This window comes from Bidens hawaiensis, unplaced genomic scaffold, assembly GCF_021521415.1.
Source record: "Bidens hawaiensis isolate Kalapana, Puna unplaced genomic scaffold, B.hawaiensis_p1.1 tig00009923_1, whole genome shotgun sequence".
In the NCBI taxonomy this organism is placed as follows: domain Eukaryota; kingdom Viridiplantae; phylum Streptophyta; class Magnoliopsida; order Asterales; family Asteraceae; genus Bidens; species Bidens hawaiensis.
In genome coordinates, this window is record NW_027491748.1 from 514902 (window position 1) to 586990 (window position 72089).

The 72089-nt window shown below is 39.3% G+C and overlaps 1 pseudogene; it reads left to right on the forward strand.

The window, feature by feature from the left end:
• Positions 1 to 3781: 3781 nt before the first annotated feature.
• On the forward strand, positions 3782 to 60601 carry LOC143533836 (uridine 5'-monophosphate synthase-like; annotated as a pseudogene).
• The last annotated feature ends 11488 nt before the right edge of the window (positions 60602 to 72089 follow it).

A 72089-nucleotide genomic window follows, 5' to 3' on the forward strand; every position in this document is an offset into this window, starting at 1 on the left:
ATAAATCCATATAAAAATGTTAAATTGTTAAGGCTGCTTATTAAATACTTGAGTCAACTGTTAATTTTATTAATTTGTTTGTGAGAAAAGAACCTCGTTTAATTTAAAAAATGTCTAATAAAAAGTCCAAGTTTAGTTGTGAATTGCAAATGTCACATGAGCTTCTTGTCTTAAGAATAATGGGTTTTAAAATCGGTTTCACAAGTCGGGTATAAAACCCGATTATTCAAAATACCCTGTTTTGGGTCGGTTCTTGTAGTGGAGAAGCATACCCGGTGTGTACCCTATGGGTAGGGTTCGGTTCCAAACCTGGTTCTTCAATACCCGGGTATTGATCATACCCAGTTCCAGTTTTTTTCTAGGTAGGGTTTTGTACCCGGGTTTTTTGCCCATGTCTACATGCCATCATCTGAATTCCAATTACCAAAATCGACTTCAAGGTTCAACGCCATGTTTGTCACATAGAAGGCTAGAGGTGTAAAAACCCAGAATCAGTTCTTTAGGAACCGGACTCAGGACCAAACTATTCACCGTTTCTCGTAGGTTTTATGTTTTGAAGTTTGGAACCGGACCCAAAACCAGAACCGGTTATTTTTTGGACCTGGAACCGATTTTTTGAAACCAATCCGGCTCTAGTGTTTGACCTATTATTTTTTTAAAAGTTTTTTATTTTTGTTCTCTAGTAATATTTCAAGTTTTTTATGTTAGTTGCTTACTTGTTTATATGTTTAAAGGTTGACTTTTATGGTTTTTATATAAAAAACGGAGTTAAAAGTGTAGTGAAATAGTTTTTTAGACATGTCAACCGCTTTTTTGAAGCCAAGAACCAGACCCGCAGCCAGAACCGATTGTTACCCAGTTAAACGAGGTGAGCTCGAGCTTAAACAAGCTTGGGTAGTGCAGCTCGTTTACACTCATATTATAAGTTGAGATTTGGTTTTGCGTATCTTAAAGTTCGTGGATTAAAGTTGAAGGGCTTTTAGAAGTTTCGATTTGGTTTAGCATATCTTAAAGTTCGTAGGATTAAAGCTAAAGCACATTTAGAAATTGAGATTTGGTTTTGCATATCTTAAAGTTCGTAGGATTAAAGTTAAAGCACTTTTGGAAGTCGAGATTTGGTTTTGCATATCTTAAAGTTCGTAGGATCAGGGCCAACTCAACCATCTTGGCCTCTGATTAGTAGACCCAAGTGTTGGTCAATAGGTGTTCCAAGGCTCGGGTACCTTGCTCTTTTTAATTGAATCACATCAACACTTCAGGGGTGAAAACTGGGTTCAAAAAGATTAGTTTTCAGACCATATCATGCAAATACTGAAAATATTTTAATCAAACAGAAAACTGAAATTAACTTTATTAATTTACCAACCAGTTTAATCCAACTTGATTAAACTGATTAAAGAAAGGTAGAATGAGACTGTCCCGTTATCGGATGAATTAAAGGACACGAAATTAAAACCAACCTGGTGATGAAAGAAGATGATCTTCCTGTGATGAACTGCACGGATGATTCCTGTCCTTAAAGGATTTTACGTGCTCGGATTGCTGTGAGTTGCAGCGCAGAAGCTGGAAAGGAAACTAGAACTTTGAGAGAGAGAGAGAGAGAGAGGGACGAATTTGTGGTGTAGAGAAGCGCAAAGTGCGCCCATTCGCGAGCTCGCGGCTCGGCGCGCGGGCTTCGCCCACTTCTTAACCCATTTAACACTTTGGAAACCCATAAGGGGTAATCCCTTATAAACCACTCAAAGTTCTTTCCCACCACCAATGTGGGATGGAGGAAACATATCAACTTGTATGTTCACCTTTAAAATTTCCTACAGCAAATGCAATACAAGGGTGGTAAAATAGTTCAGATATATATGTTTTTCGGACCAAATCATGCAATTTATTTTGATGTAAAGAAGGGGTGTTTGGATGTGCATTTTGAAAGTGATCATCTTATATTGAATAATAAAAAACATAATCTGCTTATCCAAACAATAAATAAACCCGTCTTCCCCCCTCGTTTTTACAGTAAAATGGTATATGAAAAACTCGGTTTGGTTCGCTCGTCTTGACAGAAATTATAGGCCAAAACCAGTGCCTATGGTTCTGAGGAACGACAAACCAAATCGGCCGTACTGGCCCATTTGGCGGTTTAACAGTTTGGTTTCAGTGGTTGAAACCGTTTATTTTTTCAAAAATTATTAGTTTGTATTTAAAATTTTCTCCATTAAACTGCATATTCCAAAAATGAAAGAAAAAATATAACTAATAAAGGTCAAGCGGCCAGTTCCAAGTTTCAAACCGAACCAAACTGTGAATGGAAAAATTTTGGATCTTACCCTGGTCAACTTGCTTCAGTTTGGTTGGTTTTAACGGTTTTTGAGGTGAATATGTAGTAATAAGTTAATAACATGGTGAATATGTTTTGAGGTTTGGAAGGTTTGGTTGGATCAAATATGTAGTAATAACATGGGGAATAATTTTTATTCCGTTTTATGCTTGATTCTGCTGACATTCTTGCATCTTCTCAAGATTGTAGAGAAACATAATTTCCTTATTTTCGAGGACCGTAAATTTGCTGATATTGGCCACATGGTAACAATGCAGTATGAAGGGTGAGTATTATTGAGATTATAGAAATGAAAAGGAAACATAATCATTCATTGATCTGAAATGTTTAAATACAAAACTACAACAGGAGAATAGGAGAATAATCTTTATTCCGTTTTATGCTTGATTCTGCTGACATTCTTGCATCTTCTCAAGATTGTAGACAAACATAATTTCCTTATTTTCGAGGACCGTAAATTTGCTGATATTGGCCACACGGTAAAAATGCAGTATGAAGGGTGAGTATTATTGAGATTATAGAAATGAAAAGGAAACATAATCATTCATTGATCTGAAATGTTTAAATACAAAACTACAACAGGAGAATAGGAGAGAGAGAGAGAGGGACGGATTTGTGGTGTAGAGAAGCGCAAAGTGCGCCCATTCGCGAGCTCGCGGCTCGGCGCGCGGGCTTCGCCCACTTCTTAACCCATTTAACACTTTGGAAACCCATAAGGGGTAATCCCTTATACACCACTCAAAGTTCTTTTCCACCACCAATGTGGGATGGAGGAAACATACCAACTTGTATGTTCACCTTTAAAATTTCCTACAGCAAATGCAATACAAGGGTGGTAAAATAGTTCAGATATATATGTTTTTCGGACCAAATCATGCAATTTATTTTGATGTAAAGAAGGGGTGTTTGGATGTGCATTTAGAAAGTGATCATCTTATATTGAATAATAAAAAACATAATCTGCTTATCCAAACAATAAATAAACCCGTCTTCCACCCTCGTTTTTACAGTAAAATGGTATATGAAAAACTCGGTTTGGTTCGCTCGTCTTGACAGAAATTATAGGCCAAAACCAGTGCCTATGGTTCTGAGGAAGACAAACCAAATCGGCCGTACTGGCCCATTTGGCGGTTTAACAGTTTGGTTTCAGTGGTTGAAACCGTTTATTTTTTCAAAAATTATTAGTTTGTATTTAAAATTTTCTCCATTAAACTGCATATTCCAAAAATGAAAGAAAAAATATAACTAATAAAGGTCAAGCGGCCAGTTCCAAGTTTCAAACCGAACCAAACTGTGAATGGAACAATTTTGGATCTTACCCTGGTCAACTTGCTTCAGTTTGGTTGGTTTTAACGGTTTTTGAGGTGAATATGTAGTAATAAGTTAATAACATGGTGAATATGTTTTGAGGTTTGGAAGGTTTGGTTGGATCAAATATGTAGTAATAACATGGGGAATAATTTTTATTCCATTTTATGCTTGATTCTGCTGACATTCTTGCATCTTCTCAAGATTGTAGACAAACATAATTTCATTATTTTCGAGGACCGTAAATTTGCTGATATTGGCCACACGGTAACAATGCAGTATGAAGGGTGAGTATTATTGAGATTATAGAAATGAAAAGGAAACATAATCATTCATTGATCTGAAATGTTTAAATACAAAACTACAACAGGAGAATAGGAGAATAAATGGGACTAGTTACAACAGTATTTTGACTAACTAACAACCTAAAGATCTAGAATACGTACAAGATAATCTTTATAATATAAGCAATTTATTTATTATTAATACGCCCCCGCAAGATGGAGGATCCATTGGAAAATCCGATCTTGGAATGGATATGGAGAAAGGAAGAACGTGGAAGTGGTTTTGTCAAAGCATCGGCCAGCTGATCCTTAGAGCTTACGTGCAACGCTTGTAGCAGGCCGACATTAACCTGTTCACGAACAAAGTGGTAATCCAAGGCAACATGTTTCATACGGGAGTGGTAGACAGGATTCGCACACAAGTATGTAGCTCCCGTGTTATCACAAATAATCGAGGCGTTTTGATGTTTTCTATACCAAGTTCTCCAAGTAGATTTTTAACCCAAGAGACTTCCGCGGCAGCATTGGCGAGTGCTTTGTATTTCGCCTCTGTGGACGAGCGAGAAACACTTTTCTGTCGTAAGGACCGCCAAGATATAATGTTAGAACCAAGGTAGAGCAAGTTTGCGGTAGTAGATCGTCCTCCGTCATTGACTCCTCCCAGTCGGAGTCAGAAAAGACCTGTAAATCCAGAGGTGAATTTCGATGTAAAAATAAACCATGGTGCACCGTCCCTTTTAAGTATCGAAGGACCCGTTTGAGAGATTGTCAATGGGATTGTTTAGGGTTGTGCATGAATTGTGAGAGTTTGTTAATGGCAAAGGAGATGTCCGGGCGGGTAAAGGCGAGATATTGAAGTGTGCCTACAAGTTGGCGTATGGACTAATGAGGATGCAATTTTCCTCCATTTGTTCCCGTTTTCACTTATGGGTCGGGCTTCCACTTGGCTCGATTCACAACCTGCTAGAGCATTCACAACTTGGGAGGCGTTGCGTACCGCTTTCTTGAAGAAATACTTCTCGTCCGTCAAAGCATCTCGTCTCCATGATCAGATTCATTCTTTCCATATGGAGCCGGACGAGCCGTACTATCAAGCTTGGGAGCGCTTTCAGGGTTTACTGGCCCGTTGTTCACAGCATGGTCTTACTCCGTGGGCCCTGGTCGAGAAGTTTTACAATGGGCTGACATATGAGACACAAGCTCGTTTCGACACTACTGCTGGAGGTAATTTAATGGATAAGAAAAGTGTAGTAGAGTGTAATGAGTTGTTTGAAAGTTTTGCCCAGTCCGAGTTTGCTAAAAAGCCACGCAACGGGAATTCAACTCTCGTCACTAGTACACCCTTATCTGTCCGAGGTGTACACCAGGTTAATCTGGATACTAGTGTGGCTGCTGCCTTAGAGAGTCTAGCCAGTGAGATTAAAAACCTTAAGGCTAAGATAGATAAGTTCGAGTTGTGTAGAGGAGGGTATGGGACTTCAGATTGTCCGTTGATGACTCAGGAGCAGGTAGAGTTCATAGGAGGGCAGAATAGGGTTCCTGATGCATTTAATGGTAATAATAATTCAAACTGGAACAATTATAAAAGTCATAATTATAACTCTAATTGGCGTTCTTCCGGTACACCCCCTGGTTTCCAACCAAGTTCAAATCTTAACCGGGGGCAGGATCAATCGTTTAGTGGGGATCAAATTAGTCAAGGTGGGAGTAATGGGCCAGATCTGTGTAAGAAGTTGGATGAGATGATGCAGCAAATCATTACTAGAGATCAAGTTACTTAAAAGACTCTTGCCGAGCATGATCTATTTCTTAAGAATCAACAATCAGCTATGCTTGACATGCAAAGGACCATTGGTGATATAGGCCGACATTTAGATGAGAGACCCCCAGGTCAGTTTTCAGGTTCTACTCAACAGAATCCGGCCGCTCAAATAAATGCCATTTCTACTCGTAGTGGTAGGGTTTTAGGTCCGAAAAGAGAGATTGAGGTAGAGGAGAGTGATGAGTTAGTGGATGAGGAGATAGTGTTGGAGACTCCTGGGAGGGTGCAACCTAGGTTAGACCCAACAAGTACTGCACTAAGCGGTGAGTCCGTAGTTAGAGGAAGTGAGGAAAAGAAACCGAGAGATGTTAGGCCGTCACCGCTTATAGATCATGCTCGTATGCCGTATCCAGCCCGTGTTAAGAATCAGAAATTCAGAAGAGAGTACGGGAATTTCTTAGATATGTTTAGGCAGCTTAGGATTAACCTTCCGTTTATCGAGGCCCTCCAGCATATGCCGAAATATGCCAAGTTTTTGAAAGATCTTCTTAAACGAAAGGAAAGTCTGGAGGAGCTTTCGACCATTCCACTAAACGGGGAGTGTTCGGTAGTAGTTCTCAATAAGGTACCCGAAAAGTTACCCGATCCCAGTGTTTTTGCTGTTCCATGTTTGTTTGGTAGGGATACCTCGTGTCAAGCGTTAGCAGACCTAGGAGCTAGCATAAACTTAATGCCATATTCGTTGTTTGAGAAGCTAGGCCTAGGAGAACTTGCCCCCATTCGTATGTCGTTATCTTTAGCTGACCGTTCAGTGAAGTACCCTAGGGGAGTCATAGAAAACTTGCTCGTTAAAGTCGATGGTTTAGTCTTCCCCGTCGATTTTGTGGTTTTAGATATGGAGGCCGATGAGAGAGTTCCTATTATTTTAGGTCGTCCATTCTTGCGTACTGCTAGGGCACTTGTAGATGTTTTTTATGGTAAGATCACTCTTAGAGCCGGCGACGATAGTGTCACTTATGTTGCTAAATCCATGAGACACCCGAGTGGTCAAGACGGTCTCATTGATCCATGTCATCCCGTTTATGCGATTGAGTCTTTTATTCCGGGCATGAATCCACATCTTGATCACCCCTGTTCCGTTAGAGGTTTTTTGGAGGAGGAGAGAGACGTCGCGAGTTCCTGATGTCGATGGAGCTTGATAGAGAGAGAGATGGTGGTCTGCAAAAGTTTGTGAAGTTTGGAAAAGTTGGAGATAAGAGGAATAAGTTTGATGATGAATGGTCATATCGTGATGCAGTTTCTTGGAGGACCATGGAGTTTGACCGTGGTGGAGGAATCTCCACTTGGGCAGCTGATTAGATCACATAGGAGTGTGTCTTAAGTGAAAACTCAAGTGTAGAGTTTGTATATTTGTCCCATCTTTATTTTTTAGTCATGTCGAGTCACTAACGTAGTTTGTAGTTCTTTTTTGTTTTTGTTTTTAAGTTTTACAGGTTTTGAGCTAGAAAAATGACCCCCATGAAGTATAATGCAAAATTCAAGTGTGGGGATGGAGCAGCCGAACTGTATACTTTTTATTATTTGCTGCTATTTATTCATGTTTTAAATATAGGGTGGGTTGGTTGGTCTGGTAAAATATAAGTGCTTAACATCTATCAAATTGATAAGATATGTTTTAGATATTGTTTGTGTTTGCTGCTTCCGTTCGTGAGTAAGAGAAAGGGATGTTTGTTTGATGCGCACGTTTGGAGTTGGAGGGCATACATGGAAGAAGACTTTGGCATCATATAGTCATTCGCATATTACCAGCTAAGTCTTTTCCATTATTTATCTTGCTTGTTTATTTTTATTTTTATTTTTGTTTTTATTTTTTAGTGTTTTTTGTATTCCGATTTTATTTTTATTTTTCGTCCTTATCCTTGCATTGAGGACAATGCACAATTTTTAAGTGTGGGGATAGGATATTTGAGTCGTAGTTAAATCTTTAATTAAAAAAAAAGGAAAAAAAGTTTTTGAAAAATATCCCTTGATTTTGTCTCTTGTTGCACTTAAATGGGAAATGAGGATATTTATCGGGAATCGGTTTTTCAAACTACTAATAATATGAGATAATATTAAAGAAGGCGTACTTAACTTGGGATGTGTCGGTAGGCCCAACTAGTCTTGAAAGGTTTTCCATTGCATATTCTTAATAAACCTAATTAATCTTAAATTTTGTGGGTTCTCATCCTAAGGGGGGACAGTGTGTTGGGTCGGATTTTTGATAAAGAAGATTGGAATCTTCTCAACCTCCTCTGGAAACGGCTAAGTATGGACTTCGAGCAAACTTAGACTATCGAGCATGATTTTTACTACTTCGAGCAAGGTCTTCAGAACCTTAAATGGTTGATTCTTCTAAGTGTTAAGGCTTCGAGCAAGCTACACTTCAACGAGCAAGAGTATTCTTCTATCGAGCATGGATTGCCAATCGAGCAAACAACTTGATCATACAAGTTTCAACCAAGTGTTACGAGCAGAGGATGATCGAGCACATGGGGACAAGCATGGGTGCAATAAGAAGATGTCAAGTGATCAAAGCAAGGACTTCGAGCACAGTTCAGTTTCCGAGCAAGATTTACATCCTAGCATGATAAAGATTGCTGAATAAGAAAAGCTGAAGACATCAAGAAGAATGAGCTTGCTCGATGGACAAGTTCGAGCAAAGCGTGGACAAGTCAAGAAGAATGAAGATCACTGGAAGAGAATAGATTCTCTGAAAGAGAAAATATTCTAAGTAAAGTATGCTCGAGGATACTCATCGAGCATACCTAGCATAGTGAGCTTGCTCGAGCAAGACTGTTATCTTGCTCGAGGACTCAACACTTGTATTATTTTGTGTTTCATTATGTAATAATTAGGAACTTCTAGAAGGAATGTCAGGGTCTATAAATAGGGCCCTAGGTTTCCATTTTAGGCACAGATTGACACGGTTTCTCACACGTACTTTGTACGGAAAACATTCCAAAGGAATATTCTTTGTTTTCTCGTACAATCCACCGCCACCTGCGCCGTCACACGAAACCCTAGACATTCCTTCTACTGTTACATTAATGAGCTATTAAATACGGTAAATCTTTGTCTTGAAATCGCTCTTATTGAGTATTCATTTACGTTTTGTGTCTGTTATTTTGTCACTCCTTCGTTCCCACTTATTGGATATTCTAATTCCGCCGGGATATTCAATAGGCCTTTAGGGTTAACAGAGTCGGTGTGTTCTTGTCAACCTTTCGAGGTTTCACCCGACTCACGGTCCTAACAAGTGGTATCAGAGCTTGAGTAAGTTCGCTGAAGGCCACGGGACAGAAGGTTGTGAAGAAGCTTGAAGCTTTAGTCTGTTTTCACTACTGCAAACTCCAGATCTGCTAATATGGAGGACCAAGAAGTCTCAACTAACAAGATTCCAAGGCTATTAGGACAAGAAAACTTCATAAAATGGAAAGTGCTGTTTGAAGCGGCTGTCAACTACCATGACCCAGAGCTGTGGATGTCTATTACTGAAGGAAACTACGTTCCTTCCACAGCTCCAAACAACAACGCAACTGTTGAGTTGAAGATGAAGAAGAGGGATGACAAAGCTCTGTCTATGCTGAAATTAGGGTTTTCTTGGGAAATTCTGACAACCGTAAATCACCACAAGACTGCAAAGGGCATGTACAATGCAGTCATTGAAATGTTTGAGGGGAATACAGAACTGAGAGATATGAAGAAAGACAGATTGAAACAGTAGCTTGACAGATTCAAGTTCAAAGATGGAGAAATGCTAAAGTCTGTTCTGCAAAGGTTCATGATGATTGTGAATGAAATCAAAACAACTGACCTTCAGATCTCTGATTTTGACCTGAATAAGAAACTTCTATGATCTCTATCTGGTGAGTGGTACACTGCCAGCAAGTTCATCAAAGAGAAGGCCAACTTTCCAAACTTCAAGTTAGATGATATGATAGCCTTCCTCAAGGCTGCTGAGCATGAAATGATTGAAAATCACATGATTCGAGAGGACAAACCAAGTTTTCAAATGAACAATGCTCTTATAGCACCAATGGGCAACCTCTTGATCAAGAATCAACAGCCTATCATTAAGGAACCATCAGAGACAAACTCATCTTGCAGCTGTCAGTCAAGATTCAATGTGCAGCTGATTGAAGATGACAATCAATCTACAGGAAATGGGTAGCCTACTTTCACACAACACAATCCAACTCAAGGAACAGATTACCAAGCATTATTCTCAATGTTCACCGAGTCATACCATGCCTTTGTGGCCAAGAATCTGATAAACACAAGCATCGTGCAAGAAGACTTAGAACAGATAGATGCTGATGATTTAGAAGATATGGACATCAAATGGCAAGCAGCTATGTTGGCTGTAAGAAGCAAGAGGTTGTACAACAGAACTGGCAGAACCAGTTTCAATGGACCCAATGAAAGAATTGGATTTGACAAATCCAAATCCATCTGTTTCAACTGTCAACAACCAGGACACTTTGCTAGGGAATGCAACCTGACAAGGCAAACATGCAATCAAGTTAACCAGAATCAATTCTTTCAAACCACAACCAAAACTTTCAGCAGCAAAGGAATCAGATAGCCAACCAGAATCCCTATCAAAATCAGAATAGAACCCAGCAACAAACATTTCAACCACAGAGAAACAATCAGATATAGGTTCACCCAAATCAAAATAGACCAAATCAAAACACTGTGAACCAGCAGAGAGATCAGGGAAATGTAGCTATTACAAGGGTGCAACAGGATAGGGAATTTGACTAGAGTAATCATGCAGCTGAAATGGAAAAGGCAAATATGGCATTCATGGCAAAATTGCATGACCAAGCTGAATCTTCTAACTCTCAGGTAAAATTTGATATCTCAGTTTCTGATTACTTATTATAATTGATGAATTAAATCAGGAGATTGGGAAATGGAAGTATGAGTGTGGATGAAAGGAAGTGTTCTTGAATGTGTATGCAGAAAGTGAAGCAACCTATAAAAGCCAAATCAAGGGGTTGGAAGATGATTGCATGATGGCATACCAAACCCAATCTAGAATGACTATTGAGATTGAAGGGTTAAAGAAGATGTATGCTGAAGAAAAACTGAAGAATGCTGAATTATTGATACAAATGGACTTCTTGAAGAATCTCATTTCTTCCGGAAACCTTGTGGGCTATGTGGACAAAATGTCTGAAGAGGAAAAGTATAAAAAGGTGCCACCACCTTTTTGTGACAGCTACCCACTGAAGGTAGACAAAGAAAATAGAAGTGAGTATCTTAAACAGTTTAAGAATGTCTTTGATGATAAGACTGAATTTGTCAAACAGTATGATGATGTTGTGGTAGACAAAGATGGAGAATTTGCTGTAAAGCAATGTGAGAAACAAGAGACTCAGGAAAATGAAAGAATTGAAGGTGAGAAGAAGAAGTGGAGTGAGTACTCTAGTGAAGAAAGTAATTGTAGCTGTGGGAGCTCTAAGTCATCAAAGGGGAAGAAGAAGAAAGGATCAAACAAAAAGAAAAGTGACAAGATTCCTCTTCTACCACCGATGACTCCAAAATTGAAAAAACACTATGAGAAAATGAGAAAAGAGCATGTGGTTTTTGATATTTGTGCAAGACCACCAACAGAGATCAAAAGGAGAACAGAAAAGAGTGTGAAATCCACTTATGATCAGACACATCCACCAATTTACCCAGTTTTCTCTAATCATGAATTATTTGATATTGGGGATGTTGATTATGTGCCTACAAGAAGATACTCAAGAAAAGAAAAAAGTAGCTCATCAAGAATTCCATCAAAGCTGAAGAAAATTGTTTTTGTGAAAGAAAAATATCCACAAACAATTGACATCAGTAAACCAATTAAGATGGATTTCTCAAACACCTTGTGTCCAAAGACCTCATTAGGTTTTGACTTTCCCAAGCCAAGTGACAAAATCAAAGATAAGCCACTGCTTGAAGATATGGGAAGTTATGCCAATGTGTGGTGCAAGAAGTGTGATGCATATGGACATCACATTGATTCTTGTTGGATCATGGAGGACATTTTTGAGATTCCTGATGTAGTGAGTGGATTTGACATGAAGAGCTACAAAGAGATGTATCAGAATTACTTGAGTGGAAACAGAAAACCATCTGGTTCTGTGGAACATAAGAAGATTCTTGAAAAGAGACTCAAGGCTATTCTGAAAATTAAGGCAAATGAGAAAGAGCCAAGTATGGCTGAGAAGAACAAAAGGTTAACTGATAAAGGAAAGGGAAAATTCAGACATGGGGTTCTCAATGGTGATGAAAAGTTTCTGTTGAAACAGGGGTTTGAACCAAAAGGGTTCTAGTGGAAGACAAAGGTGGAGGTCATTGAAAAGAAAACCTTTGTGATTGAGCAGACAAAGGAAATTATCAAATCACAAGCAATGAAGAATGGGTCAGATTCAGACACTGATGAAGATTGTGAAATGTGTATGAAGACCCACCTCTAGTTCCACTTCCAACTCCTGATGAATCTTCAACTGACACTGAATTACAAACTGCTGAAGTTTGTAAATCAGATTCAAACTGATTGTGTTGTATGTATGTGCAGGAACAGTCCTTGATCAAGAATGACTCATGGTATATGGACAGTGGATGTTCCAGGCACATGACTTGTGACAAGAATGTTTTAATCAACTATGAAAAGAAATATGAAGGGCCAGTTGCCTTTAGGAGTGATGAAAATGGAGGGAAGATTGTAGGAAGAGGAACACTCACAAATGACAAAGTATCCTTTGAGAATGTGCTGCATGTTGAAGGACTGCAATACAACTTGCTAAGCATTTCTCAAGTCTGTGACAAAGGATATAAAGTGGCATTCAATGATGAACAATGCCTGTACTTGAAGCCTGAATTTGTTATTCCAACTGACATGATCATGATGATGGCTCCAAGAAATGGCAACCTCTATGAACTGAGAATGAACAATGCAACTTCAAGAGGTGGTTCATGCTTTGTTTCAAAAGAAACTGAGTATGAAACTAAGCTATGGCATAGGAAGATGTGTCATGTGAACTTAAAGAACATGAACAAGCTTGTAAAAGGTGAACATATTGTTGGCCTTCCCACAAGAGAGTTCAAATTGGAAGAAAAATGCACATCATGCCTGAAAGGGAAGCAACACAAATCATCGCATAAAAGCAAAATGATAAATACTATTGATGAGGTCTTGGAATTGCTACACATGGATCTGTTTGGTCCTGTAAGTGTTCCAAGTATTGGGAAGAAAAGATACCGCTTGGTGATAACTGATGACTATTCAAAGTTTACTTGGGTATACTTTATGGGAAGCAAAGATGAAACTGCAGAGTTGATAAGAATGAATGTGCTAAAAATGGAAAATTAACTTGAGAAGAAGGTTAAGGTCATTAGAAGTGATAATGGGACAGAGTTCAGAAATGGAATCATGGAGGAATTATCCACTTCTAGGGGTATCTTTCAACAATTCAGTGCTCTCAGAACCCCTGAACAAAATGGTGTTGCAGAAAGAAGAAACATAACATTAATTGAAGCTGCAAGGACCATGATTGCTGATGCAAATCTTCCAGTCACCTTCTGGGCAGAAGCAATCAACACTGCATGTTATGTGCAGAACAGGGTTCTCTTGAACAAGGCTCAAAATAAGACTCCATATGAGGTTATCTTTAAAAGAAAGGCTTATGTGAAGTTCTTAAAACCTTTTGGATGCAGATGCTCACTTCTGAACACAAAGGACTATTTGAACAAATTCCAGTCCAAATCTCTGGAATGCTTCTTTGTGGGCTATTCATCTCATTCAAAGGCTTACAGAGTTTATGTGAAGGAGCACATGGTGGTGGTTGAATCTTCTGATATAATTTTCAATGAAAACCATTTCAACAATGTTGAAGGACCCAAGTGGCTATTTGACTTGGAAAAGATGATCAAATCATTCAAAATCTACAGTGAAGATATGGATGATAGCATGTACAGAACCAGCTTTGAAGATAAAGAAAAGCAAAGACAAGTTGATCTGGACAAGCTATGGTCATCTGTTGCTCCTGAGTCAAATAGTTTTAACTTTGAAAGGAACACCCTTCAAGCTGCTGAAGATGGCACAAATGGACAAGATGATGCAGTGGAAGTTTCCAATGAAGAGCCAAGTGAAGTGGAGAGTGAACCAATCCAAAATCAGGAACCTGATCAGACTGACAGGACAAACCAATTTGAAGAAAGGTTCTAGTCTTTTTGACTCTCTGCAATTTAGGTCAAATGAAGCATCTTCATTAGAAATAAATCAAGCTCAAGCTAATGAAGAGACCCAAATGAGAATTGAAGATGATCCTGCTGTGTTAAACATGACAAATCTTGATACAGAAGTATCTGCATAACAAGTTGTACAAACCACTTCTGTTGAAAAAAATCATTCAGCAGAAAACATAATCGGAGACTTGCATGAGAGAGTGACTAGAAGTTCTTCTGAGAAGGAAAATATCTGCCTATATGCCTGCTTCTTATCCTAAGTTTAACCAAAGAATATCAATCAATCTTTGAAAGACAACAGCTGGGTAGAAGCTATGCAGGAAGAATTAGCCCAATTCAGAGACTTACATGTATGGGAGTTGGTTGACAAGCCCAGAGGCAAGTATGCTATTGGCACCAAGTGGGTTTTTAGGAATAAGAAGGATGAAAGAGGAATAGTCATCAAGAAAAAAGCAAGACTGGTAGCTCTAGGATGCTTACAAGAGGAAGGAGTGGACTTTGAAGAAGTTTTTGCTCCAGTTGCAAGACTAGAAGCAATCAGAATCTTTCTGGCTTATGCAGCACCCATGAATATAAAAGTCTTTCAATTGGATGTAAAGTCTGCATTCTTGAATGGGAAAATTGATGAAGAGGTTTATGTCACACAACCTCCTGGATTTGAAGATCCTATGCACCCCAACAAAGTTTACAAGCTCAACAAGGTACTGTATGGATTACATCAAGCACCAAGAGCTTGGTATGATGAGCTGTCAAATCATTTTTTGGAGAATGGTTTCTGCAAAGGAGCAATTGACAAGACTCTTTTCTACAAAAGAAGGAACAAAGACCTGCTGCTACTGCAAGTGTATGTGGATGACATTATCTTTGGCTCAACAAATGAATAGATGTGCAAAGAGTTTGAGCAAGTAATGAATTCCAAATACAAGATGAGTTCAATGGGAGAAATGAATTTCTTCCTTGGACTTCAAGTGCAACAGAAAGCTGAGGGCATCTTCATAAATCAATCCAAATATGTACAAGAGATTCTTAACAAATTCAAGTGCCAAGACTTCAAGACAGTGTCCACACCAATGGATACACATGAGAAAATGGTACCTGATGAAAGGGGGGAGCCAGTGGACCAGCATGAGTATAGGGCGAAGATAGGATCACTGATGTATCTTACAACATCTAGGCCAGATATTATGTTTGTTGTGTGTGTCTGTGCAAGATTTCAAGCTAAGCCCAAGGTTTCACACATGCTAGCAGTCAAGAGGATTTTCAGATACTTGAAAGGAAAACCAGATTTGGGGATTTGGTATCCAAAGAACCCTTCTTTTGATTTGATGGCCTACACTGACAGTGACTATGATGGTTGCAACATAAGTAGGAAATCAACCTCAGGAGGCTGCCAGTATTTAGGGAACAGGTTGGTGTCATGGCAATGCAAGAAACAGACTACAGTGTCTATCTCAACTGCTAAAGCTGAATACATTGCTGCATCTGCTTGCTATGCACAGGTTATGTGGATTCAAAATCAACTACTGGACTATGGTCTAAATTTCTTACTCTTATCTTAATTGATAATATTGCTGCTATGTTTATTGTTAAGAATCCAGTCCAACATTCTAAGACTAAGCACATTGAAATTAGACATCATTTCATTAGGGATTGTCAGGAAAAAGGGCTAATAGAAATGAAAAGGGTAGACACATCTGATAATTTGGCTGATTTGTTCACCAAACCTTTAGATAAGACTAGGTTTCATTTTCTGTTAAAATGCCTAGGTATGATAAATGCTGATGAGGTTTGATTTAGGATGTGTGCTTAAGTGAGATGCTTAATGATGATCTATGTTACTCACGTTGAATGTTTGCATGATAAATTGCTATGCTTGAATGATTAATCAAATTGTATGAATCATGTTTGTGACTGTTCTTGTATGAAATTTCTATTAATATTGATAATTACAGCTGTTAGTACTTTGATCTGTGCTTGCATGATGAATTTTTATGATTTTAAGTACTTCGAGCATGAATCTGTGCTTAATGATGTGCTTATTGCTCTTCGAGCATAAGCCTAGGCCTCTGTAAGACTATTCCAAGTCATTCGAGCACAGGTGTCATTGCTCAACTGCTCGAGCATGGAATGCAGTCTTGAAAAACTTCCACAAGTGTTTCGAGCATGCTTCTGTGATAGATGGGTGTTTAATGCTCTTCGAGCACAAACTATCCAAACTTGGGGATTTTCTCTAAGTAACACGAGCATGAATGTTGTTACAAGAGGTCGAGCACAAAGCTAAGTTTCTCGAGCACAATCACTGAAACGAATACTTAAGGTTGCTCGATAGGCTTTCGAGCATGCTCGATGAAGTTCTGGGCATGCTCGACAGACTTAACTGATAATTTGATGTTTCTATGCTATCTGAAAATTTGTGTTCTGATTCTGTGAAAGTGTGAGCTTAATTACAAATGCTTAAGTGACAACACCATCGTTCAAATCACTGTTCTGCAATTGAATTTTCAAAAGGAAAATGGTTTTTCAATGGTAAAAGTTTTTGATTAAGCAACACTGTTTTTCGGTGACAATACATGAGAGAAATGATAATGTTATCCAAGTTCCCAGCTTCAAGGAAGCAAGAAACTGTTTTTAGGGAAATTGAACTCAACCTAAAATGGGAAATGATAGAAAACTGTTTACGATAACTAACCCATGGATTGTAAGCTCAAAAGGCTTTAAGTACAGTCATTGGCAAAGTATGGTAGCTTTCCATGGTCTGTAGTTGCAATATGTGATATACACTTAAACTGGCTGAAGTACGATGTGGTGAAACATTGAAAAATAAGGTATGTTCTCTAGCACATCTCTTCGAATGACAGGCAGAAAGGTCATTATCCAATCATACACGAGCTCGTTGGTGTTTCTGGTCTACAAAAATATATTAAGTATTTGAGCAGATATAAATTATTGATATATAGAAAACCTCTCAAAAGAAAAGAGAGAGTAAAAGATTGAAAAGTATAAAAAGATCAAAAGTGTAATATATCTATATATAAAATAAGTTAGCTGATTTCATGACTTAAGGGGCACTAAGAAAACTACAGGGGTAGGGCATACAAGTAAGTCCTAAACACCCTGAATGTAAGGCATGTAAGTCCGGATGACATGTAAGTCCAACGTTCAACCTTACAGTCTGTTATCAAAGACAAAATATAAATAAATAACTGCTCTTGTAATCAAAAATCAATTTTGACCAGGTCATCTGGGGGTCGGAGTCAATTCAGGGTGATTTGGAGAAAGCTATATACGCTTTGAGAAAAGATTAGAGGCAAACTGAAGCTATAGTGATAACCATTCCTATTTTATGCACTAATTGAATCGCTGCTCGATTACTTGTTCGCTGTTCTAATACTTGTTCGCTGCTCGATTACTTGTTCGCTGTTCTAATACTTGCTCATATTTACTTCGATTAACAGCCATTAGCTCTGTTTTGACTTCGGTAAGACTTCATTATTCAATAATCGTCGCGCCGGTTTTGAAATTAGGGTTTCCAATTGAACAATTGACTAACTGTTTCTTTATTTTGCAGGTACGCATATTACTACGGAACAGGTTAATTGAAGACGCTATTACTCAACTATCTATACTTGAATATCTGTTTTGCAACCTTGCGTACTGACAATTTTTCATATTTTTGCAGAACTGATGGCTTTTAAGTTCGAAAAGCGGCACAATATGTGTGCACAGTTGGAGCTAGACGATGAAAACATGGAGTTGGAAGTGATGATAAATTTTCTACGAAACTCCAATTTACGAATGGCACTGACAGAGAATCCCACCATCTACAGGAACCATCTTACAGACTTTTGGCAGACGGCAACATACGTCGATGATGTGAACGGAAAGAGGATAGAGGCTTCCGTGCTAAACAACAACATTGAAATAACAGAAGCTTCTATACGAACTGCTTTGGAACTACATGATGATTTTCATGCTCAGCCTTCTTACTCGGTCCCACGGTTGTTAAAAGTCTCTCAAGAGACAATGGTATACCAAGGGGATGTCAAGGAAGGGTAATTTCAGAAAGGATGTTTTCCTTTGATCTACAGGTTCCTAATTCATCATATGATTCAGTACCTATCTCCGAGGAGAGGGACTTGGACTCTGTTGAGTCGAGAGCTTGGAACTCTCACAATGGCCATACTGTATCGGCAACCCTTCAATATCTCCAGATTTATCTTTCAAGGATTGGTTTCAAATGCAGAGAAGCCTACCAATATGAGATTTCTCATGTATCCGCGTTTCTTGCAGATCTTAATAAACAGAGCTCTACCAGAAATTCAAAGGACAGGACAGGTTTTAAGGTTGCAAGACCCAAATATCTGCAAACGTATGAAAGATGCTAAGAGCAAGTTTATTGATAATGATGAATGGGGTGTGCTCCCATGGTTTCTCGTGCCGGCGCTGGATGCCATTGATGTGCCAAGCACTCCTGGAAACAATGATGATGGTATGGACAATGATGATACGGATGATGATGGTAATGATAATGACGGTGATGATGGTGTAGATGGAGGAAATGACATGGTTGTTGATAATTCTGTTGATACACATGAAGTAGTTATGAAGACTGTTTCTTTGATTGATCAAGTTGCCTATGAGGCAGATAATGCAAGGGTAGAGGTCAATGAGGCGGTGAATGTACCAGTTGTGAATCCGATCTCACAGATTGCAGAGTAGGTGGATGATGATACTTTTGTAGCTAATGTTGTCTCGGAAGTTGCTGCAACAATCGAGAAAATAACTCCACCAGAATCACCCCCACCTGAGACTTACCACGATGATACAGAGTCTGTGGAGATAGCTGATGTTTATGATGACATTCATGCCTCACCAGCCCTAACTGAACCTGCCCTATCTGATGTTGAACCAACTGTTAACATTCCTGACCTGACACCATCTACATCTCCACTGCAAGACTCACATATCCATACTCAACCTACTGCAGAACAACCCAACCAACTCAACCAACACCATTCTCTGAACCATACAAAGCTCCATCTCCTGAAACTGCAGAGTCTCAATCGTTCTCTGAACCTGCTTCAAAGCCAACTATCGAAACCCCACCTTCAAGCCCAAACCTATATGATGTGGTGTGTGAAAATGCAAGACTCGAATTTGAAAACATCATGTTGAAAGAACGAAATGCTTTCCTGGCTTCAAGAAATTCTTCATTGGAAGCTGCAGTAAATGAGGCTCTATTGAAAATTCGAACCCTAGAGGGGCATTCTGAGGTTGAGAAGACCTCAGATGCACCAAAACAGGGGGAGAATACTAAAGGTGCAGAGGCTTTAAGAGTTATTGGTGAAATTTATGAGAGTTCTGAAGAGGAAGTGGTAGAAGTTGAACCATCAAGTGCTTTGAACATGCTAAACCAAGCATATGATGATGGAGAATCGGAGGATGAGGGGGAGGATAAAGAAGAAGAAGAAACTGAAGAAGAGAGTCTAAAAAGAAAAACAAAAGGCAAAGGGGTTGCAATTACTGAAGATGATCTACATCCCCTGCCTAAGCATCCAGTCGAATCAGAAGATATTTTGTTTAAAGAAAATGTAGTTGATCCGGACGTAGCTGAAGCTGAGTCAGACGTAGCTGAAGCTGAGTCAGTGAAAACAACAATCAATCTAATAAATGAAGAATTGGAAGCTCTAGAAAGAGAAAAGTTAAATCAAGAGGAGGAGGAAATTCCTCAGGAGGTCATAGAAGCCTTGATTAAAATGAAAGATAAAGAGGAGGAAGATGAGAGGAGATTAAGAGAAGCTGATGAAGCAATCAAGGCTAAAATTGATGCCTTGAAAGAAAATTTGAATGTTGATTAACAATAACTTGAACAAGAAAAAGCAAAGCCATTGATCACAGAACCTGAAGAGCCTGCAATGAATGAACAAGAAAAGGCTATAGAGCCTTTGATCACTGAGCCTGAAGAGCTTGAAATAAATGAAGATGAACTTGGTTTGGAGCCTGTCATAAATGAAGAAGATGAAAATATTGAAGTCTCAGCAAGTACAATGGTCAAGCTGGTAATAATGAAGGATCTCACACACATCTTGAACAACCCAGAGAGACATCATCCAGATATAGTAACAGCAGCGAGAAAGGCATAACAAGAGCTTATTAATCTGGGTAGAGAAAAAGAACAAAGATTTGAAGAGTATAATGAACCAAATGTGCCTATCATTGAAGAAATTACTGAAGAACCTATAGAGACTCACTCAGTTGAAACTGATAATGACAGATTTGAGTCAGTTGATGAAGAAATTATTCTAGAAGAACCAGAGATTGAATCACACAAAAATGACACTTCCACTCCAGCCCAATCAGGTCTAAAAAGAAAAACTGCATCTGAAATTGAAACACCAAGGACCAAGAGACAAAAATCATTGAAGAAAATGGTGTACAAACTAAGGTATGATATGCTTGAGCAGAAAAGGAGAGCACAAACAGAAGGAAGTGAAGAACCCATGATTGATGCTCTTCATGAACTTGAAGAAGAGGATGATGTGGATGTTGAAAATAAGAATGAGGAAGGTGTAAAGGAAAGTGAGAAAGCAAATGAAGATAATGAGTATCTTATCAGCCTGGGTTATGATCCACTTTATCTCCAAAGACTATCAAGAGAGGATGTAACAAAAGAAGCTGAGGGTTGGAGAGTAAGGAAAGGAAAAAGGGAAGTTTTGATAAAGGCTGGTCACAAACCTGCATTCCTTAACTTACAACCATTTGACAAGATTGATAGTTTATACAAAAGGGCTCTCATGGAGGATCTATCTGACTATGTGAGAAAGGTGTCCAAAAGGAAGGAAGAGAAAGAAAAAGAATTCAAATAATCAGATAGTAGCAAGAAGAGGATCGAGAAGAAACAAAGAGATGAAGAAGAGTATAAATCCTTGAAGTCAAAGCATAAGGATATAAAATTTCTCCAATTTTATGAATACAAGTATAAGTAGTTGATAAATCTCTCTCCTGAAGAACTAAAAGGGAAAATACAACAAGTAAAAGACTCTCACAAAGATCAAGCAAGTCAAGAAAGATATGAGAGAGAACAGGAGCTGAAGATGAGGCTGCAGAAAGAAAAAGAAGAAAAAGAAAAGAAAAATCAAGAAGTAAAGAAGTTGTTTGAGGACCCTCAGAGAGTGGAAATGTTAAAAACTTTTGTAATGGATAAAGGGATACCACAGGAACAGTTTCAGAACATGCCTCTTGATCAGTTAATGGAAATATATCATAGGGAGCAGAGAATGTATCTTGAGATACAGAGGAAATTACAGGAAGACAGAAGGAGGGCTGAAGAAGAAGTTCATGCAGAAATGATGAATGCTCTTCACAAAAATGGAGTTAAATGTCAAGACTGGTAATGCAGACAAATGAAACGATTAAAAGATGGTATGTTGAAGAGGGGCTGGATAAGGAAAAGAAAAATCAAATAGGGAGCTCAAGCAGAACCCCTAGGTCTGAGAGTGTGAGGCCTGTGCAGCCAAGGAACTTGAATTCGCCCACACATCTCTACTTTGACAGAAGATCAAAGACCTTAAGGGCTGTGACAGAGGATAAGAAAGAACATCTCATCATCTTTAGGGATGATTTGAGAAAAATTACAAAGGAACAACTAGATGGCTGAACTGACCTTGTATGACAATCAAATAAGAAGCCAGCCATCTGGTCAACTAAGGAATGATCTCTCTAAGTTTTTAAAAGAACAAGCAGAAAAGGGATTCCCATTTCTGCAGTAGAAGAAAAGAGAGATAAGAATCCAAACAGAGAAGGAGAAAAGGAAAAGGAAAATGTCACACCCCGACTAGCACAATGCGGAAGTGTAAAATAGGAATGTAACAGACACCTCTGGTATCAACAACATTGTTTATAAAGAAACATTACAACCAATTTACATTATATTACAGTGATCTATCTTTGATTACAAACTAGGTGTTACAACAAAATATACTTGTAAGTAATTCTATTCGTACTAGTAAGTCTGCGTCTATTCACACCGCATCGATCACGTTTGGTAACAGATAGCACAAATTCACGGATTTTCCAACTTCGGTATCACACCTGAAAAGCACGTTTAAAATGGGTCAACTACTAGAGTTGGTGAGTTTCACGAGTTTCAAGAAAATAAATATGCGTAATCACAAGACATAATTTGTATATACGCATGTAAGTATATGTGTATGTGTTGATATATGTGATGTAATTATGCTAAGCTACAGTGAAGCCTGGACTGTTCGTGCTGCGCGCCTCCATTTCCCACGCTCAATCAACCACTGTGGCTCCCCTTCCGCTCACATTATGCCCCAAGTAGCCATGTCTAATACTACATAGCTGGTTCGTAAAAATATGGACATGTGCATACGAGATAATGTCTCAGCAAACCATGCTGGCCCCGCCTGGGTTTGTCAAACCATAGTACTATTCACAAGCCATCGGCTTGAAGTTAATCACTGTGTTAGTGGGGATTTTCATGTGTTAGCACTTAGATAATTCACATCATCATGTGTTTCAGATAAGTATATAGATATAAGCAAACATGCTTTTCACCCCAAAAGTTCGTAAAACAGTTTAGAAGTGGGGTCATGAAACTCATTGTTTAGCAGATAATCAGTAGCACGTCGGTTCGAGGTTTGTATAACTTGCAATCACGGTTTCCTATAATCAATATTATAATAATATTAATATTTTAATATTATTATAATCTCAATACTAAACTGGGCTGTATAACTAATCTGGGTATAGCTGGAACGCCCAGAAAGTGGCAATAGGCCTAGGTTGTGATGTTGTTCAATGTCTAATACTTAAAACCGAACTTGGCTCAGATTCCCGTTTTCCCAGCTAGGCCAAGTTGTTCGTTTACGCGTTCAGAAAACAGTTATGGGGAAATAAGCTTGGGTAAATGTATTGGTTAATAAAATGATTAAGTTATAAAGAAGGATCACATACTGAGTTCCCAGATTAGCTATGGGGCCCGTTTCCGTTTATTCAGTTTGATTTAAGAAGAAACGCGCACCATCTATCCGGATTGTCCAGGTTTCTCATAGAAAAGTTCGTTTTTACTTAATTAATCCAAAAATATGATTTTTGATCACTCTTGGTGTTCTGATATTCCCGCAGGTTCGTTAGTCGCAAACTTGTCGGTTTTTATAAAAACTGAATTTGTTTAATCTTTAAATTAGCATAATTAATTAACCGTTAATCATTAAATTATAAAAATTTAGCCACTTATCTATTAAAATATTTAGATTTTTATAAAAATATTTCTGGAATTATTTACTGATTTATTAATTTACAAAAATTCATTTTATCAGCTATATTCGCCTGAAAAATCGTCCGTTTATCCCAAACAATTTTCAAAAATTCCACAAAAATTCCTGAATACTCAAATTATGTCCCAAAACAACCTGTATCAATTCCAGTATGTAAAAAGCTCGTGCAATATTCTTTTCGGCCCAAATTCGGCTATAAAAATTCACACAAACGCAAATGCACAAAACAGCTTTAGACTTCTCCAAATGATCCCAAAATTCATATGTGATCAAAATACATTAAATCTGACTTCCCAAAAAAGTTTCATAATTTTTGAAGCATTTTAACTATTTTTCTCCATTAAACGTCCCAATTCGGTAATAAATTCGCCAAATATTCTCGGATGGTCGAAAAATTACCAAATTTGAACAGGGACTCAATGACATGGTCCCTGATGTCCCTGAAATATTTCAAGTCCTAATAATATGCACATCACAACCTTAGCCTAAACAGCCCGTAAGCGAGTGTTTCGGCATTACCTTAGCGGTTTTGGTTTGTTTCCGCCTTTCTAATCAACTTTTTCAAGCTCCTGTGCTCCTATGTAGGCTAGATACAAGTCCTATATCACAAACCAAGCAATTTTTTATCAACATAACAGCCTTTAACTTAGGGTTTCGGCTAGTGCACAAAAACGAACTTTTGAACCGTAAAACGCCGTTTCAACCATTTAATCCGTGTTTATGGCCAAAAAAACTATCAAACCAGGTTCCTTACAATGTGTATGATCAAAACATGTTTATGGACCATTTTTAGGGTTTTTACATGGTTAGGAATGATTTTTGGCAATCAAACTATGTTTATTTGGTATTAATCAATGTTAAACAAGTGTAAAAGTAGCTTATTTAAGTTGTTTACCTTAGGGTTTCTTGAGAGTTTGGCTGGAGAATTTGATGGAGATCAGTTTACACAAGTTTTGATGTGTAAAATATCTAACACCTTGATTATATAAAAAAAGAAACCCTTGGGGGGGGGGGGGTTTCTTGATTGCGACCGGAAGCCCAAAGCCCCCCCCCCCCCTTGGGCTTATTTTTGGCCCATTAACTGATTTTGCAGGCCCAAGTGCGAAAACCCAATCCAAATTCAGTTCGGGTTCGGTTTTTGGTGCGAAAAACTTATCGGGTGCGTTAAACAGTGCGAAAACGAGTGTTTTTCGGCTAGTTTTGAGTAAAATTATAAAAACATACTATATGTTTGTAAAAATCAAAAATATTTTCACGGATCGCTTAAAACATTTCAAATAAGTGTTTGGTAAGTCTTTTTCGGCTTAACGGATGATACAATGCTTGGTTTGTAACTATCTTTCGTGTTTAAATCTATAGCGGGTAGTTAAACGAGCATGTTTTCGTTTAACTTGTTTGCTATCAAACTAAGGCCATATTACTAATATTTTAGCTTGTATTAAACCTATATCACTTATAGATGCCCCCCGGAATATCTGGGTCATAACCCGACCCGTTCGGTTAATCGTTCGTTTGTTACGCAAAAAGCATTTATTTGCTTAATCTGTAAATATGTACCGAGGTGTACCTTGTTTTGGCTCAAATGTCACAAAATATCAGTGAAGTCCACATTTCTGAGCTTTCCCTCTTTGAATCAAAGAAACAAAGAACTCAAGCAAGCAGCTCTCACCAGAAAAGGAAAACCTTAAAAGAGTGCTTGGCTATGAGAGAGGTCATGCAGGAACCCAACTCAAGGATGCAACAATTTGGAAGAATCACATACATAACATGCAATCAAAATGATGATTCAACCACCTTGAGGAATGAATCTGGGACACCTATTGCTGTTATAAGAAATGATGAAGACCTCAAGTTCATGAATCCACAAGACTTACAAGATTTAATTGATGCAAGATTTCCAAGTGATGCATCTGACTCCTCAGAACTTGATATGCTAAAACAAAGGGCTGCATATGTCAAGAAACTAAAGGAAAGAGCTGATGCTAGAAGCAGAGGAAGAAGATAAAGGAATGGAGCTGATTGAAAATTAATTTGTTTTTGTTTATCTTTGTACTTTTGTTTTAATTGTAAAAACTTTGATTTGTAATGCCCATGAGGCAGAATTCCTTATTATGTAATGAAATGAAATGTTCTTGAACGATATATATTGTATGTCTGATACATGTGTAACTCTATGCATGTATGTTTTGGTGCATCTGAGCTTGTCCCAATCTAGGGGGAGATTGTTGGGTCGGGTTTTTGATAAGGAAGATTAGAATCTGATGACCGTCGTTTGAGTCATGCAAAAACCTAATTAACCTAAGCAGCTAGGGTAAGTCAGGTATCGTATCCACCAGGAGTATGTGGTCAGTGTGAAGTGAAATCAATTCCTAAACTTATGAAGTAATTCAATTAAAGTGCTGATCACACTAGCAAACGGTTTATATGTTATAACAAGCAACCAAGTAATCACGTATTCAATCAATTAACAAAGACAAATCACACCCGGGAATCCAAGTAATTAACCTAACAGCAAACTCATACAACTTAACAGATTAACAATCACTGATTAACACCGATTGACTAACTAGACAAACCTTAGGCATCAACGCTTACTAACACACGGCACTGGTTATCAAACAGTCCCTGCCAGTGTGACTCAACTAAGGGAAAGCGTATGCTTCATCACATTCAACTAGTCAAAACAACCCTATGAGTAATTATTATAGCAACCGGCAAACTAATCGTTCTGATCGACAAAAACCTAACCCGACTGAATGCACAGCAATACTAAACATCAATACTCCTAGATTAATCAAAGATCATTACAATCAATTCATTCTAAATACATGAGAAAAACTGAAAGATACAATACTCTACATCTCGGGTATGACTCGAAGACACTAGCCGCGCATCGGCATCTCTCGGGCCTCAGTTATGATCTGATAGGCCATGTAGGACACTTAGAGATGATTGGGGATGATCGGGACTTGCTCTTATGCTCTGGAAATCGCCTGGAAGGTGAAAACCCACAAATAAAGTTAATGCTACCATAAAACTATAGAATCGCCCAGACAAGTGTACTTTGTTTCCGGTTAGAGCATACATGTTCACACCCCTCACACTATCAACACTCCTCTCGGTTTAATATCTGGGCTGACAAAAGATGTGCCAGTATATGTCTCTGCCCTCAATATACCTAATATGAGTTACAACTTAATATACTTGCAGGTCAGTCTTATTTCCACCCATTAACCACCGGTTGCATAAAGACTCAGACTAGGGTTTTGCTGAGGCTTAGGTTTGGGTGCGGATTAGGCTTATTTAGTGACTCAGTGTGACATTCATGACAAAACGAGGTACACTATATTCATTACGTAACAAGTAAACGATAAATCGGTTAATTCGTAGTACTTAAACGAGTAACCGACCGATACTAATTATGACCCGTATACATACTGAGGGGTCATATACGAGTTATATATATGTTATAGAGGCTAACATAATGATATTTAGGCCCTAGTACGTTTAAAACTCTTTAAACGAAAAAGGTTTCGTTTGTTGATATGCTATAAGCTTAAACGCAATCGTTAATATCAAAACAAGCATTATAGCATCCGTTAAGCCGAAAAAGATTTATAAAACACTTATATGACATGTTCTAAGCAATCCGTGAAAATATTTTGGAATTTTACAACGAGTCAGTACGTTTTTCTTATTTTACAAAAATAAGCTGAAAAACACTCATTTTTGCGCTATTTCTCACACCCGAATTAATTTTCTTGCGAAAAACCGAACCCGAACTAAATTTGAAGTGGGATTTTCATGTTTGGGCTTGTATAATTAGAGTAATGGGCCAAAACAGCCCATTAAGGGCCCTTCTTTGCTTCGATCGGAACAGCCACCAAACCATACATTCTTTTTTTTATATAACTTAATCCTTAAGTCATTGTTATTCATTCTAACATACAAAATTTTGAAGTCCAAAGCAGCTCCAGCTCTGTTCTATCAACTCCCCTTCAAAACCCTAAGGTAAGGTCAAGTTTTATGAAGATTTAACCAAGTTTGATTCATATAATTAACATATAAACATGTTTTAGTTAGTTTTAAACATGTTTAACCATCCAAAAACCCTAAAAATCAAGTAAAACCATGTTTTGATGTTAAACATGTTTACAAACCAGGAACATATACCTTTTTGGTCAAAAACGCGGATTAGAACATGAATACAACGTTTTTACGGTTAGAAAGTTCGGTTTGAACCCAAAACCGAAACCCTAATTATCAAGGCTGTTACATGGATGATTTATGCTTGGTTTGATGTTATATGATATGTAGATATACTGAGTTTGCAACCCGAGACCCGGAAAGTCGTTTAAGCTAGCAAAATTCATCGAAAAGCGACAAGGTAAACCCGTCACACTCGTTTAGGGGCTGTTTAGTATTAGGTTGTGACGTATTTGTTGTTAGCTTGTGAAAACTTGCAGGGACATTAGGGATCATATAAATGAGTCCCTGTTCAAATTTGGTAATTTTTCGATAAACGGAGAATATTTGGTGAATTTATTTCCGTTTATGAGCGTTTATTTGGGAAAAATAGCTAAACATATTGAAAAATTATGAAACTTGGTTTTGGAGTTTAATATGTGATGTTAAGATCACTGGTAAAGTTTGGGAATCATTGGAAATGTCTAAGTATGTTTTGTGCAATCATGGCTTAACCGAATTTTAACAGCCGAAAAACGCACAAAAAGGCATTTTGTCAAAAGAGTTAGGTTCTGGAAATTTTGCAGGGACTATGTAATAACATTGAGGCCATTTGTAAAAATTATCGGATTTTTCGGAGGTCGTTTGATATAAACGGGCCATTTATTACACGATTATAACCTATTAAATGAATTTTTATAAATAAATAAATAATCATAAAATTTCTGAAAATATTTTTATAAAATTCTCCATGTCTTAATGTATTTTTACAAAAAATTTACATAATTTATATATAAGTACATATTTAGTTATGATTAATCAAAGATTTAAATTATAATTGTTTTAACGAAACCGGCAGTTTTGTGTTTAACGGACTGACTGGTATGTCAAAATGTCAAAAGTGGTCAAATATCATATTTTTGAATGATATTGATAAAAACGAACTTTTTACGAGAATTCCGGACAATTCGGGTGGATTGTACGCGTTTTGTATAATCAAACCCGTGTGAAAACGGAAACGAGCCCTGCGATCAAACCAGACACCGAAACCTTAAAATTCTTTCATAAATCAAATCATTTTATCAATCAATATATTTACTTAAGTTTTATGTGATCTTACCTAATCCCGAAACGTATAAACGATCAACTGAGCTAGGCTCGGAAAACGGTGAAACTGAGCCAAATCCAGTTTTAAACATTTCATAGTATACAACGTCACAATCTAAGACTATGGTCATGTTCTGGGCCTAACAGCTATACCCAGATTATCTATACAGCCCGACTTAGCTTGAACACTATACTAGTATTAACGATACGATACCGTTTATAGGAATCAGGCTATAAACGAGGCATCTGACTTATTGATACGTAATTTCCGTGCGAACTACGATAAGGTGAGTTTCACGACCCCCACTTTCTAAACTGTTTTACGAACTTTTGGGGTGAAAAGCATGTTTACATATACTTAAATACTTGAAAACGTGTGATGATGTGGATTATCTAAGTACTAACACTTGACAAGTCCCCACAAACACAAGTGATTAACTTCGTGCCGGTGACGTGTGGATAGTACTATCGGTTTGACAAACCCAACTGACAGAGCCGGAGGGGTATGCCGGAACATATGTAAACCCAGTTGCACATTGTCATTATATTTTTACATACTGCTATGTGGTGTTAGACATAGTACATACTTGGGGCAAAGTGGCTGTTAAATGCCAACGGGAGTGCATGGGCAGTGGAGGCCATGTGTTTTAGCTCGTTTCGGTTTCACTTGTGGCTTAGTATAATACATCATACACAGACATATATACATACACACTGTAAACTTTACGAACTCGTGAACTGATTTCATTGATACTCGTGAAACTTGAAACTCACCAACTAGACGTAGTTGACCCGTTTTAACATGCTTTTCAGGTAAAGCAAAAGTGGAATGATTTGCTTACATGCTTGGTGTTAGAAGGAAAGTTGAATAGCTGTGAATAGACGCTGATATAATACTGTATAAGAAGCTCGTAAACCGGTTATGTGTTTTTCACCTAGTTTGTAAACATAGTACCTACCAATGTAATATGATGTAATTTAGCTGTTGAATTTCTTTATAAACAATGTGGTTGATACCAGTGTTCTCTGTTACATTCCCGTATTACGCTTCCGCAACTACCTAGTTGGGGTGTGACAGAAGTTGGTATCAGAGCCATTGGTTATAAAGAATTAGGATGTCCCTTAGGATACCCTAAGATAACCGTAGGCTCGATTAACTCTGGGAATAAAATAATATTAAATAATATACACGAATGATTCTCGTGATGAACGCGAATGGACAAGTGGGTTATTATGGTCCGGAACGTAATAACAGACTTGTTTGTACGAGGAAATTCGAGAAGAAGTCGATAAACAATCGAATAGGTAAAAACAGCAACATATGTGTATAAAATATAATAATAGATAAATATCTGTGTATATAAACGATTATTTGTGCTTATGTGTATAAATACTTACATGTATTTTACTATGATTAATATAGAAGGATATTATTCTTATCACTAACAATTGTGCAGGAATATGTCAAGATCTACTGATCGTTTACCTAATACCCTACCAACAGGGCCTGAGGAGGAAGAGGAGGATCCGGAAGAGGAAACTGAGGAGGAACCAGAGGAAATGGAAGAAGGTGCAGATGCGGTAATTCCACGTGAGGTACCCGCGGATCAACCCGACTTATCGGGTTATCGTTGTGACACCTACCCCCCTAGGGAATCCCCTAGGAATGTTGCAGGACAGGGAGCTACTAGTGCTTATCATTCACCTGTTAGAGCACCCAGATCCCCTACTCCACCTGTACAGCATACACCAGTACCCCCACCCACTATTAGAAACCGTCAGACCGCTCGCATTTCAGTGCGTCCACCTGAGCACACTTCTCTCCCACCTCGATCTACGTACCATATGGGAGAAACATCACGTGTCCAGGTCACTGAGATACCTATTCCTACTTGGGGTTTACCTGCCCCGGTACCCGAGCCACCTCGTCATTCTGATTCAGCATGGTTTGGTTTAGCAACTGATCAGCTTTTAGAACAATCACATTCGATAAATAGCCTAAACCAGTATAGACATGATATGTATGATCACATGCGGTACATGCAGCAAGAAATCAGAATTGTGCAAAGATCCAGTGCTCACAGCCACGGGCGTCAGGATCGAGCGATGATACTACTGGGGGTATGCTTAGCAGTTAATGCGGCCCTAGTGGCTGCTGTTGTTTGGTTGTGGCTCCATGTTGCAAAGAATGGATAGGACATAATAGTCTAGTCTTATGTATATAGTCTTTTGATATCCCAAGCAGCATTTTGTTACAGCGTGTTGGGCTGACTTGGGAGTTGTTTGTGGTTTAGTACTATTTCAAGCATTGGCCCTTATCGGGTTAAGTCTACATGTCACTTAGTGACAAATTTTGATACGCATATACAAGCGCTGGCCTATACCAGGTTAAGCCTATGCGCTAATTTTGGATGCATATGTACAGTAATGATTATAATTAATACAAACGTGTTTTCTTTGGCATAGTTATGTGTTGTGAAATTGTAATATTGTAAAGTTGTGTTGATCATAGTGAAACGATATTGATTATTATATAATTGATTATTCTATAGAATGGCCCCGAAGAAAACAAACCCTTTGTCTGAGGCGGAAGTGGCCGCAATGATTGCTCGTCAACTACAAGCAGTGATACCAACAATTGTAGCACAAGTCACTGCAGGCATACGTGCTAACAATACTGTTAATCAACCTACGAGCACCACCACGGCCACTGTTAATACACCTCCGCCGGACACTAATGTAGCCCCGGGTGTTACTACCCCGGTGAATACTGATAATGTCATAAATAATAATAACACTCTCCCAACTATGAATGTCACTGGGAACCCAGAACCTGTTGTGCACCCTGATAATATCCCGAACCCAAACCCTGTACCGGTTGTTAACACAACTAATAATGATAATACTCGGACCAATACCGATAATAACAATAATAATAACCGAGAACCCCCGCGTCAGGAGTACTCATACAAACAATTTACATCATGTAAACCGGTTGATTTTAAGGGTATTGAAGGACCTAGCGGACTGGTCAAATGGATAGAAAAGACCGAATCAGTAATTAATATCAGTGAGTGTCCACCGAACCGCGTGGTCAGATTTGCTACCAGTATGTTTCTAGACCAAGCGCTGATGTGGTGGAACACGGTAGTCCAAATAAGGGGACAAGATGCTATTAATCGTATGTCATGGACTGAATTAAAAACCCTCATGCTAGAGCATTTTTGTCCTAAAAGTGAGATTCAGAAGTTGGAACACGAGTTATGGAATCTGGAAATGAAAGGAGCGGACCATGTGGGATACACGAATCATTTTAACGAACTGTCCCGCTTAGTTCCATGGTTAGTTACACCGGAAGCGAAGCGAATTGAACGTTATATCTGGGGACTGACCCTGCCGTGAGAAGTATAGTGAATTCAGTTGCCCACCCGACATTAGAAAGTGCTGTATCTCAAACGGGTGTTGTTACTTTTGATCTGATGAGAAGTGGAGTGATAAGGATGCCAGGTGAAACAACAAGTTTAAAACGAACTGATTATGGGTCAAGAATGCAAGGAAACCCTCAAAACAAGCGGACTCGTCCGAATACCCGAACTTATGCCATGACCAGTTCTAATGTAAATCGAGAGACCTATAAAGGGACGTTACCGAAGTGCAAAAGATGTAACTTTCATCATGTGGGTGATTGTAAACCGATCATTTGTCAAAAGTGTGGAAGAACGGGACACTATGCCCCCAACTGTAGAACCCCCACCAACACTGTTAACCGTCCACCGCAATCAACTCAACTCCCTCGACCTCAACCAACCCGCCCACAACTCAACCAACAAACCCCACCTACCACGAACCTCCGTGCCTGCTATGAATGTGGCAGTACGGAACACTTTCGGAGATACTGCCCCAATTTGAACCCGGGTGCAGTGAGAAGGCAGAACCAAGCATAAGCATCAACCTCCAATGCAGCTAGGGGACGCGCGTTTGTATTAGGACCGGGTGAAGCGCATCATGATCCGAATGTGGTGACAGGTACATTCTTAGTTTCGGGTCAGTATGCTTCAGTTTTGTTTGATACGGGCGCCGATAGAAGTTTCGTATCTGTTAATTTCTTACCTTTAGAAAATATGCCGGGTAGTGAACTAACAAAACCATATACTATAGAACTCGCTAACGGTAAGTCTATACTTGTTAACCGAATAGTCCGAGACTGTTCCCTTATCCTAAACGACCACCCATTCCTTATTGATTTACTTCCAGTGGAATTGGGAAGTTTCGATATTATAGTCGGTATGGACTGGCTATCTAAGTATAAAGATGAAATTGTCTGTAAGGATAAGACCGTTAGGATACCTCTTTCGAATGATGAAGCTATGATTGTTCAAGGTGAGAAATCTGGTACGGTACTGCCTCTCATATCTCAACTTATGGCATTGAGATATTTACGCCAAGGTTGTACTTTATACTTGGCGAGCGTAACAGTTAAGGAACCCGAGGAAAAACGAATGGAAGACATCCCAGTGGTACACGAGTATTCAGATGTATTCTCCGTTGAGTTGCCTGGTTTACCACCGACCCGACAAGTAGAATTCCGTATTGACTTGATACCGGGAGCAGCACCCATTGCTAAGGCACCTTATCGACTTGCACCTTCTGAAATGCAAGAACTATCCAACCAGTTACAAGAATTACTGGACAGGGGTTTTATTCTCCCTAGTTACTCACCGTGGGGAGCACCAGTGTTGTTTGTAAAGAAGAAAGATGGGAGTTTTCGAATGTGTATTGATTATTGGGAATTGAATAAAGTGACTATAAAGAATAGATACCCCTTACCTCGAATTGATGACTTGTTTGATCAGCTTCAAGGTGCGAAGTATTTTTCAAAAATTGATCTTAGATCTGGTTATCATCAAGTAAGAATTCAGGAAGAAGACATACCAAAAACAGCATTCCGAACTCAGTATGGTCACTATGAATTTTTGGTTATGCCGTTTGGGTTGACAAATGCACCTGCAGTGTTTATGGACCTCATGAACCGAATTTGCAAACCTTACATTGACAAGTTCGTGATAGTGTTTATCGATGACATTTTGATATATTCGAGAAGTAAGGAGGAACACGAACAACATTTGCGGGAAATCTTAAAATTATTGAGGCAAGAGAAGTTATACGCAAAGTTGTCCAAATGTGAGTTTTGGCTACAAGAAGTACAGTTTTTGGGACACATTGTGAACCATCAAGGGATCCAAGTAGACCCAAGTAAAATTGAGGCCATTAAGAATTGGCATGTGCCTAAGTCACCAAGAGAAATTCGTCAATTCTTAGGACTAGCCGGGTATTATAGAAGATTCATTGAAAACTTTTCGAGTATTGCACAACCTCTAACCCTCCTAACTCAAAAAGATCGAGCATATGAATGGGGAGAAGAACAAGAAATGGCCTTCCAAACGTTAAAACAGAAGTTATGTGAGGCTCCAATATTAAGCCTTCCAGATGGAACTGATGAATTGGTGGTATATTGTGACGCATCTCGTAAAGGTTTAGGATGCGTACTGATGCAAAGAAAGAAAGTAATAGCATATGCTTCCCGACAATTAAAAGTACATGAAAAGAATTATACGACCCATGATTTGGAATTGGGAGCAGTTATCTTTGCATTGAAGATTTGGAGACATTACTTGTATGGCACTAAATGTACCATCTATACTGATCACAAAAGCCTACAACACATATTCGATCAGAAAGAGCTAAACATGAGACAAAGGAGATGGGTAGAAGTGTTAAATGATTATGACTGTGAGATTAAATACCATCCGGGTAAGGCCAACGTAGTAGCTGATGCTTTAAGCCGAAAAGACAGAATCAAACCATTAAGGGTACGAGCACTCGGAATGATTGTTCAAAGTAGCCTAACCGAACAAGTTCGCGTTGCACAAGATGAGGCCTTGAAGGCAGATCAGCTAGAAAAAGAAGAACTGCATGGAAATGAAAGGAATTTTGAGAAGAAAATTGATGAAGTATATTATTATAAAAACCGGGTCTGGATTCCAACACTTCATAAACTCCGAAAGCTGATACTTGATGAAGCACACAAATCCAAATATTCTATTCATCCAGGTACTGATAAGATGTATAAGGATGTTAAAGAATTTTACTGGTGGCCTGGTATGAAAAAGGATATAGCCGTGTATGTAAGTAAATGTGCAACATGTGCAAGGGTAAAGGCGGAATATCAAAAACCTTCGGGAATGTTACAACAACCCGAAATCCCACAATGAAAATGGGAACAAATTACCATGGACTTTGTGACACACCTTCCTAAAACCTCTCGAGGACACAACGCAATTTGGGTAATTGTGGACCGGTTAACCAAATCCGCACACTTTATTCCAATCCGTAACAACTACACCACCGAAAAACTCGCTCAAATTTACATTGATGAAATAGTATCTCGACACGGAGTACCTCTTTCGATTATTTCCGATCGAGACAGTCACTTTACTTCACATTTCTGGCAAGCAGTACAAGAAGCCTTGGGAACCCGAATCGACCTAAGTACGGCTTACCATCCCCAAACCGATGGTCAATCCGAACGAACCATCCAAACCTTAGAAGATTTACTTCGCGCTTGTGTACTGGATTTCAAAGGGAATTGGGATCAACACCTCCCGCTCATTGAATTCTCTTACAATAACAGTTATCACAGTAGTATACAAGCAGCACCTTTTGAAGCTCTATACGGGCGAAAATGTAGATCACCACTATGTTGGACAGAAGTGGGTGATACTCAAATTTCAAGATCCGATTTAATTCAGGAAACCACCGATAAGATTCACCAGGTTAAACAAAAATTGAAAGCTGCCCGTGACCGACAAAAGAGTTATGCCGATGTTCGCAGAAAACCGTTATCTTTTGAAATAGGTGATAAGGTATTTTTAAAAGTATCGCCATGGAAGGGTGTTATAAGATTTGGAAAGACTGGTAAACTAGCCCCGAGATACATCGGACCTTTTGAGATTGTCGCAAAAATTGGTCCCGTAGCTTACCGATTAAAACTACCCTTAGAACTGAGCACTATTCACGACGTGTTTCATGTATCGAATCTGAAAAAGTGTTTGACTGATGAAACGACAATACTACCACTGGAAGATGTTCAGATCAACGAAAAGCTCAACTTCATAGAGGAACCGGTAGAAATTGTAGACGGGAAAACCAAATAGTTACGACATAACAAAATTTCATTGGTAAAAGTTCGGTGGAATTCAAAACAAGGACCCGAATATACTTGGGAACGAAAGGACGAATTCCGAAAGAAATACCCACACCTGTTCCCTAGAAAACCGATGACACATTAAATTTCGAGGACGAAATTTCTTAACGGGGGGAGAATGTGACATTCATGACAAAACGAGGTACACTATATTCATTACGTAACAAGTAAACGATAAATCGGTTAATTCGTAGTGCTTAAACGAGTAACCGACCGATACTAATTATGACCCGTATACATACTGAGGGGTCATATACGAGTTATATATATGTTATAGAGGCTAACATATTGATATTTAGGCCCCAGTACGTTTAAAACTCTTTAAACGAAAAAGGTTTCGTTTATTGATACGCTATAAGCTTAAACGCAATCGTTAATATCAAAACAAGCATTATAGCATCCGTTAAGCCGAAAAAGATTTATAAAACACTTATATGACATGTTCTAAGCAATCCGTGAAAATATTTTGGAATTTTACAACGAGTCAGTACGTTTTTCTTATTTTACAAAAATAAGCTGAAAAACACTCATTTTTGCGCTATTTCTCACACCCGAATTAATTTTCTTGCGAAAAACCGAACCCGAACTAAATTTGAAGTGGGCTTTTCATGTTTGGGCTTGTATAATTAGAGTAATGGGCCAAAACAGCCCATTAAGGGCCCTTCTTTGCTCTGATCGGAACAGCCACCAAACCATACATTCTTTTTTTTTATATAACTTAATCCTTAAGTCATTGTTATTCATTCTAACATACAAAATTTTGAAGTCCAAAGCAGCTCCAGCTCTGTTCTATCAACTCCCCTTCAAAACCCTAAGGTAAGGTCAAGTTTTATGAAGATTTAACCAAGTTTGATTCATATAATTAACATATAAACATGTTTTAGTTAGTTTTAAACATGTTTAACCATCCAAAAACCCTAAAAATCAAGTAAAACCATGTTTTGATGTTAAACATGTTTACAAACCAGGAACATATACCTTTTTGGTCAAAAACGCGGATTAGAACATGAATACAACGTTTTTACGGTTAGAAAGTTCGGTTTGAACCCAAAACCGAAACCCTAATTATCAAGGCTGTTACATGGATGATTTATGCTTGGTTTGATGTTATATGATATGTAGATATACTGAGTTTGCAACCCGAGACCCGGAAAGTCGTTTAAGCTAGCAAAATTCATCGAAAAGCGACAAGGTAAACCCGTCACACTCGTTTAGGGGCTGTTTAGTATTAGGTTGTGACGTGTTTGTTGTTAGCTTGTGAAAACTTGCAGGGACATTAGGGATCATATAAATGAGTCCCTGTTCAAATTTGGTAATTTTTCGATAAACGGAGAATATTTGGTGAATTTATTTCCGTTTATGAGCGTTTATTTGGGAAAAATAGCTAAACATATTGAAAAATTATGAAACTTGGTTTTGGAGTTTAATATGTGATGGTAAGATCACTGGTAAAGTTTGGGAATCATTGGAAATGTCTAAGTATGGTTTGTGCAATCATGGCTTAACCGAATTTTAACAGCCGAAAAACGCACAAAAAGGCATTTTGTCAAAAGAGTTAGGTTCTGGAAATTTTGCAGGGACTATGTAATAACATTGAGGCCATTTGTAAAAATTATCGGATTTTTCGGAGGTCGTTTGATATAAACGGGCCATTTATTACACGATTATAACCTATTAAATGAATTTTTATAAATAAATAAATAATCATAAAATTTCTGAAAATATTTTTATAAAATTCTCCATGTCTTAATGTATTTTTACAAAAAATTTACATAATTTATATATAAGTACATATTTAGTTATGATTAATCAAAGATTTAAATTATAATTGTTTTAACGAAACCGGCAGTTTTGTGTTTAACGGACTGACTGGTATGTCAAAATGTCAAAAGTGGTCAAATATCATATTTTTTAATGATATTGATAAAAACGAACTTTTTACGAGAATTCCGGACAATTCGGGTGGATTGTACGCGTTTTGTATAATCAAACCCGTGTGAAAACGGAAACGAGCCCTGCGATCAAACCAGACACCGAAACCTTAAAATTCTTTCATAAATCAAATCATTTTATCAATCAATATATTTACTTAAGTTTTATGTGATCTTACCTAATCCCGAAACGTATAAACGATCAACTGAGCTAGGCTCGGAAAACGGTGAAACTGAGCCAAATCCAGTTTTAAACATTTCATAGTATACAACGTCACAATCTAAGACTATGGTCATGTTCTGGGCCTAACAGCTATACCCAGATTATCTATACAGCCCGACTTAGCTTGAACACTATACTAGTATTAACGATACGATACCGTTTATAGGAATCAGGCTATAAACGAGGCATCTGACTTATTGATACGTAATTTCCGTGCGAACTACGATAAGGTGAGTTTCACGACCCCCACTTTCTAAACTGTTTTACGAACTTTTGGGGTGAAAAGCATGTTTACATATACTTAAATACTTGAAAACGTGTGATGATGTGGATTATCTAAGTACTAACACTTGACAAGTCCCCACAAACACAAGTGATTAACTTCGTGCCGGTGACGTGTGGATAGTACTATCGGTTTGACAAACCCAACTGACAGAGCCGGAGGGGTATGCCGGAACATATGTAAACCCAGTTGCACATTGTCATTATATTTTTACATACTGCTATGTGGTGTTAGACATAGTACATACTTGGGGCAAAGTGGCTGTTAAATGCCAACGGGAGTGCATGGGCAGTGGAGGCCATGTGTTTTAGCTCGTTTCGGTTTCACTTGTGGCTTAGTATAATACATCATACACAGACATATATACATACACACTGTAAACTTTACGAACTCGTGAACTGATTTCATTGATACTCGTGAAACTTGAAACTCACCAACTAGACGTAGTTGACCCGTTTTAACATGCTTTTCAGGTAAAGCAAAAGTGGAATGATTTGCTTACATGCTTGGTGTTAGAAGGAAAGTTGAATAGCTGTGAATAGACGCTGATATAATACTGTATAAGAAGCTCGTAAACCGGTTATGTGTTTTTCACCTACTTTGTAAACATAGTACCTACCAATGTAATATGATGTAATTTAGCTGTTGAATTTCTTTATAAACAATGTGGTTGATACCAGTGTTATCTGTTACATTCCCGTATTACGCTTCCGCAACTACCTAGTCGGGGTGTGACACTCAGGTGGATGAAACCTAGTTAAACAAACCAATATACAGACTCACGAATACAAACGAACTAATTACATAATCAACTGCTATTTACAACTGAAATACTAACCGAAACTTACTTTTGTCTTTTTCCTGATTTTTCGATTTTTTTTTGTTTTTTTTGCATCAATACTAACTGAAATGACTAATAATTACAACTCAGAACTTAAAAATTTTACAACTCGTCTGACTAAGTACAACTCGATATATATACAACTCGATAACGAACTGGATTTCATCACACGTGTAAAAATAATATAAAGGCCAAGGCTGAAATGGTGTGTAATGTTCAGTTTAACAAACGAAAAAGAATAAGGTCCAACCGGGCTCCTAGGGGATAATGTCGGGTAAGGAATTTATTTAGTGAGGAAAATATGTACGGAATGGGTTTTCTAAAGTCCTAATCTCTATACAGGTGGTGGTATTAAGATCTCGAAAAGCATGTGACAAGCAAGTTCTAATTCTGTAAAACATACCGGTTTCCCTCAATAAATGACAAGACATGTTTTATAACTATTATATAATATGTGTATTAGGTATAGGGGCTAATCTCACAATATATTTGGAAATATGGGCTGCCGATATGAAACATGTATACCCGTTCCCTTGACTCGTTATCCCGGCAAAAACGATTCCATTTTCAAACTTCTCATTTTTAAAAACATTTGTCGGGAAAACTATCGAGAAGCTGAAAAACCAACCATGACCAAAAACCTCTAACTTGACATTAATAGCAATAAGTGACAGTTAATAACTTAAGTTTCTGAATACTGTTCGAGGTACTATCGGGCTAAAAATATCCAATTGTCCCCCATCCCCACACTTGAGGTTGACATTGTCCTCAATGTTAAAATAATCATAAAACAATTAATAATCATTTGGGGGATGGGGTTGAACTGATAGTTTTACTACTTACCCGAGGAACAAATGTGATGAACTACTGCAAATATACAATTACAATTCTAAAAACTAACATAAAAATAACAAAATAGTTTATGAAACCGAAATCACATGATAATAAAGATAATGCAATGCGAAACTCGGCCCACAACTCTCAACACACTCCTGACACATGTCTCCATCACTGACCAATTATGTCTAACAAAATCTGCACAACTCTCGAGACATGTATAAGCAACCCCTCACAAGTATAAGACTTAGGTCTTACGAGAGTTAAAATTATTAGTATATTATAAAATCATTACCGAACCAAGTTAGTCAATTTCATAACAAATTTTGTTAATTATTTAAAAATAATAAGAGACCTAAGTCACTTTCGTAGGAATCACGATTGCATTTAGCGTATGCAACAAGCCTTTTAAACCCCCGGTAGCCCGGGTGGACGAGTGAGGTCTCGTGAGGGTTTATAGTGAACACACCCACAAAGTTCCAAAGCAACACAGACAAATATACAAAGATATACAAATATACAAATCACATACAGCAGACAAACATCACAAGATATATACAAATGTTACCCAACCAGTTACCTGTACATGTTTCCCGAATATAATATAATAAAATATACAGACCATATAGATGAAAACAAAAAGAAAATGGAAAATAAACAAAAACGGCAACCAGCGTCTACTGCCAACTAATCTCCTCCCGCGGGGTCAGGCTGATCAGCTGCCTGACCCGACCCCAACGCCTCCGCCTGATCTCCAGCCTACTGATGTGTCTGTAAAGATGCTGGGATCGGTACCTGCAGGTGAGTGAATAGTATGCGGAAATACTCGTCCTGGTGGGCCATGTGGGCCCGCATCTCCATCTGCTGCTAATGTATACTCTCTAGTGTGACTGGCGGCTGTGGTGGCTGCGGTGGCTGGCGTAGAGGGTGCTGCTGCTGAGGTCTCATGATGTGGGGTACATAGACGGGCTGTCGGTGAGTCGGAATACCCATCTGAAGCGCGACAGCCACGTCTGTCCCCGGAGGTGGTGGTGCCTGAGGACCTTGTCGGACCGGTACGAGCGTAGGTGGATCATGAAGCTCACAGTACCCGGCCCTCCGGGCGTCCTCCAAATCATATTGGGCCATAGCAGGCCCTCGGGTAAAATAATCAATCGGATAACGGTCAAATACCCCGAGGCGCTCTGCTAGGCGAGTAATATATGGCCCCATAGCCAACTTGGCTGACCGGCCCTGCCAACTACATCTCCGGGAGAACGACGCAAGAAGCAGCGTCGCTATATAGGCCTCCCGGCCCGTGATCATCGATATCAGTGCAAAAAGATCAATGTTGCTGCACTTATCGTGGCCCGAATGACGGCCGACGATAGAGCAAGCAACTATGCGGTGAAGATAACATTGGACGGGGTCCCGAATGGATGACTCGACCACGGTGCTCGAGTGGGCCCCGTCCACTATCATGGCTCAAAACTGGCCCAACTGGGCCTCGGTCAGCCAAAACTCCCGGTCAGTTTGCGACCGAAGAGTATAACCCCGAACGCTCATAAGAAACGCCTAGGTCAGCACCTCCTCTACGGTGTAGTAGCCAGTGGTGATGGCAAACTGAGGAACCGACATCTCAAATGCCTGCCGTCCCAAGGCAAATGATACCGCATGTGGCTCGGAGAAATCGGAGGTTATGTGTCTGAAGGTAGAAAATAACTCACGTGTGAGCTCGACGTACTGTGCCGAGTCACAAGTGAGGACCTGGACCCACCAATCACTCAACATGGCTCGGACGGCCTCCTCATGGCCCACTGCAGCGAGCAGGGGCCAGTCGATCATTCGGTGTCGGAAGAGCTGCATCGCCGCGAAGTGACGATACGCGGTCTGCTCCTCCGACAACGGAGCGAATCGCAGAATGATGTGAGGAAAAAGGCGGCCGTCCCCCACGATCGCCTCCCGATCCGTATCTGGAGTGATCGGGATCTCGTCCCTATCGTACCTGATGACCCGTGGTGGGCGCACCACAGGCTGCGGGGGCTCTGGTGTACCTCTCGGCCTGGCTACGGGACCACGTCGTCCAGCGCCGGTTGGTCTCTGTCTCTTGCGCCCGGTGGCGCTTGATGAAGGTCCTGGAACGTCTGACATGCTGCACGACAGAAATAGAACATCAATATAAGATACGAAAAACGAGAAAAAAAAACCGGAATAACCTATTTACATCTATAAGAAATCCAGGTATCTCCGCCCAAATGGATATTGAGTACGGGCGGATAACCTAAAAACGATTAACGCTCAAAATCCCGAACACGACACGACGCACGACTCGACTCGAACAAAACTGACTCGAACGAAATTGACTCGAACGGACAGACACGACCGACAATTGTCTCAAAAAATGCGCACACAACGAACTCTACTCGGGACTCACGAAATTGGGCGGATCGGGTCTCAAAATCCATTTATATATTATTATAATATTATTAACTTATATTAATTTAAATTATTATGTTATATTAAAATATTATTAAATTTATAGATTCATTAATATTATATATAAATTAAATTATTAAAATATTAAATTAATTTAATTAGATTTTATTAGTAGTATTATTAGTGGTAGGTAAAATTTTAAAATATTAATATATTAGATTATATATTATTATAATATTAAATTATATTAATATATTAGTAAATATTATAAATATTATTATTATTAATTAAATTAATAAAATATTTTTATGTGATATTATATATTAAATATTAAAATTAATTTTTATAGTTTTTATATTAAAATAATATTAGAATATTAGAATACATTAAGATAATAATAAAATTTTAAAGTTTTTATTTGTCTTAGTTTAATTTACTTCTATTATTATTACTATTATTATTAGTATTATAAAAAAAATCGAAACTCGGCCCAACATTTACACATAACCCGACGTGAAATCCATCCCGCTAAAACTCCAAAACTACTCAAAACCGACAACCAATATCCGAGATACTAAATTCATATATCAAATTCAAACCAATCACCCCGACACCCAATTTAAATAGCCACAATACTCAAGTCAAACCATAAACGACTTAACAATCAAACTACGAAACGACTGAATCCCGACAACCATAACAATCTACTCCCGAATCGAAATTAATTCAACAATAATCACTTAAACATACCTCGGGAAACGTAAAATCAACCAAAACAGAGAGAGTGACGATGATGATGGTGGAGTGGTAATGACGAGCGACAGAAGTAGCGGTGAATGGCGGTGAATGGTGGCAATGGAGTTTTGGATGGATGGAGACAGAAGTGGCGGTGGATACGGCGGTGGGAGGTAGTTGGAAAAGAGAAGGAAGGAGAGAAAGAGAGAGTGGAGGTGGCGATGAAGCGGTGATGGCGGTATGGTGGCCGGTGGTGGTTGGAGTGAGAGAGAGGGAAGGCGGAGGAAGTGAAGGGACGGTGGTGGAGGTGGTTTATATATATATAAATACATTATATTATTATTATTATTATTTTCGGATTATCCCGCGTAGCGCGATGAGTCATGGTGATAAGGATCGCGCTACACGACCCAAAATAATCAAATTAGGGTTTAGGAGCCATTGCGTAGCGTGATGGTCTCTGATCTGGCGTCATCGTGCTACACGATGACGTCAGATGTCTGGGATGCCAAGGTAACCATCGCGTAGCGCGATGGTTAACCTTCAAGGGCCATCGCGCTACGCGATGGTCCCCTGGGAACAGAAAGTTTTGTCAAATTTTGCGTCGGGCATTTTACGACCCCGTCACTTTTTGACATCCCGACATCACCCTGAACACGTTTCCGAAGTTAAAATCTGCAATGCGTACCTGGATTGACGTGAAATTGATCAAGAACTTACCGACTCCCCATGATGCACACTTCACCAAAATCCTCCCCACTCTTGGGAATTGCTGCACAAAACTCGAGACAAAAGTCAATCAACGACTTAGCAAACAGAAAATAAAATGGAACACACTTACAAACCCCGGGTTGCCTCCCGGTCAGCGCTGAATTGCGTGTCTACAGCTCGACAATGCCTCAAATGCCACAATTGTCCTCATAAACCGGTGAGGTCACAATGAAGCTCACCGATTCCTTGTCCATCTTGTGAATATTGTCCATCTCCAAATATGGTTTCAACCTATAGCCATTTACCACTTGCCTCACATGGTCATCAAAGTTTTCAATCTCGTATTGACCATGGTTTCCAACTCCAACTATCACAAACGGGCCCGTCCACTTACTTTTTAGCTTACCCGGGAAGAGCTTCATCCTCGTGTTGTATAACCAATCCTTCTGACCAACTTCAAAGTTCTTCAATCGGATCTTCGTGTCATGTAGTTTTTTCATTTTTGCCTTGTAAGCGGATGCACACTCATACGCTTCATCCCGCAACTCCTCAATCTCGCACAATGCTAATTTCCTAGCTTTACCTGCATCATCATAGATAGTATTAACTTCCTTAGTAGCCCAATAAGCACGTTGTGCAATCTCAACCGGTAAATGGCAATCCTTTCCATACACAAGTCTATAAGGTGTGGTTCCAATCGGCATTTTAAAAGCGGTTCGGTAGGCCCATAAGGCATGGGTCAACTTCGTTGACCAATCCTTCCGGTCCGTCCAAACAGTTTTCTGTAAAATCTGTTTAATTTGCCAGTTTGAAACCTCAACCTGTCCACTCGTTTGTGGATGGTAAGGTGTTGCAATTCTATGATCCACTCCATACATTTTAAGCAACTTTCCAAATTTAAAATTTTTAAAATGGGAACCCCCGTCACTAATAATAGTTCGGGGAATTCCAAACCTCGAAAAAATGTTGCTTTGTACGAAATTACAAACTACAGAGTGATTATTTGTCCTGGTGGCTATCGCTTAGACCCATTTAGAAACATAATCGACAGCCACTAGGATGTATGAATTACCGTACGAGTTCGGGAATGGGCCCATGAAATCAATCCCCCACACATCAAAAATATCAATTACTAGGATCGGTTTCAAGGGCATCTCATCCCTCTTGGAGATACTCCCGATTTGTTGACACTTCAAACAACATGTCACAAACTCGTGAGTATCCCGAAATAGTGTTGGCCAATAAAAGCCACTAGTCAACACTTTTCTAGCGGTTTTCTGTCCGCTAAAATGACCACCACACGCAAATGAATGCGCGTGCTCCAATACTGATCGAACATCCTCTTCAGGTATGCATCTTCTAATCATCTGATCAGCTCCAATCTTGAACAGATCGGGGTCGTCCCAAATATACTGCTTCGCCTGTGCCATCAAATGTTTCTTCTTCCTCCTTGGCCAGTGTTCGGGTAGATCACCTGCAACTTTAAAATTGACAATATGAGAAAACCAAGGGTTTTAGGAAACCACCAAAATCTGTTCGTCGGGGAAAGACTCGTTTATGGGTTCATCCCGGTCTCCATCTTCAATCACAATCCAGGACAAATGATCTGCAACGACATTCTCTGTTCCCTTTTTGTCCCGGATTTCCAAGTCAAATTCCTGCAACAACAAAACCCATCTTATTAACCGGGGTTTCGCGTCTTTCTTGTCCATGAGGTACCTAACTGCAGAATGATCCGAATAAACAATTACTTTGCTACCCCATATATAAGAACGGACTTAATCCAAAGCATACACTACCACAAGCAACTCCTTTTCGGTTGTAGTATAATTCAACTGAGCGTCTGAGAGGGTTTTGCTTGCATAGTATATGGCAACGGGTTTCTTCTCAACCCGTTGACCCAAAACAGCCCCGACTGCATAATCACTCGCGTCATACATGATTTCAAAAGGCAATTCCCAGTCGGGTGATTGCAAAATTGGGGCTTCCACTAATTTCTGTTTCAAAATTTCGAAGGCCTTAGCACATTCCTCATTAAAATCGAATGGGACATCTTTAAACAATAGGTTACATAAGGGTTTGGTGATGTCACTAAAACCTTTAATAAACCTTCTATAAAACCCAATGTGCCTGAGGAAAGATCTAATGCCTTTGACATTTTTGGGATGAGGTAGAGTGGAAATAACTTGGACCTTAGCCCGGTCCACCTCGATCCCACGACTCGACACAACATGGCCCAATACAATCCCCTCCTGGACCATGAAATGGCCCTTTTCCCAGCTAAGAACCAAATTTGTTTCGACACATCTTTCTAGAACTCTCTCAAGTTGATGTAAACAAGACTCGAAAGATGTGCCAAAGATTGAGAAATCATCCATGAAAATTTCTAAAGACTTCCCCACCATATTGGAAAAAATACTCATCATGCACCTTTGAAAGGTGGCGGGGGCGTTGCACAATCCGAATGGCATTCGCCTGAATGCGAATGTGCCATACGAGCATGTGAACGTAGTCTTCTCTTGATCTTCAGGATGAATTGCTATCTGGTTATAACCCGAATAACCATCTAAAAACCAATAGAATTTTTGACCCGATAGCTTTTCTACAATCTAATCAATAAACGGAAGCGGAAAGTGATCTTTTGATGTTGCCGTGTTCAGTTTTCGATATACAAATACACCACCCGGTTACCGGCCGGGTGGCAACCTCGTTACCTGAGTCATCCTTGAAGACTTGGATGCCCGCCTTCTTTGGGACTGTCTGAGTCGGGCTCACCCATGTGCTGTCTGAAATGGCAAAAATAATTCCAGCATCGAGCCACTTCAATACCTCCTTCTTCACAACTTCCCGCATGTTCGGGTTCAACCGTCTCTGTGCATCATGCGCGGGTTTAACATCCGGATCTGTCAAAATTTTGTGCATCACTATCGAAGGACTAATCCCTTTCAGATCCGCGATGGTCCACCCGATCGCCTCCTTGTTCGCCACCAGCACCTTCAGCAAAGCAGATTCCTGTTCCAAAGACAAGTTAGAAGCTATAATAACAGGCAATGTGTCATTCTTACCCAAAAACGCGTATTTCAGATGGCTTGGTAGCTCCTTCAGCTCGGCTTTCGGTGCTTCCAGTAACGATGGTTTCAACCCGGTATCAATCTTCTCGGGAAGCGGTTCCACCTAAACTGACCACGGGGGTCGATCTGCCCGTAAAGCTGCAACCTCCAGCTTCTTCTTCTCCTCTTCCAGCTGCTTAACAGTCTCCACCTGTAACCTGTCAAACATAAAGAACGTCTCCATTGTGCAGTCCGGATCCACGACAAAGTCGTATAACGGAATGCACTCGTCAATAATGTCTGCCATAAAGCATTCATCATCGACCAGAGAATTATTTACATGTGTGAAAACATTAAGTCTAAGCTTATGGTTACCAAATGCCACGTCTACAGTACCGGTTCGACAATCGATTTTGGCATTTGCGGTGGCAAAAAATGGCCTACCGAGGATAACCGTGGGCTGTTTGGTTCTCTCACCCGAAACATATTCGAGAACCAAAAGTCAACTGGATAGTAAAAATCTTCCACCTTAACAATCACGTCATGTAACATTCCTCGGGGAAGTTTCGGTGTCTGGTCCGCGAGAACAACCGTAGTCGCGGCTGCCCGAAGCGGACCGAAGTCATACTGATCGTATAGACTTCCCGGGAGGATGCTAATGCTAGCTCCAAGATCTAGGAGTGCTCGTGTCATTTTAAAATCACCCACCTGAATGGATATAATGGGCGTTCCCGGATCTTGTAGCTTAGGTGGAAGAGCACCCGAAAGAATTGCACTCACAATATCTGTTAAATCAATCTGTTTAGGGATCTTTCGGTTCCGTTTCTGTGTGCACAAATCTTTCAAGTACTTTGCAAAGGCGGGAACTTGTTTTATGGAATCTAAAAGAGGAATATTAATTTTAACCTGTCTAAACGTTTCCCACATTTCTTCCTGTAGTGGGCCCCGTTTAGATGCCATCTTCGCCTTTGATGGCGAGAGCAACGCATCGGGATAGGAGACGGTTTTGGCCTTTCCCGTGTTCTTAGACTTGTTGTTACCATCCTTCAGAACCGGTTCGTTTATTTTAGATTTGCTTTTATTAGTTTCAATTATAGCCGGTTCTAGCTCGTCATCACTGACGACTGTCTCATCGACATCTTCCACCACCCCATCAACCCGAGATGGTGGACCCCCAACCTTATTATCATACTTTTTCCCATTTCTTAAAATACTTACCTGACTGACGTGCTTCTTCGAATTTGAACTCGAATTAAGGTGCTGCGGGTTCACTGTGGTATCATTCGGTAGTTGACCCGCGGTTTTCTACAACTTTGCCATATCTGCTGCAAGCTGACCAATCTGCTTTGACATTGCTTTTGCTGACTTGTCTCTCAACTCAAACTGTTTCTGCGTTTCCTTCTGATTATCAGTCACGACCTTCAACAACGCATCTAACTTTGAATATATCAACTCGTCTGAATTTCCCGAACTACCCTTCTGCTGGTCCTGATTATGATTACCCAACGAACTATTACCCCGGTAACCATCTCTGTTATATCCCTGACTGTTATACTGACTGTTCGAACCACCCTATCGGTAGCTGCTCTGCTGTCGGTTCTGACTGGACCCCTGAAAGTTCAGGTTCGACTGATTCGACGCGTTCCCGTACTTGAAATTTGGGTGATTCCTTAGGCCCGGGTGATAAGTGTTCGAATTGAACCCTTGGCCCTTGGACTCCCCGTACGCGTAACTGACTTCCTCCTCATCGGTATACTCGTCATCATCGAACCCGGGGCAATCTTCAACCTTATGCCCCAATCCACCACAATCTGAACAAACCGGGAATTTCACCCCGACTTTACCAACCTCCTTCTTTTTCTCTTTCCGATAACCCGCGAGTTTCCATTCCAACTCTGCAATTCTGACTGACTCACTCGAGGCTGATTTAACTGTTCGGGTGACCCCGACTTTTCATCTTCGATCTGCTGCTGCCTCTGCCTTGGAATCTTCACACATAAATTCCAAAAATTCCTAATCATCTTCCTCGGGTTGATTCAATAACTGACTATTACATGAAGCTTTCAAATGCTTTTTGTCTTCATACGTCAACCCATCAACGAAACACTTAACCAACTCCCACAACTCAATCTGATGGTGCGGGCACTTCAGAATCATTTCCTTGTAACGAATAAAAGCCTCGTGAAACAACTCACCCGGTAACTGTGAAAAGTGTCTAATCTCCATTCGGGCCTCGATAGTCTTCGACTGTGAATAGTACTTGTTAAGGAAAACCTGCTGCATCTCGGCCCAGCTCTCAATACTGTGCATCGGTAGCGAGTTGAACCAGTGTTTTGCTTTGTCTTTTAATGAAAACTGGAACAATCGCAACCGAACCTCATCTTGATCATAAGTACCATCACCAATAGACCCGCAAATCGCTGAAAAATATGACAAGTGTGAATACGGGTCTTTTGATCCCAGTATGTGAAAATGGGGAACTATGTTGATGTAGGACGGATGGGATTTAAATGTCGGCTGTCCCTGCACACGCACCTGTGGGACAATCGGTGATGCCCCATCTGAAATAGCCGGTCTGAACTGACTGTTAACACCCTGAACCGGAGGCCTGTAATTCCTTTGTCTAGCCCTCGGTTCCTCAAAACCTCCCTGATTAACCTGAATCGGCTGTCTCTGTTCCTCCCGATACCTGCCTATACCACCTCGATCAAGATTTTAGTTCCTCCACCTGTTACCTCTCACCCTAACAGGTTCCACAACCTCATCAACCTCTTCAACACGTAAACCCGCATTTTCATTTCTCTGGCCAAATTACTCCTCATCTCCCTTTTCTTCATCTTCAGTGTGAATACTGACATGGTCAAACTCTTGAATAATCGTCTGTCGGTGACGAGGGGTATTGTTCGGGGCTGATGGCCCGGGTCTATCAAGGTTTCGGTTTCGGTTTCGGGATTGTCGGGCTGAATTTTGTGGTTGTGGATCGGTGTTTATTGGTGGTGGTAGGTCATTATTTGGTGGGTTCTGGTTATGTGGTGGGTTAGGCTCAGGTTGGAAAACGTTAATTTCGGGTGGTGGGTTTTGGTTTTGGTTCATGTTCTGACCATCCATGTCTGGATGTCTGATCTGAGCTCGGTTCTGCCGAGCTATACGTTCAATCTCTGGCTCGTAAATCAGTGGGGAATTTCTTTCTGAATAGCGGGTGTGCATAAACCTGTTACCTACACAAATAACACACCCCGCGTAAAATAGGAAAATAAAACTAAACTAAAAATAAAAACAAAAACTAAATTAAACTAAACTAAACACAGAAATCAATTAATCACAAAAACACTAAGCGCACTAACTCCCCGGCAACGGCGCCATTTTGATGACCGTCGTTTGAGTCATGCAAAAACCTAATTAACCTAAGCAGCTAGGGTAAGTCAGGTATCGTATCCACCAGGAGTATGTGGTCAGTGTGAAGTGAAATCAATTCCTAAACTTATGAAGTAATTCAATTAAAGTGCTGATCACACTAGCAAACGATTTATATGTTATAACAAGCAACCAAGTAATCACGTATTCAATCAAATAACAAAGATAAATCACACCCGGGAATCCAAGTAATTAACCTAACAGCAAACTCATGCAACTTAACAGATTAACAATCACTGATTAACACCGATTGACTAACTAGACAAACCTTAGGCATCAACGCTTACTAACACACGGCACTGGTTATCAAACAGTCCCTGCCAGTGTGACTCAACTAAGGGAAAACGTATGCTTCATCACATTCAACTAGTCAAAACAACCCTACGAGCAATTATTATAGCAACCGGCAAACTAATCGTTCTGATCGACAAAAACCTAACCCGACTGAATGCACAGCAATACTAAACATCAATACTCATAGATTAATCAAAAATCATTATAATCAATTCATTCTAAATACATGAGAAAAACTGAAAGATACAATACTCTACATCCCGGGTATGACTTGAAGACACTAGCCGCGCATCGGCATCTCTCGGGCCTCGGTTATGATCTGATAGGCCATGTAGGACACTTAGAGATGATTGGGGATGATCGGGACTTGCTCTTATGCTCTAGAAATCGCCTGGAAGGTGAAAAATAGCGTCTATGGTCGTCAAAACGAATATAACATGCATACCCTAACTTTCCCGTCTGTGCGGACCATCCCGTAGCGCGATGGTCCCCTCCTCTAGTCCATCATGCTACGCGATGGACCAAAAGTCAAAGCATCATTAAAGCAAGGGCATCGCTTAGTGCGATGCCCTGCCTCCCACACCCATCGCACTACGCGATGGGTCACTTCAGTCAGCAAGTCCACATGAGTGCCTCGGTAAGCGTGCTGGACATCCTGGGTCTTCATTCCATGCTCGTACAGGTCCAAATTAAGCGCGTTAAGTACCTGTGACCTGAAACACAATAAACATGTATGAAGTACCATAGTTCCTAAACTAAACGAGTAAAACGGGTAAGTTAACACACATAAATATGTACAAAACCAAACATCAGAATCTTCTCAACCTCCTCTGGAAATGGCTAAGTATGGACATCGAGCAAGCTTAGACTATCGAGCATGATTTTTACTACTTCGAGCAAGGTCTTCAGAACCTTAAATGGTTGATTCTTCTAAGTGTTAAGGCTTCGAGCAAGCTACACTTCAACAAGCAAGAGTATTCTCTATCGAGCATGGATTGCCAATCGAGCAAACAGCTTGATCATACAAGTTTCAACCAAGTGTTACGAGCACGGGATGATCGAGCACATGGGGACAAGCATGGATGCAATAAGAAGATGTCAAGTGATCAAAGAAATTCTAGCACAGTTCAGTTTCCGAGCAAGATTTACATCCTAGCATGATAAAGATTGCTGAATAAGAAAAGCTGAAGACATCAAGAAGAATGAGCTTGCTCGATGGACAAGTTCGAGCAAAGCGTGGACAAGTCAAGAAGAATGAAGATCACTGGAAGAGAATAGATTCTTTGAAAGAGAAAATATTCTAAGTAAAGTATGCTCGAGGATACTCATCGAGCATACCTAGCATAGTGAGCTTGCTTGAGCAAGACTGTTATCTTGCTCGAGGACTCAACACTTGTATTATTTTGTGTTTCATTAAGCAATAATTAGGAACTTCTAGAAAGAATGTCAGGGTCTATAAATAGGGCCCTAGGTTTCCATTTTAGGCATGGATTGACACGGTTTCTCACACGTGCTTTGTACGGAAAACATTCCAAAGGAATATTCTTTGTTTTCTCGTACAATCCGCTGCCACCTGCTCCGTCACACGAAACCCTAGACATTCCTTCTACTGTTACATTAATGAGCTATTAAATACAGTAAATCTTTGTCTTGAAATCGCTCTTATTGAGTATTCATTTACGTTTCGTGTATGTTATTTTGTCACTCCTTCGTTCCCACTTATTGGATATCCTGATTCTGCCGGGATATTCAATAGGCGTTTAGGGTTAACAGAGTCGGTGTGTTCTTGTCAACCTTTCGAGGTTTCACCCGATTCACGGTCCTGACACAGTGAAGCTGAAATTCGATAAGGTATAGAGAGTATTACCATAAGCTGATTACCCTAAGGTGGTGAGAATTAAATGCACTTTAAAATTAGCACGCCACTCCATTTTATGAAAATAAATAAAGAATGGTGGTGCCCCGCAAATGTCCAATTTTATACGAGCTTAGAATTTAGTTATATATTTATAGGTAAAAGATGCCTAAGTGCATATAAAAAAAGATTGATCTGAAAAGAAAAAAATGAGAAAAGTTATGTAAAGAAAAATGCCAAAGAAGCATTCTCAAAAAATAGAAAAAGATGCCAAAGTGCACATACTAGACGAGACTGGGAGTTTACGTGTTACTAAGGGGATGGCGACTCCGAGGATACACTATTGGGGCTCGAAAGTTTCTAGTCAATAAATATTTTCTTAGGGCATATATAGGACGAAGTCCAATAATATTTAGGGCATGCTCGTACGACCTCACTTGACCTATCATCCATAATTCCATCTAAGTGCATTTTCTTCTTACCATTAAGGGGTTGTTATCTTACGGTGATATGTTGAAACAGTTTGCTTCAACTCAATTATTTTTAATTGTCTTTACCATGCTTGAGATAGGGTAGGTGGATCTTAACTCCAAAGATGTGAGACCCATAGCTTTTTGATATCACATGAACTTAAATGCTTAATGTGCGTGGGGGCTTGATAGGCTGGTGGCTGGGTTTAAGTGGACAACAATATCGGCAAACGCGGTTTTTACGTTTATCTGAGCTTTAAGATAACCTTATATGTTTTTAAGACTGTATTTCTCCGATGCTGATCCCATTGCAATGAGACTTTTTCAGGGACGAAAAATAGAAGTGTGGGGATATTTGATATAATGCTTAATATACATAAATCCTGTGTACATTTTATATAATATTTTATTAGTTTATGTTCAGCTTTTATTAGGATTTGTATACTACTAACATAATTGAATATGTAGATTCCGGGACTTGTTCATGGTTAAAAAGGGCGAAAAAAGAGCTAAAACAAGCTAAACCGGTGAACCGGAGCATCAGAATTGAACCGGACCGCATCAGGAAACAAACCGGACCGGTCAGCCCCCTTCATCCGGAGTGCCGCGCGACCAGGAGGCAAAATCCCGCCGCGCGGTGCTACGGGAATTCGGATTCTCTAATTTTCTTTGTTTTTTTATCAGTTTTGGGCCCAGGAAACCTATATAAACACCCCAAAACATAATCCTGAGCATACCATGCGAACCAAAGCTGAATTTGGAGTTTACTGGAGCTTAGGATTGCAAAATTTGGTGGGTTTGAAGGCTAGGAATCAGCCGGCGAAGTGCTTATCATCCAAGAACGAAGACCACGGGTTTTATTGCCTTTAATCTTCCGTTCTTATTTATTTTCGCCATGATTTCTTTTATTATCGTTTTGTTTGCTTTTATGTTGTTAGGCTAAACTTTATAGACTGCCCAGGCTTATGATGAACCTTTGTTGACGTATGATTTTGACTTGGGATTTATTTATCGTTATGGTTTTTCTGAACTAGTTAAAAGGTTTAATTATATTAAATTGATGCATATGTGTGCTTAGGGTTGTTTAATTAAGTTTTATTATTCCATAGTTGCCTTGATTATTGTTTGTTATTATGATAGGTTTCTATTAGGTCATCTACTTTGTGTTTTTGACTATTTTATGATTGATTTCACGATAAGTTCATAGGAATAACATTAGTTAATCAAATAAACCTAAGTGTGTTGCTAACCTAAATAGCTGTAAGGTGCTAGGTTATTGATAGGTCTTCGTTGATCAGGATTGCTTAATTTAGTTCTTCGTAAGGAGTCCGTCTAGGTTTGATTGATTAACTTTGTCTATCGAGTCAATTGAATATATTAGACTGCCTTTGATTTCCGCGTTGAAAGGTAGGATTTCGTATAAAGGAACTAGTTTGTAATTAATTAGGTGATCGTAAGGAAACTTGATTTTTAATACCGTTGTGCGTTAAAACTTATTAGAAATCCATAGGTGTCTCTTGAAAAGCGTCAGGGGTCTTGTTCGGGTTTTCTCTTAAGCGTCTATTTTACGGTCCTAGTTCCATAACTAAATAGTCTCCCGGTTAATTGATAACTGAAACTTAGGGGATTATAGCCTAGGTGGTTGTTCATCATGATCTGAATTAAGTCTAAGTTATACGCTTAGTCGTCTTTAGTTTTCTTAATTAGTTAAAATTAGTTTATTAGTAAAACCCCCCTTAGGCAAATAATAAATAAATAGTCGTGTCTGTAGTAGAATCTAATTTAAATGGTTTACGTAATTTAAAGAGTCTCGTGGGTTCGATATCCGGACTTACTTAGCTGTACTAAAGTCGACCGGTTCACTTGCCGGTTAGTAGTTTAGTTAAGTTTAAGAGTCTAGAATTTATTACTTAGTGTCTAGATTAGCGTTTATTTAGTTAATAAATTAATAACTACTTTTAGCACATCAAGGGATGTCCAAGAGTGTGATGCCACGTGAGTAAAGATCCTGTCTTGGTTGCATTGATTTGAGGTGAGAAGGCCGTTGGTTGGTCCGTAGTAGACATCATTGATGTTCACTCCCCGCATGAGGGAGGCCCCCGTGTATAGATCCTTAACAAAAAAATGATAAGGAAAAAATTCAACGGAAACACGGTTAGTTCGACATACTTTAGCAACCGATATAAGATGATTTTGTAAACGAGGAACTATGAGAACATCGTTTAAGAAAAGTGGTCGTGATGTAGTGGAAATGGAAGTGTGACAGATATGTGAAATAGGAAGAGTTTTACCGTTTCCAAGGACAATCTCATCTGGGGGCAAGTAGTTCTGATTTGGTGCGGTGTGACTTGATGCACCGGTGTCCCACATCCATGACGGATGCATAGCAGATGATTGTGGAGAGGTGTAATTAACAACAGGAGCCGTTAACAGTGACATTGTAGAAAACGGCCAAGCTTGCGGCAATCTTTAGTTTCATGACCGGGCATGTTGCAAAATTGACAATAGTTTTGGGTGCGGGAGAAGGAGCTGATCAATTGGTCCAAGGGGTACGATTGAGTGGGTTGTTTCTATTGACACAGGTGTCATTCGTTGCGGGTGGCTTGGCGTTGGGTTTGGTTTACGGTGGTTATAAGCGGCTCGGTGGCAGTATCCTTGAGAGTTCGTTCAAAATCAAGGAGCTTGTCAAAAAGGTCAGGAAACGAGATGATAGTATCACGGGATTTACTAGGCTGCCATATTCATCGCCCAATTGGTTCATGACATGAACCACCAAGTCTTCTTCATCAACTGGACTTTGTGCAAGAGCAAGATCATCGGAGATGGATTTCATGTCATGTAAAAACTCTGTGATACAATACGGGACCGTGAACAGTTAGCATAACTTGAATTGAGGGCATTCCAAGCTTCGCGGGCTGTCTCGGCGGAGGAGACGATAGATTGTATTTGGTCGGAGCAGCTACCGAGACAATCATCTGATCTTGGTGAAACCACTTTAGATATGCAGGATTCGGTTTGGTGACATCACCGGTGGGTTGGATTGGCCGACAATATGGTGATCAAGTTCAAGGGCGATGAGAGTAGAAAGAACCTGTTTGCGCCAGGAGGAAAAATTGATCGGAAAGTGGTTTGAGGCTGTGAGTTGGATAATAGGTTGTGAAGCCATGGTTGCTGTTGAAAATGAAAGAAAAAAAATAATGAAGACAAGGGATCGGGTATTCTAGTGGGAGATGATTTTAGACTCTAGATACCATATTGAGATTATAGAAATGAAAAAGAAACATGATCATTCATTGATAATAGGATGTTTAAATACAAAACTACACCAGAAGAACAGGAGAATAAATGGGACTAGTTACAACAGTATTTTGACTAACAACCAAAAAATCTAGAATACGTACAAGATAATCTTTATAATATAAACAATTTCTTTATAATATAAACAATTTATTTATTATTAATAAGTATTACCTCCTTTCTAATCGATGGTTTACAAATAGGGATGGCTAAAAGCCCAAGCCCAACGGAAATGCCTGAAACTTATGGGGCGAGTATTCAAGTATGGGACGGGTATTCAAGTATGAGACCGAGTGTGAGATTGAAAAAAATTACTTCACTAGTATGGAATTAGGTGATACTCGCCCCGGGCTTGTGGTTAGAGAAACATGAACCTGTTTATATGAATCATTTACTAGAAAACTTATAAATTTTATTTTTTCCCTTAACACTTGTAATGCTTAATTCTACTTTGTTCATTACGTGGGAAATTAATAAAATAAATATTTTGATTATATTATTGATATTTTTGTGCTACGAAGTACGGATTAATCATGAACGTTACATATTTTAGAAATTTTATACATGCTATGATGATGACGTCTTGGTTTTAAAAAGCGAAAAGCGCACAAAAGCAACGGGGTCTAAAACCCAGGCGCGAAGCGCAAAAGCGGCGGGCTTTTTCGTACCCGAGGCACAAATTATATATAACTTTTTATTATATATTTCCTATAGATTTCTAGTATTATTTACCCATTATTTAGGCCCATTTTAGTTTTATATATGTTTTAGTGTATAAATTACCAACTTGTACAACCTAAAAAACCATATGTACTACCTATTGATGCACTATCATGTAAAAATCTATAGTTAATTTTGACAAAAACTAACTTGGAGGACTAAATTTGTAATTTAGTTATAAGAAAAGGGGGAAAAGAAGAAAAGAAGGAAACATATCTAAACCTAAATACCCAATCTAACCTAAATAACTGCCGTTTCTTCGTTCTCTTCTCCTCCAGCCTTCATCTGCCCCATCTCGCTAACCTAAATCAGCCATCAAGCCTAAATTTAGCCTGTAAATCAGCAGGTAAGCTCTTAGATGCCACAATTCTTCTTTATTTCTCTTATTTCATCGCATGTAAGTTCCAATTTCTACTGATCTGTGCTCAATTTCTTCTAATCTGGCTTCATCGCTTAACCTAAAAAGCGCCAAAGCACTCGCCTTTTAGAAAACATTCGATTAGGGTGCCTTAAGGCGTTGAACCTTGCGCCTTATGTTGCTTTGTGCCTCAGTGCGCCTAGAGCGCGCTTTTTAAAACCAAGGATGACGTTACGCACGTCATTAATAATGTTTTAGTTAAAATTATACAATATCAGTCAATCAATCAATCATACCCAATAAAAATCCCACTAATAGCAAAGCTATTGGTAGGGTCTAGGGAGGGTGGGATGTAGGCAAACCATACCTCTGTCCAAAGGATAGAGAGGTTGCTTTCAGAGAGACCCTCAGCTCCAAAGGATAAATCTAGATAGAATAATATGTTATAGGCAAAAACTAACCATCATACAATATAAAGAACTAAGCAGCTAATAATAGAATTAGTAGTTATCACATAGCATGCAATGTTGGGCCAGGATAATAGTGCAAAAATCAAACATAGACAAACGACGACAAGATGAGGGGAACATACAAAGCCAACCAAAAGTAGGAAAGCTCTTAAGACACAGTGACACTACTACGCTCCATGTAAAATCCTAGAAGTCTTTGACTCTAATCCTACGTCTTCACAAAGTCCTATTCTCGACCATGTCCTCAGAGAGGTGCAAGTCTAACAAATCCTGCTTAATCCGCTCATCCCAAGTCAGTTTCGGCCTTCCTCTTCCTCTCCTCCCTTCTATCATGAGGGATTCCACTGATCTAACCGGTGATGTCGTCTGTCTTCTCTTCACATGACCAGACCATCTCAATCTCCCCTCCCTTATCTTTTCCAAGATACTAGCCACCCCTAATATATCCCGAATCACTATGTTTCTTATCCGGTCCACCTTGTGTGCCCACACATCCACCTCAGCATCCTCATCTCTGCTAACTGCAGATTGCGTGCTTGTGTCTTCTTGATTGCCCAACAATCTGTTCCATATAACATAGCCGGTTTAATAGCCACTTTATAAAATTTTCCCTTTAATTTAACTGGGAACCTCTTGTCACACAAAACCCCTGTAGTTGCTCTCCACCTACACCAGCCTGCCTGAACACGATGGGTTATGTCCCTATCTATATCCCTATCACTTTGTATAAACGAACCTAAGTATTTGAACTTGGTAGTACTTGGAACTAGGTGACCTTCGATTATAATCTGGACGTCCTCCTCATGGTTTATGCCACTGAAGTCACAATAAAGGTACTCAGTCTTAGAGAGACTAATCCTTAAACCCTTTTCCTCTAAGGCTATTCGCCACTCATCCAGTTTCTTATTCAGTCTCTGTTTACTTTCGGCGATTAGCACGATATCGTCTGTAAAAAGCATGCACCATGGAACTGCCTCCTGGATTGGCCTAGACAACTTGTCTAGCACTAACGCAAAGAGAAATGGACTTAGCGCATACCCTTGATGAAGGCCTATATCCATAGGGAAGAAGTGGGTGTCTCCCATAGGCACGCGAACGCATGTTTCAGACCTAGCATACATATCCTTGATTAACTCTATAGACTTCCCATCGACCCCTATACTATCAAGACTTTCCCAAATCAGTTGGCGTGGTACTCTGTCGTATGCCTTTTCTAGGTCAATGAAAACCATATGCAAATTGTGTTTCTTCTCCCTATAGTTTTCCATTAGTCTCCTCAAGACATGTATTGCCTTCGTAGTGGACCGCCCAGGAATAAATCCGAATCGATTAACTGAAAACCTACGTTACTCGTTTGATTCTAGCGTTAATAATTCTTTCCCATAATTTCATTGTATGACTTAGCAACTTAATTCCTCTATAATTCCCACGACATTGGGCGTCCCTTTTGTTCTTATATATCGGCACCACAATACTTCTTCTCCATTGATCAGGCATCTTACTTGTATTGAAGATAGTATTGCAAAGACTAGTTAGCCACTGAACTCCTTCATCACCCAAAGATTTCCACACCTCGATGGGTATGTTGTCCGGGCCAATTGCCTTAGCTCTTCCCATCTTCCTAAGTGTTGTTCTCACCTCTTCTTGTGTGATGGCAGGGCAATAGTTGTTATTTTGTTGTTGTTGTTGTTGCGTATAGTGGTTGCCGCTTTCTTCTAGGTTATTCATCCTGCTATTGAAAAGATTGTGGAAGTAGGTTTGCCACCTCAATAATTAGAATTAAAAGAAAAAAAAATGTTCTTGAAAATTCCAACGTGCATTTTTTAACGAACTCATGGGTATCTATCTTGATTCCCAGCTGGTAATTATCCAGATAATACTTGACGGGTATTGTGCCGGGCATGTGACATGATTTTACAATAGTGTATGGGACTCAGATTATCAATACCAGACCCATGACTAACCGACTTGGCGACCCGTTCAACATATTGTAGAGGTATCTTTCGTATATTGGAGTGGGCAGATATAGTGAATTGTCACAATATTTCCGGTCCTAGAATAGTTGATGGTTTGAAATTAAAGGTTTACCGACGACTTTTTTCGGTTTAGAGCATTTATAGTAGAGGTATCAAATTTATGTGAGTGTGTTTCATTTATTTTTTTTAAAGAAATTGTTAGTGGTTGTGACGGGAAGAGAGATAAAAAGTACTGTTCATACTTTATTTATTTTTTAATATTTTTGAAAGTGGTTGTGAGTGAAGAAGAAAGAAAATGGTAGTGATAAAGATACAAAAAAGTATTATTTAATTGAAAGTTATTGTTGATTGTAGTGTATTATAGAGAAAAATATAGAGAAGCTGATAACAAGGGTTGACTAGTTTGTTGACTTTTAGGGTTTACCTTGTAGGAGAGGATTGCTACTTTTGCAGAAATGAGTTCTGCTGGTAATCTTGCTAATGGAGATTACACAAATGCAGCAGTAAAAATTACAGACGGGAATTCTGATTTTGTGATTGGGTTTATCTCAGTTAATCCAGCAGCGTGGCCCACGAGTCTTTCTAATCCCGCATTTATTCACGCAACCCCAGGCGTTCAGTTGGTTAAAGGCGGTGATGGGTTGGGCCAGCAATATAGCTCCCCAAATTCTGTAAGTTCTGTTTTATTTTATTTTATTTTATTTTATTTATGAGTTTAATGGTTTTCAGGTTTATGATAAAAAAAATCAATATTTTGACTTTTAGGTAATTACTGAAAGGGGTAGTGATATAATCATTGTCGGGCGCGGAATAATAATGGCTGATAATCTTGTTGACGCGGCTCGGGAGTACCGAGTATAAGGTTGGAGTGCATATTGCAAGCGAGTTGAATGACTTTGTATAGGATCTATGGCTTGGTCTTTTAAGGTAAAGTCTACTTGATAACCAATGGTTTTTGTCACATCTCTATGTCTTATCTATGACTTGGTGTTTTTACAGGTTTTGTATAGTAATAAGATACTATTAGGCGATACCCACCTAATTGGAGCACTACTAATGATTGATTACTATTCTGTGAAATATTCCCCATATAATATAATAAATTGCATGAAACTTAAAATTATTTTTAGCGATGTAGTTGAGCATATCATATCATATTAGTTTTTATGGTAGGCAAGGGTTATGCCTTAAGGGGGGATGGGATGGCCATGTGTAGGGTTTAAGAGAACTGATCTGCCACAAACTTTACAACACTATCCTTAGTAGTTAGAAATAAAAGCCAAGTACTGATGACAAGAGAACAAGTACCGAAGAATTCCTTGAAAGTGCTGAAGAGTATAAAAGTACTGATGAGATTACAAGTGCTGAAGAGGTCAAAGAGCTACTGAAGTTAACAAGTGCCAAAGAGAAATAGAAGAACTACCGAAGAGCTTGTTCTTCAGTAGTTATAGTAAATCAGTAGTTAGTCCTTTAATGTATCAGTAGTTAACACTAAGTAATCCGTACTTGTAATTAATGAGTCAGTTACTTTGTTAGATGTCACTTTCATGGTGACGTCAGCTGACCTCACTCTTCTAGTATAAATACCAATGCAATGTTTCATTGGCACTTGGAAAACCAGGGGGAAAGTGAGGAAAGCTGAGAATTCTGAATTACTTGTAATTTGTTCTTAGTCTTGAATCAAATCATTCGGTTATCAGTTATTGATTCGTACTTTATAAATTGTTTAATTCCGCTTCATTGTTATCTGTTTATCCATTGACAAGTATTGATCCGATCTTATCAACTGGTATTAGATCTTGGTTTATCTGAGTTTTCGATTTAATCGTCGAGCTCGAAACTATAAATCAGCTCAACATTAATAACTGATTGTTTGTGATTCAAGGAATTTCCGATCATAGATTGTTACATCTCCATTGCTCTCTATTTGCTAAGATTTTCTGATTGAAAGTATAATTAATAAACTTCTAAATCTAAAAATGGCTAAGTTTCGATCCCCATAAAACTGGTTCTTCAAAAAAACCACCATCGAATGAATACAACATATTGTCTCATTTTCTTTCTCACCAAAATACTGGTTGTTTGAGATCTCTGATGTTTGGACCTTCCCATGGTTATGGATCCAGAGAAAGAGGAAGAAGTTCCTAAGGATCCTAAGAACTATTCGGAGAAGGATTTCCAAAAGGTTGAATTAGATGCTAAAGCTTTTGCTGTTCTAGCTATGGCTATTCCAAATGAAATTTATTCTAGTTTGCTGCACTGTAACTGTAAGAATGCTAAAGAGTTGTGGGATAAACTCAAAGAGCATTTTGGAGGAACTGCTGAGGTTATTGCCAACACTAGAGAGATTTTAACTCAACTGTATGATACCTTTAATCATATTGAATGAGAATCTCTGTAAGGACCGAGATCGAACCGGAACCGGAACGGATCTTCAATACGTACACGCGGTGAGCCTGATAATAGTGCGGAATCCTATTACTAGGTGATCCAAACGAAATCACCTAAACCGGGATCACGTAAACGTGAAAAACTGATTAGAAAACTTAGTAGTAATCCCGGATAGCTTCAAACGCAATTGGACGGAGTTTCGGCAGAGTTTCGTTGCTTAAGAAATTTGTTAGGGCCGGATATAATCGCAGGTTATAAGAGAACATCTGAATTCTACAGCTGACCCGTCTATTTATACAAGTTTTAGGTTCATGCGAATGAGCAAACTCATTCGGACGAATGTAGTGTTCATTCGCACGAATGCGGGTACATTCGTGTGACTAAACTATTTTGTTCATTCTTGTGTTTCACTGGTTCATTCGCATATAACCAGTCTTCATTCGTACGAATTTGCCTTCATTCGTACGAATGTACTTCTTTATTTGCATGTATCAGAAACAGCTTAAACATTAAGGGCATTAATGTCTTTTAACACTGTTCCAATACTATATTGAATATACTTGATTACACATAGTGTTTAACTGATCTGATCTCTATAAAATGCATCAACAAACTCCCTCTTGGAGTCAGATCGGTTACAAAACATAAAACAAACAAAAATACAAGAAACATGAAAACATTAAAAATAAACTTCAAATGCCTAGTCTTCACGTTCTTCGAAACTCCTTAGACCTTTCCTTCCAGCCGACTCCATTGTGGATATCATAAGCAAAGTAAACACAGATAACACGATGATATTGCAATGCTTGGTACATGTCGGCTTCCTCAAACAGAATCTGATTCATATACAACGTGTAGACATCTTCACGCGACAGATTCGTGAGCCACATTGGATTGAACACATTAATTTCTTCCCATGCTCCGTCCTTGAATAAAACAATAATGGCTTCTTTGGTTTTCCTGTTGACATACCACCATTTTTAAAATAAGACGAGAAATCTAATAGCATTTTCCTCAACGGTACCTCCAGTCCTCGGACTGACCTCTGTCATGCTCAACCGCCTATATCCCTGATGCGGTTTAATCAAGTTCCAGCCATATCTGTATTCTCTTCGCAATAACCTCTCCAAAAACGCTGCCATAGGATTAGTATCTGAATACAACATATCTAAGTAATTCATCCTATTCACGTCATAAAATAGGAAAGAACTAATACATGTGGGCGCGCAAAATATTCTATTCCCTTCTCCCTCTTTACTCCAAAACACTTAAGATCAGCAAAATAACCCCAGCTGATTATCTGACCAGCCGCTCGATGTCCCTTTAACTCGTATAACTCCGTGTACTTTGGACTCGTGATAGCAGCTTTTGCCTTAACTTCTTCAATTAACTTTTTCCTGTAAGCTCTGAATTCATCTAAATCATCTTCTGTCACTTTCTCTTTCCCTTTACTTGACGTTGACGCTCCAGATTTCTCTTCAATCTTTATCTTAAGCAAATCAGATGAAACGTTAGTAACAAAAGCATCAAATCCGGGCAAATCATCACCTGTCTCCGTGGATGTATAATGTGGATTGTATTCTTTAGTAACATCCTCCACTTCGACTTCATCTACGTCATCGAAATTCAACGGTGATGCTGGTTTCTGTGAAGTGCTGGCTTCCTCCCCTAATTTGACATCGTCTACACTCACAGCAAACATTTCAGCGACTTCTTCTTTTGTAAATGAATGGATGATCTCGCCTTCTTCCTTATCATAGTCTGCTGAAATCTGGATAGTATCTTGCAAATCTAGTACCTCCGTCAACGTAGACGCTCCAAATTTAACTGGAAGAGGTTCTAGCAACTCAAATCCTCAATTTTCAACAAATAATCAACATTAATAACGATGTTATCAATTGGTAGCAATCATAAACGTTAAAGCATCAATAACATACCAAAAGATATTAAATGTACATATCAAAACAAGCAAAACATTCAACATTGTTCACAACATACATAAACCGACTTGTTTTTCAAACAAATACAAGTAAACCTCACGACATCACTCATTTCTCTTTTCCTTACCTGATCCACTCGCACCTCCTGGACCTTCCTTCCATTCATTGTCACTCTCTGTTTCCTCACAACTCTTCTTCCGAATCTTCTCCACCCATTAGACTTGGCGTCTTATCCTTCGCTCTCTCCATGAACTCCTCGTACTTTTTCATTCTCTCATTCATTTCCTCGTTCTCTTCTTTCAACTTCTCGTAATCTGTTGCTGACTTTATTACTAAACGTTCGGTCTGAATCGCCTATTCTTTCAGCTAACATTCACAATCAACGATAAGGGTAAACAAGCAAAAGATAAAGGATTTAAATTTTAATTAACATTAATTAATTTAAATTTTGATTTCAACCTCGGTATTTTCAGCTTGAAGAGCCTGAATCTGTGTAGAACTCTCAGCTTGAAAAGTAATCATCCTCATCTCTGAATCTTGATGCGCTTTCAGCAGTCTCTCCTTCTCCAGCTTCCTATCACCATCTTGATTCATAATCTTGACAATTATGGAATTCAGCAGATTTACTTGATTTTGAAGTGACGTGATTTGAGGATTAGGAATAGATTGGATCGGTGGTGGCATTTGTGGAGGTATTTGTGTCGTGTGTGTGGTGAATGAAGGTATTTGTGTGGTTTGTGTGACAAGTGGTGGTGTAGAAGTGGATTGGATGGATGGAGATGATGCGGTTGTGGTTGATGCAGTGGTAGGTTTGGAAGATGGTTGCAGATGATATTCAAGCTTTGTTCTCTTCTGCCTCTTCCCCTGCTTCTTGGCCTTTCTCTTCCTGGCCTCGGCAGCTTCCAAATCTTCTGTTGTTTCTAGATCTTCAACATTGTAGCCTGTAGCTCCTTCTCCCAAGATCCTATCAATATCAGCAATTACTGTATCTTCATCTTCTCCGATATCCTGCAAATTCTTCGAACGTCGTTCACGGATTGGAGTTAGTTGAGTGGGATTAGGATTTTCAAAAATTTCCTGTGGGAGGTCAAGTAATAAATTACAAAGTTCTGGAAAATCGTTTTCCAGATTAGACGTGAAAGAAAATAAATTAAGGTCTTCATCTCTTACTTGTCCACTTCCACCAGCTTTTGAACTGCCTGTAGCTTGTTTACTACCACCTTCTTGGCTGCCAGACGCTCCAGTGTCCTCAGCATCAGAATCATCTTCACCATATCCAGGCATCTCTCGTATGTCTTCTTTGTCAGAACCAGATTCATCATGTCTCCACTTCTTATCTTCGGGTGCTTGATAAGCAGGATCAGCCAAATGCCCGGATAGACGCTTGTCTGGTGGCCTCTGATCTTTAGTCTTGCCCCTGTAGCCGAAAATCCTTTGAAGCGTGACCATATTCTTGTGTTTCAGCTCCATTTCATCATCTTTCTCCTTTGGTAGATCAGGATGCTGAGAGTTAATGATCATCTGAATTAAACGTGGATAAAAGATCGATCGTTCTTCCACTGGCAGCTTCACTACTTCCCAAATGTGGGTATATACCATCTCTGTGAAATTGAATTACCTATTCAATATCAGGGCAGTAAACGCCTGCTGTAGGGACCCACGGAGATCATCAAAACCACCTTTCCTAGCTCCTAAACAGTGTAGTAAGACGTGCGCTAGGTATTTATAAGGCGAACAGAAAAATGCCTTATTAATCACACCCTTATTGAGATCACCCTGAAACTTAGCTCTAGCAATACAACCTCTAACTGTCAACCATGGAATCGAAGTAGGATCGGAATGTGTATCCTCAAAACCAACTACATTCCTAATTATGGCAGGAGTAACATCTACCTTCCTACCCAACACACCCGCCCTAATCACGCTAGGCTTAACACTATGATCAATATATGCAGTACGCCAGAAAGACTGTAAGTGAGAATGGTAAGGCTTACAGACTGTAGAAATTGGCCTATAGATGCGTGATCGCCTCGGAAACTGAATAATGCCAGTCAACTCTTTCACACGACCCTTAGAGTCGTCGAGAAAAGCACAAATGTTCGACGCGGCATTCCACCTAAGAGCTTTAGGCTCCTCGGCTCCCTGAACTGGCTCCTGAACCTCCTGAACAGGCTCTTCAACTGCCTGAACGGGCTCCTCTATTCCCTGAACGTGTTGTTCTTCTTCAGCCATATCTAAAATTGCATAAAAACACATAAAACATGTAAGAACAATGCATAAACGGACATTAGAACCATTTTCGGACATTTTTATTCTTCTGCAATGGGTCATGCGAATGAGCTTTCATTCGCACGAATGTACTCTCATTCGTATAACTTCTAGTGCGAATGAGTACATTCGCATCAACCTTTATGCGAATTAACCCTCATTCGCCTGCAAGTTCTTGGCAGAAAATCGAATTTGTCCGAACTTTGTTTTGGCACTTTAAACTTGTTTCTTTGGTTCAAGATAACTCTGATTAAGACTTTTAAGTGTTTTAGACTCACTTAAACCAAGTTTTAACCATGGATTCATTCAAAAATTCAAATTTGAAACCCTAGCCCTAACCCGATAATCTTCTGATCAAATAAACCCATTTTAACATGATTAAACCACTACAACGCATTCATATGCAACCGATTATAAACTTATAACCACTGGAAATTGATTAGAACACGAGCTGGCACATTTCAAAAGTTACGGTTTTGGTTCAGTTCGAATTTTGGTCAAATTGGGGCTTGAATCGTTGTTAGTTCTTCAAAAAACTGAGTTTTGTACCTGTTAACAAGATTAACAAACAACAAACGAGATCAAAAACTCCCCCTTAGGTACTAGAAATCAAGAAATCACTGAAAAACTCTCGAATTGCCCTGTTTCTCTCTCTGTTCTTTCGGGTGAGTATTTGGGCGAATGAGCAACATATTTATAGACATTCTTCACATTCACTTGACCATTCAACTCCCCCTTAGTTGAAAGCAAAAGAGCTTCATTCGTGTAACGGTTCACCCTCATTCGTGCGAGAGAACCTCCATTCGCACGAATGAACATTTCAAGACTTAGAAATTTTCAAAACTAACCCTTTTCAAAATTTAACTTCGTTGGTTAATTTTAATCACTTTTATCACCTCAGACGTGACGAATTTGACTCAGCTGAGTGAAAACATCAGTCAAAATCTGCTAGCCTCAAAATATCTAGCTTTTAGATTGTCATAAAAACTTTTCCGGGCTCAGAGTATCCGGATTTTAGATTGCAAACAAAACAAGCTTCCGGCCACAGACTTTCCGGATTTTAAACGTTCTCATCAACAGATAGATTTTCAGAAATTCAACTTAAGCTTTCGAGTCGATCAAGTCAAGCATAATAACTGAAAATAAATAAGAAAGAAAATATTTTTGTGCTTTTCTGATTTTCTTAAACAAACAAATATAATAAAAATAAAAACTAACTTAACAAACTGAAAACTCACTCTATTTTTGTGAGAAAGTTCCTAACAGGGATCATTACTGAACTTATAGCATTTCACGATCTATCATCTCTAAACTTTGAGCACCCACATATTAAACATGTGATTATTGATATATTTGTCCACTTTAAACTTACCAGACTTTCTTTTCAACTATTCTTTGATGATCTTTTAAAGAAAACAGTTTTGAATCATATTTCTATGATTTAAGGTGGTCCACACCTGTGTTTCCCACACCGGTAATAAGTTGACTCTTTGAGGATCTCACAACGTTTTGAGCATTCGAATCAATACAACTTAATTGAACCAGCCACCATAAGTTCATACTTTTTATTTATCCCTTTAAAGCTTTACTTATTGAGCTGATTATCATGTTTTTGCTCCTTATTAGGCCTCATTGGCTTTTTTAGCTCTTTTGCATCTTTTTCTTTTTGCTAGTTTTTTTTTTCAAGAGCTTATCTTTCTTTATTTTTGTGATCTAAGTTAAGGTATTCACAGTGACAGCCAGATCCCATTGGCGACTTCGGCCAGGTTTTTACAAGGCATCACAAGTACGTATCCGTCTCTGGTGTATATGTTCATCCTATCCATAGGAAGGCCCCGGCCAGGTCTCTACAAGGCATCACGAGCACATATGCGGAATCGGATTCATACCTTATTGTGTTCCAATCTATACAGACGACCCCGGCCAGGTTTCTACAAGGCATCACGAGTACGAATCCAAGATCGGAACTTAGCATTTAAATTTGATCACTTTTATTTTGCTTTTGGGAATTTTTTTTATTATATTAGACCGATGGTAGCTGGTGTGCACATGATAAGACTTACCCTCAATTGTTATTGATCTTAAGACTGTAAAGTCTCGTCAACTGTTCCCAGAAGGTTCCCACTAATGCTTCACAAAACGCATTTGGATCATTTGTAGTTGAAAATCAGTTAGATAAGCCTATCAATATATCACATAAAAGATATGAACGACTCTCGGTTATGATTTTACTTAAAATTCCATGCTATCGTCAGTGTGCCATCACTTCCCAAGGCTGGATCAAATTTCTCATTTTTTTTATTTTTTATTGTTTTTGGATTTTCTGATGTCGCTTTTTCTCCCCCTAAAATAATAAAAATTGAAAAACTTTTTGTAATTTTTTGAATTTTTAATAAACAGAAAGAAAATGCAACTAAACTAAAGAAAAACAAATGAAAACTTAGTTTTCAGCTTGACTCGACGTCTCATCGATTACTTCATCTTTTTCTTTTATACCATTAGCAGATTTAGAAAACGTGGTTTATCAAAGGCTTTGGTAAATAGATCTGTTCTTTGAAATTCAGTCGGGACACTTAAAACATCGATTAACTTTTTATCATAACAGTCACTTATGAAGTGATGTTTAATTTCAATGTGTTTAGTTTTACCAAATTGGACCGGATTTTTAGTTATTGCAATAGCAGCAGTATTATCAATATAGATAGGGGTAAGAGAAACTTTTAAACCGTAATCGCGAAGTTGCTGTTGAATCCACACGATCTGAGCACAGCAACTTGCAGCAGCAACGTATTCAGCTTCACACATTGATGTTGCCACCGACGTTTGCTTCTTGCACTGCCAGGTCACGAGTCTACTCCCCAAAAATTGACATCCCGCTGATGTAGACTTGTAGTCCACCTTGCATCCACCATAATCCGAATCACTGAACGCGGTAAGCTCAAACTTATCATCACTAGGGTACCACAAACCGAGTGATGGAGTACCCTTCAGATAACGTAGTATCCTCTTGACAGCCTCATAATGATACATTGTAGGCTTCGACTGAAAACAAGCACACATGGATGTTGCAAATGTGATGTCTGGCCGAGATGCGTTCAGGTACATGAGAGATCCAATCATCGACCGGTACAGGGTGTTGTTGGCTAACTCCCCTTTGTTATCGGTACTTAAACCATGATTCACAGGAAGAGGATTCCTTTAACCGCTGAATCCAACATTTTAAACCGCTTTAACATATCAGTCACGTACTTAGTCTGGTGCAGAAAGATACCCTTGGTTGACTGTTCTACCTGTAACCCGAGGAAGAACTTCATCTCTCCCATGCTACTCATCTCGAATTTCTCTTGCATTACTTTCTCAAACTCCTTGCACAGATCATCATTCATGGATCCGAAGATAGTCGTCCACGTACACTTGCACAAGGATAGTGTCTTTTGAAACAGGATCGGTATACGTGAAATAAGCTAGTTCTTGACGGAAGGATAGAAACCAAAAGATCAAACAAAGATAAACATGAAATCGAATGATTTATTGATAAACATCGAAAGAAAGATTACAAACGATTACATGTAAACAGTGAAATCACGATCTTGTGGCACAGGGAAATCTAGCATGATCTCCCCGCTCATCCGGACAGCACCTGGGCGCCGGGGAAAACAAAAACCTAAAAACCTTAACTTCTACACGCAGAAACTGGTATTTATAGCATGTCTCAGCCGACTGACTCATTCGTGCGAATGAGCACATTCGCATGGCTCATTCGTACGAATGACTCTACATTCGCATATGCTCCTGCGAATGCCTCAGTTTCACGTGTTTACAACATATCAGGTGTATACATTAAGCCTAGACTATTCGACCAGTGATGACCACACTATATATGACTATATATGCATCAACAGTGTCCCCGTCCTTGACTTTGATGAAGAGCGTGCAGTCAATCACACCTCTCCTGTAGCCACAGCTCACAAGATGTTGTGATAACTTTTAATACCAAGCACGCGGTGCCTGATGCAATCCATAAAGAGCCCGATCCAACTTGTAGACCTTGCCCTTGTGAAACGGATCCTCAAACCCGGGAGGCTGACTCACATAAACATCTTCATTCAAAGTGGCGTTCAGAAACGCACTTTTCACATCCATCCGGTATACCTTGAATTTCTTGTACGAGGAAAACGCAAGAAAGATCCGAATTGCTTCCAGACGAGCAACCGGTGTGTACACCTTGTTGTAGTCAACTCCTTCTATCTGACTAAATCCTTGAACGACCATTCTTGCTTTGTTTCCGACTACTATGCCCCGGTCGTCTCTTTTGCAACGAAGTACCTACCGCGTAGATAACTTCCTATCACCTTTTGGGAGATCAACCAAGTGCCATACACCCATCTTCTTGAAATGAAAAAGATCTTCTTGCATTGCTGCAACCCAACACTCTTCATTCATTGCTTCTTTGTTGCTTCAGGGCTCGGTCTGGGAGATAAAACAACTAAGACCATATTTATTTGCATTCCCAGACTCCAAAATGTTGGCTAAGGCACCGGAGTTAGCTTTAGTTTGACTCCGAGTTTGTATCCCGGCCTCAAGATCGCCAATTATCTTATCTTGAGGGTGATTCTTGTTGGTACGTGTAAACGGGTGCTTTGAACTGGCACCGTTGACCCCAGATTATTGATATCTGGAGGTGTATCAACAACAAAAGACTCATCACCGCATGATCCACTTGGTCCAGCATTATCCTGCACTAGACTCTCAACTTCAGTAGTTTCAATAACGTTACGCTTAGGTCTTAGGGCATCCTCATCATCACTATCATCAGTGTCTTCTGGTGTGGGATTCAAAATAGGAGCTTCTTGTCCATCAGGCGCATTTTGTGCGTCATACATCATCTGGACAGCTAACTCTTCTTCCGAATAATTAAGAGGAAGGTTAAAGGAATCGAAGAGGCTATCGTAGTCGTACATCCAAGGTCGACCTTTACCCGGAGGCTCGACTGAATGTCTTTGAACATCAAACTCGTACCAAAATTCAACATTTCCCGTGGATTTATTGAACTCCCGCTTTGAAGGAGTGCTATATCCCAGAAAAAACCCAACTTCCGCCTTTTCACTGAATTTGCTTTCTACTGTCTTCTTTAACATTATGCAGGGAGCACCGAACGGTTCCAAATACTCCAAGTTCGGCTTTCTATTCTGAAGCAGCTCAAAGCACGTCTTCCCGTGACGTTGTACTACCAGAACCCGATTAAGCGTGTAGCACGCGTTAGCAATAGCCTCATTCCAGAACGGTACAGGTAACTGGGAATCGGCTAACATGGTTCGTGCAGCTTCAATTAACGTCCGGTTCTTTCTTTCTACCACACCATTCATCTGAGGAGTATACGGAGCACTAAATTCTTGATGAATGCCTCGTTCTTTGCAAAACGAGTCAAACTGAGAGTTCTTGAACTCAGTTCCATTATCAGACCTCAACCGCCGGATCTTTAACTTGTAGATAGACTCTAACTCGCTCGCCAGCACCTTGAAACAACCAAATGTTTTGGACTTCTCTTTCATGAACATTACCCACGAGTATCAGGTATACTCGTCGGTCACCACATAACAATACATGTCCCCAGCAACACTGATGTGGTATAAATTATACATATTATTAAATCAATATCTTCTACACTTTTGAGTATATTTGGGATTGTTTTTAATAAATTATGCCCGTTATTGTTTTATATTTAAAATTTAAGAGTTAAAGATCAATGAGCTAAAATACATTCTAAGTTTGAGATAAACGAG